This window comes from Bombina bombina, chromosome 8 (assembly GCF_027579735.1).
Source record: "Bombina bombina isolate aBomBom1 chromosome 8, aBomBom1.pri, whole genome shotgun sequence".
NCBI classification, from domain to species: Eukaryota; Metazoa; Chordata; class Amphibia; order Anura; family Bombinatoridae; genus Bombina; species Bombina bombina.
The window spans coordinates 131,077,670-131,149,758 of NC_069506.1; the positions used below are offsets into that span (position 1 = coordinate 131,077,670).

Genomic DNA, 72,089 nt, shown 5'->3' on the forward strand with positions numbered 1-72,089 from the left:
AATAAAAGAAAATTCCCAGCCTATTCCATTCCCTAGTATGAGGAACTGGAAAAAAACCTCTGAAAATACAGAAGAATAAAATGTTAGTTAGTCTTGAAAGAACTAATTACCTTAATATCCAAAATAATCAACACCTTTTCAACAAAGAACAAATGTACTTTAAAAATAAAAAAGTGGATTTGATAGTGTCAATATCTGATGAAGAAAATTCTGAAATGAGAAAAAACATCATCAGAGAAGGATAAATCATTATGTAGTTTGTCATTTGAAAACTCAATAATTAAAAAAGAAGTTTGAAAAAGACCTAAAAATTTTTTTTATTTTTTTTATTTTTTTTTAGAAGGCACGATGTCAGACAAAGCCTTTAAAATAGAATCAGAAAAATATTCTTATAAATCTTCTACGTAATTCTTGTACATAAGATGTAAAAAGAATAGCAAATATATAAAGCATAAATACTAACGGATTCTGCATGTAAAAGTTTATCATGATAACTTATTACAAACCATAGCTAAAGAAAAAACATTCATAACATTTTTAAAATAAATGAACTTAGCTTTGGTAGGACTGAACTTCAGTCAAAAGGAATCCCTTAGAACGATTTTGAAACAGGAACAGTGAAATCTTGCAATATGTAATAGAAAAAAACAATATTTAAAGCAAAATTATCAAATTCCTTAAATGACAGTTTCAGGAATGGGAAAAGAAATGCAAAATAATAAGCTTCTAAAAACCAGAAGCAATAAAAAAGTGAAATTTAAATAACCACATTTTTTGGCGCCAAAAATGACGCCCACATTATTGGCGCTAAATACAACGCCCATATTCTTTGGCGCCAAGTATGACGCCACATCCTCTGACACTGAAACCGACGCCCACATTTTTTGGCTGGAAAAAAATGTCTGAATATACATGCGTCAAAAAATGACGTTTACAGAATACAACTTCCGGGGTCAACTACGGCGCCGGAAATGACAACATTTTTGCACCAAAAAAGTCAGCGCCAAGAATGACGCAATAAAAAGCAACATTTTCTGCCCCCGCGAGCCTAACAGCACGCAGGGAAAATGGTCAATTGAGAATTTTCAAGGTAATGAAAAATAAATTAAATTAAAATGCATTATCCCAAATAATGAAACTGACAGTCTGAATTATAAAGGAATACTGATTATCCTGAATCATGGCAAATATAAGTTTAAAGACATATATTTAGAACTTTACATATAAAGTGCCCAACCATAGCTTAGAGTGTCACAAAAAATAAGATTTTACTTACCCCAGGACACTCATCTACATATAGTAGATAGCCAAACCAGTACTGAAACGAGAATCAGTAGAGGTAATGGTATATAAGAGTTTATCGTCGATCTGAAAAGGGAGGTAAGAGATGAATCTCTACGACCGATAACAGAGAACCTATGAAATAGATCCCATAGAAGGAGACCATTGAATTTAAATAGGCAATACTCTCTCCACATCCCTCTGACATTCACTGCACTCTGAGAGAAAAAATCGGGTTCCAGCCTGCTGTGAAGCGCATATCAACGTAGAATCTAGCACAAACTTACTTCACCACCTCCATGGGAGGCAAAGTTTGTAAAACTGAATTGTGGGTGTGGTGAGGGGTGTATTTATAGGCATTTTGAGGTTTGGGAAACTTTGCCCCTCCTGGTAGGAATGTATATCCCATACGTCACTAGCTCATGGACTCTTGCTAATTACATGAAAGAAACTAACATTTTATTACCTTATCTCTTTTACACCCCACTGGGAGTGTAATTTCTTCCACTGGCTGTGTTTACAGCCAACTTATATATAGCTTGCACCTCACCTAAGGCCAGAAACTTTCAGAATAGGTGGGGATACCACAGGCTACACCAACTATTTCAAATGTGAATATAAGGGTAAAATAAATACTTGTAAACAATTTAATACACTCCAGCAGGTAAAATGGATAGTTGGGAATAAATTAAAGGGGGGGAAATATTTGAGAAAACTGTCCCTTTAAGCTGATAAGCATTTAGCAGGCTATTTATTAGTTTTATACAGTATCGTAGACCTTTTTTGATTTCCTGCTTTCAATGCTGATAATCATATTTTTCTCAATATTTGAATTTAAGATATCTAAAACTGTTTATATTACATAGTAATATAGTAGATAAGGTTGAAAGAAGACAGAAGTCTAACAAGTTCAACTTTTAAAGACCCTACTTGATTTACAATAAAGAAGCTCCAATTGAGCTTAAATTCATTCCATTAAAAAGGTGAAACATTTAGTACAAGCAATCACATCCCTGAGTTCTAAATGTATCTAAGGTATTGACATTCACTGCCTCCTAAGGCAATGAGTCCCACAATTTTATTGCTCTTGCAGTGAACAAAACATATTGCTGAAGATTAAATCTCCTTTCCTCCAGCATTAAATTGTGACCTCTTGTAACAAACATTTTCCTTGGAATAAACAGAGCTTTTGCCATTTCTGTATATGGGTCTTTAATATATTTATATCATATCACCTTTTAAGCGCCTTTTTTCTAGAGAAAACATACCCAGCTTGGCTAACCTCTCCTCATAGTTTACATTCTCCATTCACCTTATTAGCTTTGTGTCGTTCTCTGAACATTTTCTAACTCTGCAATGGCTTTTTTTGAGATTGGTCCTAAGAACTGCACTCCATACTCAAGGTGAGGTCATACAAAGTATATATAAAGTGACAGAATTATGCTTCCCTCCCTTGCATCAATGCGTCTTTTAATACATGCTATCTTATTAACTTTAGAAGACCCTGCTCTGCATTGTGTACCCATTTTAGCTTGTTACCTATAAGTATGCTCAAATCCCTTTCTGTCATACTCCTTGTGGGAACTACAAACAAAGCCACGGTTCAGCCAAACACTCAACGTTTTTAAGATTAGGGGGTACCACACATGTCATACTCAGTTTGCAAATCATAAAGTGCCCATGTGGGTGGAGTTATATAGGAGAAACAACAAGAAACATTAGAGACCGTATAATCGAACATAAGAGTTCTATTAGAACAGGAAATATTAAAGCACCGGTAGCCCATCATTTTCTTCAAATGGGACATTTGATCAATGAATTAAGGTTTCAAATTATAGAGTATGTACATATGCCCCATAGAGGTGGGAATAGGGAGCTGTTATTAAAGCAACGTGAACCTTTTGGATTTTCAAATTAGGAACTATGGAACCAATAGGGCTCAATAGAAAAAGCAGTGATTGTGTTTAATTATAAAATGAGGTATTCTCTGTGTTGAGATTGTATATAGCATATCATGAAGTTGTTTAATATCTACGAGACATCTCTAAGTTAAGTATATAGTGAATAAATTGAAATTGAGGTTGAAATATGTAAATATGCCATTGGAATTATAAGTAAGGATCCTGTAAAGCCTTGCGTATAGGTGATTGGTGTATAGCTTTTAAAATATGTATAGATTTAAGATTGTGTATAGATACAATGTGTACCTAGTAAGATGAACCTTTAATGAGGATTAGGAAAGAGTTAAAAACTTTTGCACTTTGGAGCGCCACCTAGTGGTACATGTGTATAAATTGTGGAAAATCAGTGTAATTATTTAGCATGAATAAGGGAGGTTCACCCAAAACGTTGCTGCTGTTTTTGACTGTGCTTTTGCAATAAATTATTATTTGCTGCCACCATTGTTGAATTCTTTGATACTCCTCGTGGGATCAGGTTTATTTGATGGAAGTTGTTGTGCAGAGGTGTCAGGTTCTGGAGCTAGAGATGTGTGAGATCTGCATGAGTCTTTCCTTCTAGGCATAATAAAACCAGTACAAGGTACTGTTATTGAACAGATTAATTAGCAGTGCAGATAAATGCAGACTGGAGGTAAGGCAAAGGCCCCTTTTTAACAAAGGTCTTGCGGACCTGATCCGACAGTGTGGGTCAGGTCCGCAAGACCTCGCTGAATGCGGAGAGCAATACGCTCTCCATATTCAGCATTGCACCAGCAGCTCACAAGAGCTGCTGGTGCAACGCCGCCCCCTGCAGACTCGCGGCCAATCGTCCGCCAGCAGGGAGGTGTCAATCAACCCGATCGTACTCGATCGGGTTGAATTGTGGCGATTCCTGTCTGCCTGCTCAGAGCAGGCGGACAGGGTTATGGGGCAGCGGTCTTTGTGACCGCTGCTTCATAACTGATGTTTCTGGCGAGTCTGAAGACTCACCAGAAACACGGGCCGTCAAGCTCCTTTCAGAGCTTGATAGATAGGCCCCAAAGTCTCTATGCAGACAAGTATTTAAGGTTGGTAACACAGATCAGACAGTCTCAAAGCAGAAATGTAGTACACAAAAGCAATCAGAATACTTGAGTGTGCTGAAAACAGGTAATTCTGTTATAGCAGGCAGAGTACATAGATATGCTGTAGAAAGGTAAATCTGCAATAGCAGGTTGGATATGTATGTATGTTGTAGACAAGTAACTCTGTAATGGCAGGCAGGATTCATAGATAACCTGTAGACAGGTAACTCCACAATAGCAGGCAGGGAATGCAGATATGCTGTAGACAGGTAACTCTGCAATAGCAGGCAGTTAATGTAGATTTGAGGTAGACAAGTAACTCTGCAATGGCAGGCAGGAAATGCAGATATGATGTAAACATATAACTCTGCAATAGCAGGCAGTGAATGTAGATTTGAAGTAGACAAGTAACTCTGCAATAGCAGGCAGGGAATGTAGATATGCTGTAGACAGGTAAATCTGCAGTAGCCGGCAAGGAATGTGGATTTGCTGTAAACAAGTAACTCTGCAATAGCAGGCAGGGAATGTAGATAGGCTGTAGACAGGCAAATCTGCAGTAGCAGGCAGGAATGTAGATAGGCTGTAGACAGGTAACTATGCAGTAGCAGGCAGGAATGTATATATGCAGTAAACAGGTAACACTGCAATAACAGGTAAGAAGCCAGAAAAAATACCTAGGACAGTCCTTAGGGATTATGAGGGAACCAGCCAGGGTCAGATGCCAGAAAATAAGTCCAAAAACAAACACAGTGCCAAGGGAATAATCCAGAAGCGAAGTCTCAAATGAAGAAGTAGTCAGGCACCAGAAAATCCAACAGATATGCAGTAAACAGGAATCTGGAACAGAGGCTCAGACAGAGTATAACTCTTAATGCCAATGCCCAGAACTCACCGCAAATTTGCCTAACATAGCATACTGCTGATTACACGATTAGCATGCATTGATTTTAAGTAATTCAAATGCATGTTTGTATAGGTGACCTGTGTAGGAACCATTGAATTTAGAATGGTAATGTTCTGGGGCATGTATTTTTATAATAAGGCAATGATTAGATTAGACTTATAAATTATTTTATTAAAAACTGTCACTCCTATCGATAATGATCACCTATGCATTTATTGCTTTCTGGTTTGGGAAATGATATTCAATTTAACTTCAAACTTCGCACAGTTACCGCTTTGCTTTAATTTATCTGCTAAGGGCTCAGGCAGTAAATTCAATTGTATGTACACTAAATTCCTGATGTTAGACCAGGTTCCTGTAACTAAACATAAACCCTGTATCTGAAATCATTGTACTAGTAAAGCAAAATCAATTTAGTTCAGTCAGATGACTCTAACTTGCTAAATAACCAACACATCTAATTTCCCAGATTGTTGTAGGTGAAATATGTCACTGTATACTCCAATATATGCCCCTATATACTCCCCTCCACTCACAAAATGTTTGTGTTTGTGAGTTTGATGTAAAAGAGGTTGTGCATGACAGTGGCATTATGGGCAATTGTGTGCTTAACCCCTTAACAACCGAGGACATTCCAGCCATGTCCTACATGGGGTTTCAGTTATTGACCAAGGACGTGCCTGGCACGTCCTCTGGGTTTTCAAGCGGTGTAAGCGATCGTGATCGCTTCCAGGTTATTTTAAGGTATTGCAGTGATGCTTCGATAATGAGGCATCACTGCAATACCTTTTTTACCCACCGATGCAGAGAGGGCCCTCTTTGCATCGGCCAGCGATGGTGCCGATTGTTGGTGGGTGGGAGCCATTGCAGGGAGGCGGGTGGGCAGCCCATCGCTGGGGGAAATACATCAGAGTGTGAAAGAAAGTCTGCCAGTACTTTAGATGGTGCGGACGATTGTGGGGTGGGGGAGGGAAGAGAGCTGTTTGGGAGGGATCAGGGGTGGGATGTGTCAGGTGGGAGGCTGATCTCTACACTAAAGCTAAAGTTAACCCTACAAGCTCCCTACAAGCTACCTAATTAACCTCTTAACTGCTGGGCATAATAGAAGTGTGGTGCACAGTGGCATTTAGCAGCCTTCTAATTACTAAAAAGCAATGCCAAAGCCATATACAGTATGTCTGCTATTTCTGAACAAAGGGGATCCCAGAAAAGCATTTACAACCATTCATACCATGATTGCACTAACTGTTTGTAAATCATTTCAGTGAGAAACCTAAAATTGCGGGTGGGCGGCCCATCGCTGGGGGAAATACATCAGAGGGTGGCGGGATCATGCACAGGGGCACCGGGAGCACGCATGGACGCAGGCGCGTGCACGTGGGTGGGGGCGGGAGCGCGCACGGGGCGGGAGTGGGTGGGACCGCTACACTATGGAACATAAAAAGTGTAATTAATGGAGGGAAGGGGGGTCGATAAATATTATCCAAGGGATCTCGGAGAGGGTGGGGGTAGGTTATGGTGGGGGCAGCTACACTACAGAAAAATTTCGATTTTTTAAAAAAAAACTAACTAATTACATGGCAAACTGGGTACTGGCAGACAGCTGCCACTACCCAAGACGGGTGCAAATTGGTAGCAGGGGAGGGTTAGAGAGCTGTTTGGGGGGGATCAGGGAGGTTGGGCGCTAAGGGGGGACCCATCACTGCTGAATATATATTTAATAAAGAAAAGAAAAAAAAAACCTTTTATTTTAGTACTGGCAGACTTTCTGCCAGTATTTAAGATGGTGCGGACGATTGTGGGGTGGGGGAGGGAAGAGAGCTGTTTGGGAGGGATCAGGGGTGGGATGTGTCAGGTGGGAGGCTGATCTCTACACTAAAGCTAAAATTAACCCTACAAGCTCCCTACAAGCTACCTAATTAACCTCTTCACTGCTGGGCATAATAGAAGTGTGGTGCACAGTGGCATTTAGCAGCCTTCTAATTACTAAAAAGCAATGCCAAAGCCATATACAGTATGTCTGCTATTTTTGAACAAAGGGGATCCCAGAAAAGCATTTACAACCATTCATATCATGATTGCACTAACTGTTTGTAAATCATTTCAGTGAGAAACCTAAAATTGTGAAAAAGTTAACAATTTGTTTTATTTGATCGCATTTGGCGGTGAAATGGTGGCATGAAATATACCAAAATGGGCCTAGATCAACACTTTGGGTTGTCTACTACACTACACTAAAGCTAAAATTAACCCTACGAGCTCCCTACAAGCTCCCTAATTAACCCCTTCACTGCTGGGCATAATACACGTGTGGTGCACAGCGGCATTTAGCGGCCTTCTAATTACCAAAAAGCAACGCCAAAGCCATATAAGTCTGCTATAATGGCATGTCTGGCACACAGTGTTGGGGCAAGGGTCCATCTGACCACTGATACCTGGTCTGCAAAGCATGGGTCAGGGTAGGTATATCACCTACACTGCGCACTGTGAAGCGGGCGTAACCCTTACACTACCTGATCGATACAACATCATACCTGATGTTTTAAAGCATGTTATTCCAAACAATTTAGGAATGTTAGGTGATTTATGCCCTTTATGGATTAAAAACAGACTCTGCATCAACTATGTAATTTTCCATGGGAGTTTTGCCATGGATCCCCCTCCGGTATGCCACAGTCCAGGTGTTAGTGCCCTTGAAACAACTTTTCCATCACTATTGTGGCCAGAAGGAGTCCCTGTGGGTTTTAAAATTCGCCTGCCTATTGAAGTCTACGGCGGTTCGACTGGTTCGCCGGTTCGCGAACCCAAATTTTTAGGTTCGCGACATCACTAGCTGGCACCATTCTAATGTGATGAGAAAGAAAATTTTGCTGTTTTGGCCGCTGGTAGCCCGACCTCCATTTGGTAAAATTATTAGTGCCAGCCTAAAGTTTATGCCCATTTCTGAATATGATTTTCTTAGTAGTGATGTCTTGAATTGTTCGCCTGCGAATAGTTCCCGGCGAACATAGCTTGTTCGCGTTCGCAACGGCGGGCGAACATATGCAATGTTCGATCCGCCCCCCATTCGTCATCATTGAGTAAACTTTGACCCTGTATCTCACATTCTGCAGACACATTCCAGCCAATCAGCAGCAGACACTCCCTCCCAGACCCTCCCAGCTCCTGGACAGCAACCATTTTAGATTCATTCGGAAGCTGCTTTTTTAGTGAGAGGAGGGACAGTGTAGCTGCTGCTGATTTAATAGGGAAATTGATAGCTAGGCTAGTGTATTCAGTGTCCACTACAGTCCTGAAGGACTCATCTGATCTCTGCTGTAAGGACAGCACCCCAAAAAGCCCTTTTTAGGGCTAGAACATCAGTCTGTTTTGTTTTTTTTCCTGTGTAATCTAATTGCAGTTGCCTGCCTGCCAGGCCCACTTGCCCAGTGCCACCACTCATATCTGGTGTAACAGTAGGGTAAATTTTAAAAAAAAAACTTTTTTGACTGTGAAACATCAGTCTGCTTGTGTAATCTAATTGCAGTTGCCTGCCTGCCTGCCAGCGTGTGTGCCAGGCCCACTTGCCCAGTGCCACCACTCATATCTGTTTTAACAGTAGTGTAAATTTAAAAAAAACTTTTTTGACTGTGAAAGATCAGTCTGCTAATGTAATCTAATTGCAGTTGCCTGCCTGCCAGTGTGTGTGCCAGGCCCACTTGCCCAGTGCCACCACTCATATCTGGTGTAACAGTAGTGTAAATTTTAAAAAAAAAACTTTTTTGACTGTGAAACATCAGTCTGCTTGTGTAATCTAATTGCAGTTGCATGCCTGCCAGCGTGTATGCCAGGCCCACTTGCCCAGTGCCACCACTCATATCTGTTTTAACAGTAGTGTAAATTTATAAAAAACTTTTTTGACTGTGAAAGATCAGTCTGCTAATGTAATCTAATTGTAGTTGCCTGCCTGCCTGCCAGCGTGTGTGCCAGGCCCACTTGCCCAGTGCCACCACTCATATCTGGTGTAACAGTAGTGTAAATTTAAAAAAAAAAACTTTTTTGACTGTGAAACATCAGTCTGCTAGTGTAATCTAATTGCAGTTGCCTGCCTGCCAGCGTGTGTGCCAGGCTCACAGCGTATACTGTGCCCACTTGCCCAGTGCCACCACTCATATCTGGTGTAACATTAGTGTAAATTTTAAAAAAAAACTTTTTTGACTGTGAAACAACAGTCTGCTTGTGTAATCTAATTGCAGTTGCCAGCGTGTGTGCCAGGCCCACTTGCCCAGTGCCACCACTCATATCTGTTGTAACAGTAGTAAAAATTTAAAAAAAACCTTTTTTGACTGTGAAACATCAGTCTGCTAGTGTAATCTAATTGCAGTTGCCTGCCTGCCAGCGTGTGTGCCAGGCTCACAGCGTATACTCTGCCCACTTGCCCAGTGCCACCACTCATATCTGGTGTAACAGTAGTGTAAATTTAAAAAAAAAAAACTTTTTTGACTGTGAAACATCAGTCTGCTTGTGTAATCTAATTGCAGTTGCCTGCCTGCCAGAGTGTGTGCCAGGCCCACTTGCCCAGTGCCACCACTCATATCTGGTGTAACAGTAGTGTAAATTTAAAACATTTTGCTTTGTTCTCTTGGTATTCTTAGTTGAAAGCTTAACCTAGGAGGTTCATATGCTAATTTCTTAAACCTTGAAGCCCACCTCTTTCAGATTGCATTTTAACAGTTTTTCACCACTAGAGGGTGTTACTTCACGTATTTCATATAGATAACACTGTGCTCGTGCACGAGAAGTTATCTGGGAGCAGGCACTGATTGGCTAGACTGCAAGTCTGTCAAAAGAACTGAAAAAAGGGCAGTTTGCAGAGGCTTAGATACAAGATAATCACAGAGGTTAAAAGTATATTATTATAAATGTGTTAGTTATGCAAAACTGGGAAATGGGTAATAAAGGGATTATCTATCTTTTAAAACAATAAAAATTCTGGTGTAGAGTGTCCCTTTAAACGGGGAGTTTGGTCTGTCACTGTGAAGCGGGCGTAACCCTTACACTACCTGACCGATACAACATCATACCTGATGTTTTAAAGCATGTTATTCCAAACAATTTAGCAATGTTAGGTGATTTATGCCCTTTATGGCTTAAAACCAGACTCTGCATCAACTATGTAATTTTCCATGGGAGTTTTGCCATGGATCCCCCTCTGGCATGCCACAGTCCAGGTGTTAGTCCCCTTGAAACAACTTTTCCATCACTATTGTGGCCAGAAAGAGTCCCTGTGGGTTTTAAAATTTCCTGCCTATTGAAGTCTATGGCGGTTCGCCCTTTCGCGAACAGTTGCGGAAGTTTGTGTCCGCCGTTCGCGAACGCAAATTTTTAGGTTCGCGATATCACTATTTCTTAGTTATTCAAATTATTAGGATATTTTGTAAGAGACAGCAAGAGAGTCTTATTTCACAGCTTTCATCTTCATCCCAAGTGTATCTTTTTCCGGTGTTTGCCCCTTCTTCTGTTACTTTTTTACAAGAAGAGCCTATGTAGATTTGAGCCATTAAGGGATCAATTTCTTCTTTGTTCTAATGTGGAAAAGCTGGTGTTTTTCGATTCTTCAGCAGTGTTTCTTAACCATTTTTTTCTAATTCTGTGACATCATATTTATCTCTATCCATTTCTTTACAGTGGTCTGCCAAGATAATTAAGATTGATGCAATAATTGATACTGGGACAAATAGATGATTTTTGGATTCAGCATTAGGAATTAGCATTGGAATTCCACTGCATCAATAAATGTTTCCTATTCAGTAATTTGTTGCTGATTGTAGCCCAATGACATTTGGGTCTGTTTAGTTACTGTGATTATAGGTCCAGGACATGCAGAGAAAAAAATGTTACATGTTTTACTTCCATTTTGTTTGCTTTGATTTGGGGCCTACCTTAGCTGAGACTGCCTCAATGTCCTTTCCTCTGTCAATCTTCTGCTTTGCTAAGTGTCCATCAATGTATTTTGGAGGCTATTCCTGAGCAATATAGGGAATTTTGTGATGTTTTTGAAAGAAACGGGCAGATCAGCTCCCTCCTAGATCTCTTTATGACGTGCATTTATTCAACTTTCTACCTCTCAGATGAGGCTGGAATATTCTTCCTAGAGAAGAAAGATGTAGGCCTAAGACTACACAATCCTGATCAACATCACTGTCCAGAATATATATTGTGGTTATTAATTAGTTTAATGGATTTTTAATTTATACTAAATATAATTCTAATTTAGTATTAAATCTAATTATATGGTAAAACCATTAAACCAATACAAGTAAGTTGTGAAATAAACACTATAAAAGGGTCTCCATTGTTTCCAAAGAATTTATTAGAAATCAATATATGTTAATAATAAGAGAAATATATTTACAGATATATATATACACTACACATATATTTTACATCAAAACACTACAAATAATTATTACAGGGCAACTAAAACAACCCTGATTTGTGCAACACTTCTAAAATAATCACATCATTTTATCCCAGAAAAATTTAGCCAGATTCTCTAATGTGTCCAACATCATCCATCGTTTCAGCAGGAGCAGGATAAGAGAGTAAGAAAGAAAGTGTTTCCCAATTTTATTCTCAATTCAAAGGGGTTTGGCCTATTACATGCCAGTCAAGGTTAATGGGAGTGTCTTTAATTAAACACCTAGCTCAGACAAGGTGTATCTGGGGGGAAGGGGATTTAAAACAGCTATGTGAATATGCCAGGGATAATATCTGTGAGCTATGTCACTACATATATCCTCTATCACTTATTCCTGAAAGCTGGATAGAATTAAAGGTGCCCAAATTTAACAAATATTTATTTGAGAGGGGCTTATTATTTTGTCTGTATCAAAGATGGGATGAAGGGAAGACAGCTTTTAGGACACATATTTCTCTGTGGTAAGAAGTGTTTTACATCTAAGCTTATGGGTGTGATGGTGAACATAAATCCTCTTGCTTGCTCCATTATTAAATAGAGAATAGTGCTGATTTTGATTATCTCAAACAACTTTACTGTAAAAAAGAAAAACAAGGAAGCAGGGAGAGGTTCAAGGAGAATTAGGCAGGGGGTAGGAATGAAAGTTTGTAGTCACCAATATAATGACAATGGAAATACATCTCTTAGACCGTGACAATATTTTTTCTTCATTGCAAATGTCCTGGTTTTCAAAGCAAAACCAGGACTGTCCTGACTTTGCCCACAGTTTGTGCAGATTTTGCCCTAACCTCACTACAACACTCTCAATCCTATACATCTTTGAATCTGCCCCTCTGATTTTAACAAAACCCACAAAACAATCATGACCCCTGCTACAAGTCTCCTACACTTAAGAGGTCCAACAAGTACTCCCGGAAATGCTGAGAGGTATGGAGGGATGCTAGCTGATTAATCTTTTACCTCTTAGGATTGGTAACAGTAATATGTAGGTAAACTATAACAATTAGGCCTATTAGCCCACAGGGTAGGATAACACCCAAATCCAGTTCTATTTTTTTTTTGTTATTGTTAATGAGGAAATACAAATTACAATAGACACACTTTCACAAGAGTATACATACAATGTACATGAAAACATTGTACATGCTATATATTTTCATGCTTGGTGTTAAGTAGTCCTCCTTTTGATCCCTCTGATGAATGATATAGACCTCTCATGGGTCCTTGAAGAATTGTATTAATGAAGTATAGGGAATGGGGATTAACACAGATTAAGTAGCAGTTATGATTGTCTTATATGTGTGCGCCTGTATGCAAACACTGGCTTAATATCTACCAAATGACAATGGTTGTAGTAGTATTTGTATTTCTCTGTTTATGTTTATATAAAAAATATATAGAAAAAAACGTTTTTTTTGTGTTTAAAAAAAAATTTTTTGGGATAATATCTTAAGTTCTAATTCGAAAATAAAAATAAAAATAAAAAATAAAAAATATACAAAGAATGTTGGTTAAAAATAATATTCTTTTATTAGAATCAATATGAACAGTCAGTCGAAATTGCTTAATCTTAATCTTAAAGTGGATATGTGAGAGAGTTGGTACCAACCAATTGTATTGAGGTGTGACTAAAATTCGTATATGATATATGTGTGTAAAAAACAATATATAAAATTAGCAAGTCCAGTTTATACCCTGGTAGGTATTTAAAAAATACTTTCTGTAAAAGATTTTCTGTAAAAGATTTGGCTTTTCGCTCATAAAATGCACCAGAGGTAGAAAATAGGGTATAATTGTTAAAAATACAGTTGTTAGAGATCGTTTATTGAAGACAACTATTGACACCTGGTTCAACAGTAGGTGTTTATTTTCAGCCTTTTTAAAATAAGCCTTTTTGTGATATGACCAAAAGATTTAGGCTAGGTGTTGAGCCGTTTTCTGTATGTCACAGTAATTATATCACAATAGTTATTATACACTTAGCTGTCTTTTGCGGTATTGTTAGTCAAAAGACTTTGAATAAGGTACCTTATTTGCAGTTCCAAGTCATAGAGGAGAGTTCTTGCGTGTCCAAATGAAGTATAGATGAGAAACTTTCTTTGTCCGTTCAAAGTTTCTAGGAGCGCTTGTTTGCAGCGTGTCTGTCTCCTGTGAAGTTGCCTCTGCCACTTCCGTGTCCGGTCTTGACACGCCCACCAAATGCGAGATTGACAGATAGGTAAAGAGCAGGGTTTCTCCAGTGTGGTGTAAGCAGTCTGTATCCAAGGTGATCAGTAAGCAGTCTGTATCCTTATAAATAAGGATAATTAACACAGATTAAACATACACAGTTCTAGCTAACTAGAGACCAAAGCCTGTCCTGATGACTACGATCACTAGGGGACATGCGAGGTAAACCAAACTTAGAATATAAGTACTAATTAGTAAAAACAAGAGTTTGAGAAACTATTCTCTTCAAACTTTAAAACTCAATTAATATAAACAATGATGCTTATATACATGTGAAAAATGTAAATAAAGACCTTCTTGCTGTGAGTATGGCAGGCTTTAAAAGGTAAACTACCATCTAAAAGAACCAGCCAACCTAATTCTTATCTCCCCCGCTTCCTCAGCCACAGGCCGCCAGAGAGACATCTGTGTGGTGTTATATACATTATGCATCAGTGTCCTCCGTCACACCATCTATATTTGACCAAATGATTTAGGGGCCCCCCACAAACCCTTTTACGCAGTACTTATTTTCAATGATGATGGCAGAAGGTCAAGTTGAACACCCTGTGTGCAGTTGACATATATACATAAAACTCAGCAGTAAAGCAATGTGAGTCCTGCAGTATTTTGGTTAAACAATATGGGAACGTGCGCTATAAAGATATAGTTTAAGAAGATATCCTGTAGTAAGGCAAACAGCTTGCAAACAAACATATTACATAAAAAAAGATACTTAGTGCATAATTAAATAAATTGGCTAAGATTTATGTACTCTATTATGTAGAATATAATATATTATGAGAGATAAATAAATGTTTCTCCCTCTGTATTAATGTTATAAGAACATTAACATCGTTATCTTAGATACATGCTGCTAACCACCAGGTATGTGTGGTAAAAGGAGAGTTTTATAGGCAGTGTATAAGGTCCCTTGGAAAGAGGTATTACGGTGTTTCAGAGTCTATCCCATATTTGTATCAATGCCTTCTGGTAGTGCTACACAGAGGCCAGAGGATCCTGCATGCACATGCCCCATGTGGACTGCCTCATATTGGTGAGTGAACACACTGCTCTCATTGTTTGGTGTAGTGATATTGAGAGAAAGAGAGAGATGCAGTTGCTTATCTGCCAAAGCATTCCGGGAGCCCCCTACATACTCCTGATCAGCCCAGCATGCCGGTGTGTATCCTCTCATCTGTGATGAGCCTCCTTGGCTGCTAGACAGTCTTTTCATGTGTGTTGTCACCTTTTGTATAATTCTGTACAGCAATGGTATAGTTAGTCGTTGTCTCCGATTCTTCATTAAGTGGTTTGCGTGTTGTCGGAAAGCAGATTCTGGATGCCGGGAAATACCCTGTTGGTTATCTTTATCAGAGAGGCTTGTTTCCGGTGGTCCCATAGCGATTGTGGATGTTGGGCTTATGTCTGTTAATCGTCTCAGTAGGTAATCCAATGGTGCACTGGCTATTAGTTGCTTGCATAATTTTTCGAATCTGGCCATGTGGTTGCTTAGATTATCCTGTGGGATTGTCTTCCATGCGCCATCCATTTTAGTTGCTTGATAATGACAATTTTTGGCATTTTTTCTTTTCTATAGTATACATTTCTATTATGTTCTTATGTCCCTTCTTGAGATTTTATCAATGCTCGTGGCTTTGGCCAGAACCTCGGAGTACCAAGGGGGGAAACGTCACCTGTTGTCAGCCGCTTCTTCAGGTCTTTACTGTCTAATCCTGGGCTCCGGTTTCAATAATACAGCATAGATGTCAGGGTTTCCTCTCATATTACCTGTCAGTAATCACTATCCCTTTAATTCTCTGCTCACCTTATCCTCTCCACCCTATTTAAGGTTGCCTCCCACTTCACAAAGTGCTTAGTATTGAAGTTATACCTCTCATACACTACAAGCCAACTTCTGCTCTGTACTGAGTTTCCTAACAGACATTTCCTACGATTCAGCATTCGGTAAAACTATATTATGTTATTTATCCACAGCGCCTTTTAACACTTTGTCATTTTCTTTTGCTCCGGATTACACTGCTTCGGCAGTCAGCTGGGATACAATTACGCTCATGCAAGCCACGAGGCTGTGACGTCACACGCCAACTTCAGCACAGTCGGACTACACAGCGCTCTATAACGATACATTGTATCACTCAGCTCTCTCAAACGAATAGTTTCTCCGGTAAGCCTAATCTTCATAATTAATTCTGCTGTGGTATGCTGCAACAATATTTCAGTCCTATTCAGTTCCTAAGCTAATTGGACAATATTCAACATTGATATATTCCTATAATACTCTATTTTTATTTTTTCCAATCACACCTCATTTAATTAATTGTTGCACTAACTATTTAATATTCTTTATTGTTGTTGTGCATCATATTCTATTTTTGTTTTTTCCTATTTTTTCTTTATTCTGACCTCTGGGGTGTAAAACCGATTTCCCTGCTGCATTCCCTCAGTGCATTCCTCTGCACATGAGGCAGCTATAGGGTAATACTATTTACACCACCATTATAGAAATCACAGCTTGGTGTTACAATTGAAGATACATCCTATCATTGTATTTTTCAGTAACTTTCTGCTACACTAATATACATCTATTTTGTCTCGGCAATTGAGGTCTAACCATTGATACTTAAAAAATTATTTCCTTTTCTTCAGATTTGCATACGGGTGTGACAGAATACTAAGCCCTAAAGTAATATGGACCCAGCTGAGACCAACCCACACATAATTGCCCTTCAACAAAGGGTTGATTTATTAACTGATGGTCTCAATTCCCTTAAAACAGAGAATGAGACTATAAAAGCTTATATTAGGGATGTGGTTGACAAAAGAATTTCTGGCTCTGAGCCCCAAGTTAGTCCCCCAGAAAAATTCCATGGGGATAGATCCCAGTATAGAGAATTCAAAAACGCATGCTTGCTTATGTTTGCATTAAAACCTCATACCTATCCTACTGATAGGGTGAGGGTTCTTACTACGATATCATACTTAAGGGGTGAACCCCGTACTTGGGCGAATACATTCTTTGAGAACAATGAAGAAATCTTAAACTCCTTAGAGAATTTTTTCACTGCTATGGGTCAGCTGTATGAGGACCCATACAAACAGCTTACTGCAGAAACAGCCATGAGAGGATTAAGACAGAAAAAGAGGGTTGTAGAAGACTACATCACCGAATTCAAGAAATGGGCAAAAGATTCACAGTGGAACAATTTATCATTGCGGAACCAGTTTAGATTGCGTTTGTCTGACCCTATTAAAGATGAACTTTCACGAATAGATCTACCTTCTACACTAGAAGATTTGATGACCCTGTCCATCACCATAGATAGACGCCTTCGGGAAAGGCAGCAAGAGAGGTCTTCACATGATTTCTCTTACAAAAAACAAGTCACTACCTCACATACTACTTCCTCTAGTAAAATCTTGGCTGAACCTATGGATATAGGATTCGTAAAAGGTCCTCTTTCTCCCCAAGAGAAACTCAGACGACGCAACTTAAATCTCTGCCTATATTGTGCTTCTGACGATCACACAGTAAAAGATTGTCCATCCCTTCTCAGACAGAACAAGGGTAAGATTTCATACCAGCCATTTTGTTGTACTACCCAGGTACAAACTCATTCTTATTTAACACTGTCTCTTCTCTTACAGTGGGAACAACAGCGGGCCAGCGCATCCGCGATAGTTGATTCTGGAGCCACTGCTTCATACATAGATAAGGAGTATGTCACTGTAAATAAAATACCGCTAACCCAGAAAAAGTCTCCTGTTTTTCTTAGGGGAATAGATGGTAGAGAAATCACCACTGGTCCTGTGGTTTATGAAACTGTACCCCTCCTGGTGAGTACCACTGACCACCATAGAGAATTTATTACTTTTGATGTAATCTGTTCACCTGTTTCCCCTGTGGTTCTGGGTATTCAATGGCTTAAAACTCACAATCCAACTATAAACTGGTTTAACAACTCACTGACTTTCTCTTCTCCTTACTGTATTAACAACTGTTTTCCGGTCACTATACTACAGACAACCGAAGTGTCACCTGAAAACCTTGTACCTGATGTGTACAAAGAGTACATCGATGTTTTTAGTAAGACAGAAAGTGAAAACCTACCCCCTCATCGTAAATACGATTGTCCCATTGATATCATCCCAGGATCTGAAATACCTTGTGGGCATATATTCCCTCTGTCGAACCCTGAACTTCTACATTTAAAAACTTACATCCATGAAAATCTAAAAAAAGGCTTCATTCGCCCCTCTACTTCTCCCGCAGGTGCGGGGATATTTTTTGTGAAAAATAAAGACGGTTCACTAAGACCCATAATCGACTATAGAAAATTAAATCAGATTACCATAAAAAATAGGTACCCTTTACCGTTGATTCCGGAGCTCATAGAGAGACTTGAAGGGGCCAAATACTTCACTAAATTAGACCTAAGGGGGGCTTACAACCTAATCCGAATAAGATCTGGGGATGAATGGTTGACGGCGTTTCGAACTCGTTATGGATTGTTCGAATACGTCGTCATGCCATTTGGGTTATGTAATGCCCCTGCTACTTTTCAGCATCTTATCAACGACGTATTCAGAGATATCCTGGATGTTTACATCGTCATCTACCTGGATGATATACTGGTATACTCCAAGTCCTTATCTGAACATATTACTCACGTTAAACAAGTTCTCTCCAGACTTAGAAGTAACCATCTATACGCAAAGGCTGAAAAATGTATATTCAATTCGCAGTCTATCTCATTCCTAGGTTACGAAATTTCCCCAGCAGGCATTCGTATGGAGGACAACAAAATCAATACAATTCTACAGTGGCCCATCCCTAAAACAAAAAAACAAGTACAAAGTTTTATGGGATTTGCCAACTTTTATCGAAAGTTTATAAAAAATTTCTCCAAGCTCACAGTTCCACTTACTTCATTAACAAAATCTAATAGTACTTTCAAATGGTCCTCTGATGCTCAAAAAGCATTTGACTTCCTCAAGGAAAAATTTACCACTGCTCCCATCCTCCGCTTCCCTGACCCAAAGTATCAATTTGTCCTGGAAGTCGATGCATCCAACTATGCAGTAGGCGCAATCTTGTCTCAGAGGGAAGATTTGAAAAAACCCCTACACCCTGTCGCTTACTACTCACGAACCCTGAATTTGGCTGAACAAAACTATCCCATCGGGGATAAAGAGTTACTTGCTATAAAGCTATCTTTGGAACATTGGCGACACCTGTTGGAAGGGACTGCTATTCCTATTCTAATTTATACCGACCATAGGAATTTACAGTACCTAAAATCTACTAGGACCTTATCTGCTAGACAAGTCCGCTGGAATCTATTCCTATCAAGGTTTAATTACCTAATTACTTTTCGCCCATCTGGAAAAAATCAGAAGGCGGATGCCCTCTCTCGTATGCCAGTGGACAAACCTTTACCATCCCTTCAACAATCTCTTATCCCACCTCAAAATTTTCTCTGTTTCACCACAAACTCCATGCCTATCCTAAAAACTGAACAAAGAAAGGATAAAACAAAGGCGAAGCTTGATCTTATCATCAAACCCGATGGCTGTTACTATTTTAACTCTAAATTATACATCCCACCTACTCTCAGATCTACGCTCCTCCATTCTGTACATGACTCTGTACTCGCTGGGCATCCTGGCATTACTAAGACTTTAGAATTAGTTAACAGAAACTATTGGTGGCCTCATATGACCACTGACATAAAAAACCATGTTCAAACTTGTGGTACATGTATAGTTTCAAAAAAGGAAAAACAGCCCCCCTATGGTTTGCTACTTTCTCTACCTACACCAAACAGGCCATGGTCTGACATTGCACTTGATTTTATTGTTGACCTGCCTCTTTCCTCAAAAAATACCACCATTCTTGTTGTTGTGGATTTGTTCACAAAAATGTGTCATTTTATTCCATATAACAAACTACCTACTGCTATGGAGACTATCCGTTTACTTATTTCCAATGTGATCAAATACCATGGTATACCCTCTACTATCCTTTCCGATCGAGGCACACAATTCTCCAGCAAGTTATGGTCGCAATTCTGTAAAATATTCAACATTGACAGAAAACTTACTACTGCGTATCATCCACAAACAAATGGACAGACGGAAAGATGTAATCAGTGGCTTGAGCAATTCTTGAGAGCATTCTGTTCTACACAACAAGATCATTGGTCTGAACTTTTACCTTATGCCGAATTCTGTTATAATAATACGTTACATGCCTCTACCAATCAAACCCCGTTCTTTGCAAACTATGGTTTTCACCCTTCTTTTCAGTTGTTACCTACCTCACAGTCTCTCTCTCCCAGCATTTCAGAATTATCTGACTCCATCTCTTCTAATTTCAAATCTATCGAATCCTCCATAAAACGGGCCAAAGACATACAAAAACATTACTATGACAAACACAGAAGAACTCCTCCAGTCTACCAAATAGGTGATTTAGTATGGCTTTCTACAAAAAACTTGAGATTGAATACTCCATCTAGAAAACTCTCCCCTCTTTTCGTTGGACCATATCCAGTTGAGAAAGTGATCAATCCAAATGCTGTTCGACTCAAGTTACCTGATACAATAAAGATTCACCCAACATTTCACGTCTCCCTACTAAAACCGTATAGGGAGGTTAGACGTAACTCAAATCAACGGTCTACTCCTACCATTACCATTGATCCAAATGTCGAGTATGAAATAAGATCTATTCTCGACTCCCGCCTGTACAGAGGAGCTCTACAATACCTCATCAGCTGGAAGGGCTACTCCAAGGAGGAAGACTCTTGGGAACCTGCTAGCAACATTTCAGCACCTCGTCTGGTTTCCAGTTTTCATCAAAGAAACCCTGATCGCCCAGGACCATGAGCCCCTGGAGTTGCTCATTAGATGGGGGATTCTGTCAGGGTTTCCTCTCATATTACCTGTCAGTAATCACTATCCCTTTAATTCTCTGCTCACCTTATCCTCTCCACCCTATTTAAGGTTGCCTCCCACTTCACAAAGTGCTTAGTATTGAAGTTATACCTCTCATACACTACAAGCCAACTTCTGCTCTGTACTGAGTTTCCTAACAGACATTTCCTACGATTCAGCATTCGGTAAAACTATATTATGTTATTTATCCACAGCGCCTTTTAACACTTTGTCATTTTCTTTTGCTCCGGATTACACTGCTTCGGCAGTCAGCTGGGATACAATTACGCTCATGCAAGCCACGAGGCTGTGACGTCACACGCCAACTTCAGCACAGTCGGACTACACAGCGCTCTATAACGATACATTGTATCACTCAGCTCTCTCAAACGAATAGTTTCTCCGGTAAGCCTAATCTTCATAATTAATTCTGCTGTGGTATGCTGCAACAATATTTCAGTCCTATTCAGTTCCTAAGCTAATTGGACAATATTCAACATTGATATATTCCTATAATACTCTATTTTTATTTTTTCCAATCACACCTCATTTAATTAATTGTTGCACTAACTATTTAATATTCTTTATTGTTGTTGTGCATCATATTCTATTTTTGTTTTTTCCTATTTTTTCTTTATTCTGACCTCTGGGGTGTAAAACCGATTTCCCTGCTGCATTCCCTCAGTGCATTCCTCTGCACATGAGGCAGCTATAGGGTAATACTATTTACACCACCATTATAGAAATCACAGCTTGGTGTTACAATTGAAGATACATCCTATCATTGTATTTTTCAGTAACTTTCTGCTACACTAATATACATCTATTTTGTCTCGGCAATTGAGGTCTAACCATTGATACTTAAAAAATTATTTCCTTTTCTTCAGATTTGCATACGGGTGTGACAATAGATGAAGCTTTGTGTAATATCACCGTGAGCTGAGTCCCAATAGTGATCAATAAGGGTAGTTAGTGCTGTGGAGATTCTCCTATTATAAGCGGTTTATAAGAGATTCAGTCGGAGCTCTAGGAGTGTGCGACCGTCAAGGATCGCTGCTAAGACACATCCCCCAAATCCAGTTCTATATGTGTCTTTGTCTCCAAGCAACAATCTTCTGCCAGCGTATAAAATGTTGGTCCTCCAGAAACAAAAAGCTTCACTTCTGAAACACACCTTCATATCATCCACTACCTCCTGAGTGTCTGTCTTAAGTAACAGCAAATAGTAGCAGTTCTCTGCACCTTAGCGTATAGCAAATAGTTAAAGACCTGTGGTTGCCATAAATAAACATATAAAAATGCATTTATAGGTATTTCATGATGACGAGAGTGCACAATCCATCACATGTGGGGTATTAAATGGTAACTAAAGTCAAAATTAAAGTTGCATGATTCAGAGTATTCAATTTAAAATACCTTAGATGCTATACTACCACACTATAATATGATTGGATTTAAGACCTAGCCCTTGCTAAATTTGCCTATAATAATTAAATTTGTAGATCCTTCTTAATGTCTCTATTCCTTGAACACATATGGATTCTACCGTACTATGCTACCTGAGTCACCAGTGTTGTACCTGTTGCTGATCAATGTCTCCAGGTAGCTCTCAGCACCTTATCTATGTTAAATAAATGATTATTAAATGCTCAACAACAGAACAAACATTTTGCTAATAAGAAAATAAGTCCTACTCCCATATATCAACCAGGAGACAAGGTATTCTTATCTACTGCTCATCTATGACTAAATAAAAAATATCTATCCTATTGCCATTCACCTCCAGTTACCATCATCCTATCACATCCATCTATTCTTCCACGTCTCTCTCCTTAAACCTGCACTACCTGACCCTTTTCCCTCTTGGAAATCACCTGACCCAGGGTATGAAGAATACGGGGTGGAAGAAATATTGAATGCTAGAGTTCATAGAGGGAGACTGGAGTTTCCAATTCTTTGGAAAGGATAGGGTCCTGAAGAAAGGTGTTGGGTTCCAGCCTCTGAAATACATGCACACCCACAGGTCAGGGATTTTAAGAAGAAACATCCCAATTACCATGTTATTCCCAGAGGTTACCCTTAGGAGGGGGCACTGCCAGCCAGGCACTTACCTAACCCCACTCCACCAACGGGCTCCTGAGTTATTAAGCAGAAAACCTTGAGCCTGCCTGTAACCTCCTATTCAGCTCACCTTGTTTCATGATTGCAACTTACCTTGATATTGCTGTACCAACTAAACTTACCAGGTATCCCATACCAGTGTCACCACCTTTTACCTGCTGGGTTTCCTGTACCTGCTGAGTGTCCTGTACCTGCTGTACCAGCTGCACTTATTTGGTCTCACATACCAGCTTTACCTCCTGCTAACTTCTGAGTTTCCTGTACCTGTTTAGTCTCCTGTAGTTGTTGTACCAGCTGCACTTATCTTGTATCCTATACCAGGCTCACCATCTGTACCTGCTGCATTTCCTGTGCCTGCTGTACCAGCTGCACTTACCTGGTATCCTGTACCAGCCTCAACACCTGTACCTGTTATATCAGTTGCACTTACCTTTGTTACCATGCCAGCTTCACCTCCTGTACCTGCTGCATTTCCTGTGCCTATTGTGTCTTCTGTGCTTGCTGTACCTGCTGGGTTTCCTGTACCTGTTGTATCAGTGGCACTTATCTTTGTTACCATGCCAGCTTCACCTCCTGTATCTGCTGGGTTTCCTGTACCTGTTGTACCAACTGCCTATTAATCTATACTAGAGTCATCTGCTTTATTAACAGTGCTCTCTTTTAACTGTCTCTTGTTTGGTACCTTGTTGCTGGACTGATTTCCTGTTCACTGGTCTCTGACCTAGCCCTGGATTCAGTTTCTCTTATTTTATTAAACCCATTTAACTGATTTTGGTTTCCTTCGTGTCTATTCCTGCACTTGCGTTCTACTCACCTAACAAGTAATCCTCACGGTAGTCTATGTAATGGCAAGTAAACAACTATAGCTGTATTGTATGAGATGCACTACATAAAAATACACGTGATTACCATGCTATACATGACAGAATGATATATGAGCCTCTAGTTAACAATGTCTGTCGGACCTGATCCGACAGTGCGGATCAGGTCAGACAGACATCGCTGAATACGGTGAGCAATACGTTCGCCGTATTCAGCATTGCACCAGCAGCTCACAAGAGCTGCTGGTGCAACGCCGCCCCTCGCTGACTCACGTCCAATGGGCCGCCAGCAGGGGGGTGTCAATCAACCCGATCGTACTCGATCGGGTTGATTTCCGGCGATGTCTGTCCGCCTGCTCAGAGCAGGTGGACAGGTTATCGAGCAGCGGTCTTTGTGAGGCAGGCTCGCCAGAAACACGGGGCATCAAGCTCCATTCGGAGCTTGATACATATGCCCCTCAGGCTTTGGTACACATATATACATGATTTGTATTTGTGTTGCAATATATACTGTATATGCCTGATAAAACAACTAATGACCAGCTAATAAATGTATTGCAGTTACACAGTATTGTTTTATAAAGGTAATCTCTATGTTTTGAGTTCCTTTTTATGATATAATAAAAAAGTTGTTTATAAACACAGTTTCTGTGAGATCATTGAGCTGAGCTGCCTTATCCAGCACGTGTTAGTGCTGCAACCTCTGTGAGTTTTCATTAATCTTTTGATCATATTCTCCATTTATATATTTTACTGCTACACCATGAAGCACCTTCTGCTGTTTGTGTCTTTTTAGTTACAATCACTAGACTTATGTTTGGAAAAAAAAGAAAAGTTGTTGGTGGAAGACTGAAAGCTGTCTTTATCTCTGGATGTGATTATAGACTTTTTTTGGACTTACTGTGGTTTGCATCTACTTTTTTTTTACTGTTGTGGGTTTATTACTAGTGCTCCCCTTTTTATTGCTCCTTTTTTGTTTAAGTTGTTACTCTGTGAGATGTTATTGTTTAATATTTTTAGAGAAGGTACTTGGAGTATAATTTTGTAAGATATGATTTCCTACTTTAAGAAAACATATAATGGCCCCGTGTTTCTGGGGAGCCTGCAGGCTTGCCAGAAACAGCAGTTATGAAGCAGCGGTCACAAAGACCACAGCTCCATAACCTGTCCGCCTGCTCTGAGCAGGTGGACAGACATCCCCACAATACAACCCGATCGAGTACAATCGGGTTGATTGACACCCCCCTGCTGGCGGCTGATTGGCCGCGAGTCTGCAGGGGGCGGCGTTGCACCAGCAGCTCTTGTGAGCTGCTGGTGCAATGCTGAATACGGCGAGCGTATTGCTCGCCGTATTCAGCGAGGTCTGGCGGACCTGATCCGCAGTGTCGTATCAGGTCCGCCAGACCTTGATAAATATGCCCCATACTATAGATGTTATTTAATGTATAGATGTTTTTAAAGTATACGTGTTTTTGCACATACATTTTTATTTTTAAATATATATTTATATATCCATATATACAATATATATATATTCATATAGGTATATAGCTATATATATTTGATAAAAATATACAGATATATATATATATAAATATATTTAAAAAAATACAAAATTAGAACTTGTATTTGAAGTATTCTTAATGCATATACAGCTTTAGCACAGTTGTCCTGACTGACCTTTTGGTTAGCGCTCGTTAAAAAAAAAGAAAAAAATGAAAAGGCTTTTAAGTGCACCCCATAGAAGTCAATGGGGGAAAGGGATTTGGGGGTCAAATTATCAAGGGCCGAATGGCCCTGAATACCCTTGTTTCCGTGCGAGCCTTCAGGCTCGCCGGGAACAGCAGTTAAGAAGCTGCGGTCTTAAGACCGCTGCTCCTTAACTCATCCGCTGCCTCTGAGGCTGCGGACATCAATCCGCCCGATCGCATACGAGCGGGTTGATTGACAGCGAATCTGCAGGGGGCGGCATTGCACAAGTAGTTAACCAGAACTGCTTGTGCAATGTTAAATGCCTATTGCGTATGCTGTCGGCATTCAACGATGTCTGGCGGACATGATTCACTAAAGCGGTTCATGTCCGTCAGACATTGATAAATCGACCCTTAGTGCGGTCGCGTTATATGACCTCCAGATGTTAGCGCTCCTAAGTCTTTTGCTTGCGCACTTAATTTTTACTTTCAACTTGTAAAACCACGTCAAACATACTACCACTATTGATTTACCTTAAGTGCAATTAACAATCAACAGCCTTAAAATGTTTGTCCTCCACTTGTAAAGTAGAAAATGTATTTATGCAGGTGTGGTTAATACAATAAAATATGCCTTTATACATTAGTAAAGATGGGAGCAATGCTCTGGCTCCTAAGCTGAGAGGTAGTTGCACAACCTGCCAATCACCATTTATGTTGTGCTGGGAATATGCCATGACTGTGCTTCTCAAGTGGGACTTTACCTTTAAGTTCTAAGGTCATTAATGAAAAAAATCCATGTTTCTAAAAAATTGAGTATTTTACATATTATTATTTAGAATTTATCTTTAAATTCAAGTTTTGTTTAATTCTACTGTAAGACTGCAAATGAATTATGATCTAGTCCTACATTTGAAAAACCATAGCCCACATCAGCTGGGTTTTACTCATTTAGTCAAGATTAGTGGTTTGTTTGTTGACTGATTAAAGTTCTTGTTTAATTGCTACTCTTATCTCTTTATTTGGTAGACTATAAATGATTGGTTTGCATATAGGAGTGAGCACTGAGTAGATCACTGGTAGAACATGATCATAATATAAGGAATAACTATTTGTGAGTCTCACATACATAAATATCTTAAGTCTCTGATGGCAGAGGAAAAAAGGCTTGATGTACATATATAAACCTGTAAGGTGTTGGTTTCATGGGGGGAGTGTCAGGTCAGGCCGAAGCCTCTGGCCCACTGTACCACCTGAAGCAGATGTAGATTATCTGATAAGGATATCCTTTAGAATGACTCAGACCACGCAGCAATATGATCTAAAGCTATTCATGTTTATTGAACAGTGCAAGCATGTCTTATAGACTTCAGTAACAGCATACATGGTTAAGGGGATGACAGGTTAGGACTGCGTCATTTTACACAGTTATACACAGTTAAACACAGTGTGATTCTGGAAATTCACTTGCTCATAAACAATATCTGATAGTCATACTAAACCATGCATCTGCGAAGACAACAAGGTCGCTGGACCATCTTGTTGATATAATATTCTTCTGGGCTTAAGGCCATGGAACTTCTACAAGGCCAACTAGCTAAGGAAAGTACAATAACAAACATGTATTTCTCACTACAGAATGAACCATTATAATAAAGTCTAATCATTACAAAATGGATGCCAATCATTACAAGATGGATGCGAAAAGACAAAATGGCGCCCAAGAACAAGATGGCGCTAGTCAGGTTCACATTAACCCCTAACATTCCACTCTTTTATTCTACCCGAATAACATAAAAAATAGACAGGCACAGAAAATGAGGAAAGCCTTTAACAACCATATGAGCCTAATACTATGGTAACAGAACTCTATGTGAGAATACTAGAGAAAAAATATATTCACATGTCGTGGTATAATTTCATAGGCCAATAGGGCACAATTTGTCACTGCACATAGGTGCGGTCTCTCCAATACCCTCCATCTACCCCCCAGCATCCCCAACACTACCGGTCTATCTGCACAAAGACTCAACCAGCCCCCCATCTACCCCCGAACAACTCTACATCTTTTATTTCTCCACCTGCATTGCTAGCACCCCCCAATATGTCCAACAGTTCTTTCTCCACAGTAAAGCATGACATAGTAACAGCACAACTGTCTCTAGGTGGCCTCTGATCATTTGAAGAACAGTCTTTGTCCATTTAGAGCGCTTCACCTTCCTCAGACACTTTGCTTTAATACAGTTCCAGTTAATTTGCAGTAGGGGTGCTTATCCAATGTTCTTCCGCAGGGAGATGCTGGAAATCTGATGGTTTGTTCATGGGGTAGACAAGGCAACCAGTGGATCCCCATGGCAAGCAGACACTCGAGTCAAAGGGAGTCTAGGAAGAAAACAGAAACAGTACAAGATGAGTACACACCGCAATACAATCACAATTATGTCCAAATAAAACTTCACTTTCATCCTATGTAATTTAAAACCAAACAAAACATTGTTGATATGTAATACAAGTTAATACATTGATATTTTTCAGAGAATAATTTACAACTTCTCTATACACTTTTAAATGATACTTCATGAATACTAAGCAAGTGAAAACTGCCAGACTTCATCAAGAGGCTGAATGGTTATGCTAAAACTTATGCTAAGGCCTGCCCTGTAGCAAAAATGAAAAAGGAAAACAGTCAATAAAAATAAATGAATTTCTTTACACTGTCACTTTGAACTTCTGAAAATAAAAGAACCTAGCGTTGCTTAATTCAACACATCTACTATCTATAATGGTTATAATTCTCAAACCATGATCCTAATAGTCAACAATCTCATCTGATATAAACACTACTAGTTTACTAATTATTTTATGCAACCTAAATTCTCTCACACTCCTGTATGAGGAAAGAATACAAACAGAACATCATTTAAAACTACAAAATCTTTTAAAGGTAAACACATCTTTATGGTAAGATAAATCCTTTCTTTGACAAACATCAGGAATTACCACATTAAAATTGCTGATACCATACCAATTAATAAAAGGGAAAAATACACTTGCTTTTATGAACTATAATTATGCTATTCCCTACATAAATATTTCTCTGTATAATTAATTTAAAAATCTAGCTGCCTCATTGCATTCCATAGGGTGAAGGGTCTAAATATTCTCATATATTGCAGCATTTTCCTTAAACATCTTTTTATACTCAGTGGGCCATTCAATAGGTTACAATACTGCAAAGTTCACAGTTACATTTATCTAAAGGGTTACTTTGTTAAGCACATAAACTATAATGTGCACTAATACCAATAAAGCATACTTTTCTGCAGACAAAACTATATGATCTTGTATACCTAATATGATCAACAAAAATAAAACAAATACAAGAGAATACAAAACAAGCAATATAAGTAACCGAGTTAAAACAATACTCCCCTAATTTAATTGGTTGACCCTGTAACAGCATAACAGGTCCTCAATATCAACCGGCAAGGCACAGTCCAGAGAAGGATAGTCTTTATGTTCTGAAGACACACATCAGAGGAAACAGTCATGGATTACCCAGAGTCCAGTTCTGGGGCTGGTACCAGCATGCAAAGCAAAGAATGGATCCAAAGATAGTTCAGCAACTTTCGCTGCAGTATGGTGGCTAAAACAAGCTTGACAAAAGGTCTTTTATCTTCATTTTTTCTTTCTTTAAAGCTTTACTTGCATTCCATCTTCAATCTTTTGAAGAGTGCACCTAAATATGGAAACTCAAAAATAATTAAGTTAGTGTCTTTAATCTCTGTATACAGCTGCATAATCTCATCCTGCAAATACAAATATAGTGTTAAGAACCAAAATAGAAAAATAAAACATTTTAGGTCTCTGAAATATGAGAGCAAAATAAAACACAGAAAGACAATGAAGAGATACAAACCACCAGGGAGGGAAAAAGGAGTGGGGTATGGGTATACAGGCTACGACCGGGGTGGCCATCAAGGTAGATGATGTCCGTGGCCAGATTCCCAATGAAGGAAAGTTCTAGCCAATCCTAGGGACGTAGTGCATCCTGCATAGGGATAAGACAGGGAAATTTAGGGCACAGCTGGTGGTTAGGCGATTCAAAACATTTTAGGTTCACCTTCTTACCTAAAAACAATCACCCCATCACATAAAGATACTCATCAATACTTTCCCCTTGTTTACGTGAAACATTCCATGTGGCACGCAAACACAACATAACAAGAAACTAAAAGACAAATCATGCACTCCACTCATGCAGATACAATTCTCAATAGCAAGCAAAATCAAATACCCCTCACTATTCAATATGCTGTCCATACAGCACGCTTCCACCCGCAGTAACAAAAGAGAAAAACATAACAATGTCTTAGAAAACATTTAAAAACACTTGTCACTATCACAAAACAAAACATTAACAGCCGACGCAAACTTTAAACAGCCACAATTAACCTGAAATTCAACACCTATACTGACATTCACTAAAACACAGCACTCGCAAAACACTACACAGAATTAAAAAACATCCCATAAGAACCATCTATACCCTGGCTCTGCAACATCTACTATGCACAATACTATGAGATCATATTAATAATAAAAGAACCTAGAGTGCAGTATACTCACTCCATAAGATCCATGATGTCCGCCAATCTGAAGAAAGCCTCTCGATTGTATTTCAACAAGCTAAGAACAAGGCAAAACTCTAATGAAGTGAATTTGAGATATCCTTTATATAAAATAAGTAGTAACTTACTCCATCATATTTCAAATTCCAGCGATGTCACAGCAAAAAATTAAATTTCGATAAAAGTGAACAATATTTTGATATCTCAACGCATTTCAATGTTTACAAAGTCTTTTTCAAAAGCAGGTAAAAACAAGTAAAAGCAACTAAAGGTTTACAAGCCTTAAGTTGCTTTTACTTGTTTTTACCTGCTTTACAAACCTAGGTTTACATATCCTGAGTGAAGATCTAGGACCTGCGCCATCTATCACCTAAATCAGACATTATTCGCAGTCCCGAGGGAGAGACTGTAAGAAGGCAGCGGTTCATTACTAAGGAGAGTATTAGTTCTTAGTCAATTTGTAACAGAGGATTCTTTTTTTTACCAACTTACAATATCTGTACATTTTTATCTCACATACATAAATATATGTCTAAAAAATACTATCACTACTATCAAATGAGCTGCTTATTTTCATGATAGCTATAATGATCTTAATGTAGGAGATAATTATAAACATAAATGTCACCAAAATAATAAAATTATTGATCACTAAATTAACAAGGATGTTAACAAATGTATCAGTACAAGCCAAATGTAGGAGTGGTGGAAAGTCACAAAAGATATGCTAAATTCCATTACTGCTGCAGAAAGGAAGTTTGGATATTGGGCTGGACCAATGAAACCACAGGAGAAGCAGGTGGTTACTAGCTGAATAATCAATTTAGTGATCATGATCGTAGCATAGTGCAAAGGATGATACATTGCTAAGTAGTGATCATATGCCATAGTATTGATAAGATAACACTCACTTGCTCCAAGGGAATTGAAAAAATAAGTCTGCAAGAGGCCTTCAGCAAATTTATTAACATCTTTAGGATAGTAACTGCAGTGTAAGAGAGTTCCAGTAAAGATAAGAGTCCAAAAAAAGAATACATTGGTGTTTGAGGATTTGTGTCTACCTGCATTGTCATAAATACTCTCACATTTCCAGTAATAATAAAAAGATAGGCAAGAAGAAGGCAGGGGAATAGAATTGGACCATGTTTGTACAAGGCTGGAAAGCCCACTTGTATTCCAGTGTTCCATGTGGATCTGCATTGGATACAATTATAGAACATTATCAACAATCCTTCTTCAGTAGAGGCCCAGCTACCTTACTCTAGGCAAAGTCAACAAGAGACCCCTTTCTGGTTGATCCATCACATTTAGGGAGACAAATTCAGAAGGCTTAATTGCATACAAAGTACAAGAGAGAAAGAAATATATTCATATAATTTGAAATATATTTTAACACAATGAGGCCTACTTATCAAGCCGTCAACTTACTTGCATTCGACGGCACCAATACGCTCGCCTAAGATCGCGGCCGCGGACCTGAATACGCTCTCCATATTTAACAAAAAAGCTGTCAAAAAGCAGCACACCAAGTACGGGGCGATGAGCAGCAGACTGTTGTTAACTAACATTCATCGATCTCGCTGCTATTCGGCTTTTTCCCAGCTTTATTTGTATTCTGTCACTAAACACCGTAACTATACTAAACTGTTTAACCCCTATCCCGCCACTTCTGGACCCCGCTGCAACTAAATAAAGTTATTAACTCCCATCCCGCCGCTCCCGGACCCCGCCGCAACTAAATAAACTTATTAACCCATATCCTGCTGCTCCCCGACACCGCCGCAACTAACTAAATGTATTAACCCCTAAACCTCTGGCCTCCCACATCACTAGCACTTACTAAACCTATTAACCCCTAAACCGCCAGCCCCCCACATCGCCATAAACTAAATTAACCTATTAACCCCTAAACCTAACAAACCACTAACTTTATATTAAATATTAGCTCATCCCTATCTTATAATAAATTTAAACTAACCTTTAGATATAAATTAAACTATATTAAACTATGAATTAACCTACCCTAACTGTTATACTAAAATTACATTAAACTATATTAAACTATTAATTAATCTACCCTAACTATTAGACTAAAATTACATTAAACTATATTAAACTAATAATTAACCTACAAATTAAATTAAATATATCACATATTTAAAAACCTAACCCTTCTCAAATAATTTAAATCTACAATAAAAAATTACAAAGTTACAAAAAACTAACAACTAAGTTACAAAAAATAAAAAACACTAAGACAAAAAAAATTAAACACTAAATTACACAAAATAAAAAATAAATGATCAAATATTTAAACTAATTACACCTAATCTAAGAGCCCTATGAAAATAAAAAAGCCCCTCAAAATAAAAAAAAACTCTAGCCTACAATAAACTACCAATGGCCCTTAAAAGGTCCTTTTACGGGGCATTACCCCAAAGAAATCAGCTCTTTTACCTGTAAATAAAAATACAAATACCCCCCCCAACAGTAAAACCCACCACCCACACAACCAATCCCCAAATAAAATTCTAATCTAAAAAACCTAAGCTCCCCATTGCCCTGAAAAGGGCATTTGGATAGGCATTGCCCTTTTAAAGGGCATTTAGCTCTTTTTCAAAAGCCCAAACCCTAATCTAAAATTAAAACCCACCCAATAAACCCTTAAAAAAGCCTAACAGTAACCCCTGAAGATCCACTTACAGTTTCTGAAGAGCCGACATCCATCCTCAACGAAGCGGCAGAAGTCCTCATCGAAGCCAGCAGAAGTCTTCATCCAAGCGAGCCAAAGTCCTCCTCGAAGCCGGCAGAAGTGGTCCTCTAGACAGGCAGAAGACTTCATCCAGACGGCATCTTCTATCTTCATCCATCCGGCGCGGAGCGGCTCCATCTTCGAGACATCCGGTGCGGAGCATCCTCTTCTGTCGACGTCTTCTTCCGAATAAAGGTTCCTTTAAATGACGTCATCCAAGATGGCGTCCCTTAGATTCCGATTGGCTGATAGAATTCTATCAGCCAATCAGAAATAAGGTTGAAATCAGCCAATAGGATTGAGCTTGCATTCTACTGGCTGATTGGAATAGCCAATAGAATGTGAGCTCAATCCTATTGGCTGATTGCAACAGCCAATATGATTTTTTCAACCTTAATTCCGATTGGCTGATAGAATTCTATCGGCCAATCGGAATCTAAGGGACGCCGTCTTGGATGACGTCATTTAAAGGAACCTTCATTAAAAAGAAGATGTCGTAAGAAGAGGATGCTCCGTGACGGATGTCTTGAAGATGGAGCCGCTCCGCGCCGGATGGATGAAGATAGAAGATGCCGTCTGGATGAAGACTTCTGCCTGTCTGGAGGACCACTTCTGCCGGCTTCGAGGAGGACTTCGGCTCGCTTGGATGAAGACTTCTGCTGGCTTCGATGAGGACTTCTGCCACTACGTTGAGGATGGATGTCGGCTCTTCAGAAACTGTAAGTGGATCTTCAGGGGTTAGTGTTAGGCTTTTTTAAGGGTTTATTGGGTGGGTTTTAATTTTAGATTAGCGTTTGGGCTTTTGAAAAAGAGCTAAATGCCCTTTTAAGGGCAATGCCCATCCAAATGCCCTTTTCAGGGCAATGGGGAGCTTAGGTTTTTTAGATTAGGTTTTTACTTGGGGGATTTGGTTGTGTGGGTGGTGGGTTTTACTGTTGGGGGAGTATTTGTACTTTTATTTACAGGTAAAAGAGCTGATTTCTTTGGGGCAATGCCCCGCAAAAGGCCCTTTTAAGGGCCATTGGTAGTTTATTGTAGGCTATGGGTTTTTTTTTTATTTTGGGGGAGCTTTTTTATTTTCATAGGGCTCTTAGATTAGGTGTAATTAGTTTAAATATTTGTTAATTTATTTTTTATTTTGTGTAATTTAGTGGGGGGGGGTTGTAACTTAGTGTTTGTTATTTTTTGTAACTTAGTTGTTAGTTTTGTGTAACTTAGTGTTTTTTTATTTTGTGTAACTTAGTTGTTAGTTTTTTGTAACTTTGTAATTTTTATTATAGATTTAAATTATTTGAGTAGGGTTAGGTGTTTAAATATGTGATATATTTAATTTAATTTGTAGTTTACTGTAATTTTAGTATAACAGTTAGAGTAGGTTAATTATTAGTTTAATATAGTTTATTGTAATTTTAGTCTAATAGTTAGGTAGATTAATTATTAGTTTTTTGTTTTTTTTTAAATCAAAGTTTTTTATTTAAGGTATTTAGTAATACAACATTCTTGCTATGTCATCAACAAAACCATTGCTGCATAAAGATAGTTATCCATACATACTGAGATATAAGAGATACATGAGCAACTTTTGAGATCGCACAGCGAAACAGAAGGGCAAAATCACAGTGAATTATCCAATAATTGGTTAGTTACACTTATATAAGAAAGCATATTAGAAGAAAAGTATAACAACCATTCTTACTGCAGGTATGTTAATCTAATTTGATACCTTAGACTTTTATTTTAACTTGTTGCATTGTCTGCAGTACCTCTTTGTTAAAATATTCTGTCCAGTAGTGTGATACTTTAAACGGACATACTTTGAACAATACCCAACAATAAGAGAGGTACTCCTCTAGAGATAAAAGGGAAAACACAATAGAAAATATAATATCCATTGTAATGGATTAGATATAAAGTATATGAAAAGTAGCGGATTAATACCGCAGTAAAATATTCAGAATATTCACCAAAAGGGTGAATAGGAATATAGAGTCACCCCCTCCCTATAGTAAATGTATAAACATGATACATTTTACACCTTAAAAGACTATAAGTAACATCAGATAGACGTCTCTTTGGTTTAAAGTAAAGGGAGAGGGGGGGGGGAGGGAGATGAGCAAGTTAAATCAGAACCCTTTAAGCAAAAAAATAAAATAAGAAAAACACAACCCAAGAGTCACTGCAAGCTGCATAACGGTGGCCAATCCAAACCTAATTTAAAAGCTATGTATTATATCAATAGTGTATAGTGCATATGATATTATAGTATAGACACATCATAAACATGGGATGTTCACAAGATTAATGTTACCCCCTAGGTACGGGCCCTATACCCAAGGGTGTCTATATTGAGTTAGTAAAGAGACAAACCCTAGAGATAAATATAACCATAAGGATAATTACATACAGGGATGCCACAATATCATTACTGTTAGTGTCTCCAAATATATGTTAAACTACCTGAACATATGTACAGTTAAGTGAGTATCAGTAACACTAAGTGTAGTTAAGCAGCCATTACTGTATATAATATAGGTTGAATATAGCCCACCAGGAGTTCACCTTGGTAGAGGGGGAGGGATTGGAAGCTCATCTATAAACGGTGCAGAATTAATATCAGGGTTTCTTACTAGTGACATTGGATATAGATATTTTAGTCATATAACTTATGGACATAGTAAACAGGTACAGTGAAATATACCCAACTAGCCACTATTAGTTATGCAAATGAATAGATATGCTTCTTTCAGACTCAATGTACAAACTAAAGCACAAATTAGGGATGTTGAACAGATAACACATAGAGCCACTTCAACACATAGGGATTCTATGATCTACAGTACTAAACCTGAACTATAGGTGTCAAACATTTAATCCCGCATTTTCTAACTCAAAGTAATTAAGTAAAGCATAAAAGAGAACAAACAGCATCAAGAAACACTTCTTAACCTTAACATTTATGCTAACAGTGGAATCTATAAAAAGCTATAAACACCAAGCTGTGCTCAGTCTCTAATATGACACATAGAGAGAAAAAGTTATTGTAGGGTCCTGCAGTATGAAAGGGACAAAAGTCACTCACATGCTATGGGCTAACTCAACAATACATGTAGCATGATATGTAGCATGGGGTTGCATATAACAGCAGCAATCCAGGCCGATGAAAGTATAGTCTAGGTGTCAGAAAGTCTTGCAGGCGACGCTAACATAAGAACACTGTTCCTACATGGAGGATAGAGTATTAAATCTCTAGCCTACACCCGCTTTCAAAAAGCTTGTACATGATGCCTGGTCTGCAGAGCGCCCCTCTTGCTGCTTAGAATCTGTGTTACTAAGCTGCCCAAACTGCCATTCAGACATACCAGGATGAAACTCTGCCACCATAACTCTTATCTGCATCATCCGTCTCTGAAGAGGCAGCGCTCCCGACCATACTGTCTCTGATGTAATGTAGCCCAGTCCCTCACAGTAATCCATCGGGTTCAGCTCAGGTGACTCAAGGGCTTGTTTAGTTGCTGCGTGTACCACTCGTAGATCTTGGAGCCCATCCACTCCTCTTAGCAATGTGTTTGACGCGCAGTGCTCAAATTTTCTCCCGGGCTCACATGTTTTCGGCATGGCCTGCTTCAGGTTCATGGCTGCCCTCAGCTCCTCAGCGAGTGCGTGGTGGTGAGCATCTAATGAGCTTGATAAGCCCTGTAGAGAGGAAATGATCTGTCTTTCCATATTAGATCTGGGCTAATGTATGATAAGAGATTCTCTAGGAAAGTTGCGGTGCGCTCTCTAAGATGGCGGCTGTTCCATACTACAGTCATACCAGGCCCAGCAATCTTTGTGTCAGTGTAGTGACCAATGCTCTAATTCAGCGACCCAAAATGATTACCCGGAGTTCTGGGGGTCAGTTAGTGAGAAACAAAATTGTACAAAAGTCCTCTACTTGCTCATAATGATAGGTTATTTAATTCAGCAGCGGGAGCTCTGTGTAAACACGTCCTGCTACTTCAGCTGTTGGCTCCGCCCCCCCCTAATTATTAGTTTAATATAGTTTAATGTAATTTTACTCTAATACGGCTAGATTACGAGTTTTGCGGTATGAGTAAAAAAGCAGCGTTAAGGCTCATAACGCTGCTTTCTTTCATGTAATTAGCAAGAGTCCATGAGCTAGTGACGTATGGGATATACATTCCTACCAGGAGGGGCAAAGTTTCCCAAACCTCAAAATGCCTATAAATAAACCCCTCACCACACCCACAAATCAGTTTTACAAATTTTGCCTCCTATGGAGGTGGTGAAGTAAGTTTGTGCTAGATTCTACGTTGATATGCGCTCCGCAGCAGGTTGGAGCCCGGTTTTCCTCTCAGCGTGCAGTGAATGTCAGAGGGATGTGAGGAGAGTATTGCCTATTTGAATTCAATGATCTCCTTCTACGGGGTCTATTTCATAGGTTCTCCGTTATCGGTCGTAGAGATTCATCTCTTACCTCCCTTTTCAGATCGACGATATACTCTTATTTATATACCATTACCTCTGCTGATTTTCGTTTCAGTACTGGTTTGGCTTTCTACAACATGTAGATGAGTGTCCTGGGGTAAGTAAATCTTATTTTCTGTGACGCTCTAAGCTATGGTTGGGCACTTTTTTTATAAAGTTCTAAATATATGTATTCAAACATTTATTTGCCTTAACTCAGGATGTTCAACATTCCTTATTTCAGACAGTCAGTTTCATATTTGGGATAATGCATATGAATAAATCAATTTTTTTCTTACCTTAAAAATTTGACTCTTTCCCTGTGGGCTGTTAGGCTCGCGGGGGCTGAAAATGCTTAATTTTATTGCTTCATTCTTGGCGCGGACTTTTTTGGCGCAAAAAAAAAAAATTCTGTTTCCGGCGTCATACGTGTCGCTGGAAGTTGCGTCATTTTTGACGTTCTTTTGCGCCAAAAAGTGTCGGCGTTCCGGATGTGGCGTCATTTTTGGCGCCAAAAGCATTTAGGCGCAAAATAATGTGGGCGTCATTTTTGGCGCTAAAAAAATATGGGCGTCACTATTGTCTCCACATTATTTAAGTCTCATTTTTTATTGCTTCTGGTTGCTAGAAGCTTGTTCACTGGCATTTTTTTCCCATTCCTGAAACTGTCATTTAAGGAATTTGATCAATTTTGCTTTATATGTTGTTTTTTCTATTACATATTGCAAGATGTCCCACGTTGAAACTGAGTCAGAAGATACTTCTGGAAAATCACTGCCTGGGGCTGGAGCTACCAAAGCTAAGTGTATCTACTGTAAACTTATGGTATCTGTTCCTCCAGCTGTTATTTGTACTGTTTTGTCATGACAAACTGTTAAATGCAGATAATATTTCCTTTAGTACTGTTACATTACCTGTTGCTGTTCTGTCAACATCTAATACTCAGAGTGTTCCTGATAACATAAGAGATTTTGTTTCTTATCCATTAAGAAGGCTATGTCTGTTATTCCTCCTTCTAGTAAACGTAAAAAGTCTTTTAAAACTTCTCATTTTTCAGATGAATTTTTAAATGAACATCATCATTCTGATTCTGATAATGGTTCTTATGGTTCAGAGGATTCTGTCTCAGAGGTTGATGCTGATAAATCTTCATATTTATTTAAAATGAAATTTATTCGTTCTTTACTTAAAGAAGTCCTAATTGCATTAGAAATTGAGGATTCTGGTCCTCTTGTTACTAAATCTAAACGTTTAAATAAGGTTTTTAAATCTCCTGTAGTTATTCCAGAAGTTTTTTTCCTGTCCCTAGTGCTATTTCTGAAGTAATTTCCAGGGAATGGAATCATTTGGGTAATTCATTTACTCCTTCTAAACGTTTTAAGCAATTATATCCTGTGCCATCTGACAGATTAGAGTTTTGGGACAAAATCCCTAAAGTTGATGGGGCTGTCTCTACTCTTGTTAAGCGTACTACTATTCCTACGGCAGATGGTACTTCCTTAAGGAACCTTTAGATAGGAAAATTGAATCTAAGAAAAGATTACTTGTGTTCAGGTAATCTTCTTAGACCTGCTATATCTTTAGCGGATGTTGCTGCAGCTTCATCTTTTTGTTAGAAGCTTTAGCGCAACAAGTAACAGATCATAATTCTCATAGCATTTTTATTCTTCAACATGCTAATAATTTTATTTGGAATGCCATCTTTTGATATCATTAGAGTTGATGTCAGGTATATGTCTCTAGCTATTTTAGCTAGAAGAGCTTTATGGCTTAAGACTTGGAATGCTGATATGTCTTCTAAGTCTACTCTGCTTTCCCTTTCTTTCCAGGGTAATAATCATTTTCGTTCCTTTCATCACATCAAGGAACAAAAACCTGATCCTTCATCCTCAGGAGCGGTATCAGTTTGGAAACCATCTCCAGTATGGAATAAATCCAAGCCTTTTAGAAAGTCAAAGCCAGCTCCTAAGTCCACATGAAGGTGCGGCCCTCATTCCAGCTCAGCTGTTAGGGGTCAGATTAAGTTTTTTCTAAGAAATTTGGAACAATTCCGTTCACAATCTTTGGATTCAGAACATTGTTTCAGAAGGGTACAGAATTGGCTTCAAGATAAGGCCTCCTGCTAAGAGATTTTTTCTTTCCCGTGTCCCAGTAAACCCAGCGAAGGCTCAAGCATTTCTGAAATGTGTTTCAGATCTAGAGTTGACTGGAGTAATTTTGCCAGTTCCAGTTCTGGAACAGGGACTGGGGTTTTATTCAAATCTCTTCATTGTACCAAAGAAGGAAAATTCCTTCAGACCAGTTCTGGATCTAAAAATATTGAATCGTTATGTAAGGATACCAACATTCAAAATGGTAACTGTAAGGACTATCCTGCCTTTTGTTCAACAAGGGCATTATATGTCTACTATAGATTTACAGGATGCATATCTGCATATTCTGATTCATCCAGATCACTATCAGTTTCTGAGATTCTCTTTCCTAGACAAGCATTACCAGTTTGTGGCTCTGCCGTTTGGCCTAGCTACAGCTCCAAGAATTTTTACGAAGGTTCTCGGTGCCCTTCTGTCTGTAATCAGAGAACAGGGTATTGTGGTATTCCTTATTTGGACGATATCTTGGTACTTGCTCAGTCTTCACATTTAGCAGAATCTCATTCGAATCGACTTGTGTTGTTTCTTCAACATCATGGTTGGAGGATCAATTTAACAAAAAGTTCATTGATTCCTCAGACTTAGGTAACCTTTTTAGGTTTTCAGATAGATTCAGTATCCATAACTCTATCTTTGATAGACATGACACGTCTAAAGTTGCTATCAGCTTGTCGAAACCTTCAGTCACAATCTTTCCCTTCGGTAGCCTTATGCATGGAAATTCTAGGTCTTATGACTGCGGCATCGGACGCGATCCCCTTTGCTCGTTTTCACATGTGGCCTCTTCAGCTCTGTATGCTGAACCAATGGTGCAGGGATTACACAAAGATATCTCAATTAATATCTTTAAAACCGATTGTACGACACTCTCTGACGTGGTGGACAGATCACCATCGTTTAGTTCAGGGGGCTTCTTTTGTTCTTCCGACCTGGACTGTAATTTCAACAGATGCAAGTCCTACAGGTTATGGAGCTGTGTGGGGGTCTCTGACGGCACAAGGGGTTTGGGAATCTCAGGAGGTGAGATTACCGATCAATATTTTGGAACTCTGTGCAATTTTCAGAGCTCTTCAGTCTTGGCCTCTTCTAAAGAGAGAATCATTCATTTGTTTTCAGACAAACAATGTCACAACTGTGGCATACATCAATCATCAAGGAGGGACTCACAGTCCTCTGGCTATGAAAGAAGTATCTCGAATTTTGATATGGGCGGAATCCAGCTCCTGTCTAGTTTCTGCGGTTCATATCCCAGGTATAGACAATTGGGAAGCGGATTATCTCAGTCGCCACACGTTTCATCCGGGCGAATGGTCTCTTCTCCCAGAGGTATTTCTTCAGATTGTTCAAATATGGGGTCTTCCAGAAATAGATCTGATGGCTTCTCATCTAAACAAGAAACTTCCCAGGTATCTGTCCAGATCCAGGGATCCTCAAGCGGAAGCAGTGGATGCGTTGTCACTTCCTTGGAAGTATCATCCTGCCTATATCTTTCTGCCTCTAGCTTCTTCTTCCAAGAGTAATCTCCAAGATTCTGAAGGAATGCTCATTTGTTCTGCTGGTGGCTCCAGCATGGCCTCACAGGTTTTTGGTATGCGGATCCTGTCCGGATGGCCTCTTGCCAACCGTGGACTCTTCCGTTAAGACCAGACCTTCTGTCACAAGGTCCTTTTTTCCATCAGGATCTCAAATCCTTAAATTTAAAGGTATGGAGATTGAACGCTTGATTCTTAGTGAAAGAGGTTTCTCTGACTCTGTGATTTTTACTATGTTACAGGCTCGTAAATCCGTATCTTGGTAGATATATTATAGAGTCTGGAAGACTTATATTTCTTGGTGTTTTTCTCATCATTTTTCCTGGCATTCTTTTAGAATTCCGAGAATTTTACAGTTTTCTTCAGGATGGTTTGGATAAAGGTTTGTCTGCAAGTTCCTTGAAAAGACAAATCTCTGCTCTTTCTGTTCTTTTTCACAGAAAGATTGTTAATCTTCCTGATATTCATTGTTTTGTACAAGCTTTGGTTCGTATAAAACCTGTCATTAAGTCAATTTCTCCTCCTTGGAGTTTGAATTTGGTTCTGGGGGCTCTTCAAGCTCCTCCGTTTGAACCTATGCATTCTTTGGTCATTAAATTACTTTCTTGAAAAGTTTTGTTCCTTTTGGCCATCTCTTCTGCCAGAAGAGTTTCTGAATTATCTGCTCTTTCTTGTGAGTCTCCTTTTCTGATTTTTCATCAGGATAAGGCGGTGTTGCGAACTTCTTTTAAATTTTTACCTAAGGTTGTGAATTCTAACAACATTAGTAGAGAAATTGTGGTTCCTTCATTATGTCCTAATCCTAAGAATTCTAAGGAGAAATCATTGCTTTCTTTGGATGTAGTTAGAGCTTTGAAATATTATGTTGAAGCTACTAAGAATTTTCAAAAGACTTCTAGTCTATTTGTTATCTTTTCCGGTTCTAGGAAAGGTCAGAAGGCTTCTGCCATTTCTTTGGCATCTTGGTTGAAATCTTTAATTCATCATGCTTATGTCGAGTCGGGTAAAACTCTGCCTCAAAGGATTACAGCTCATTCTACTAGGTCAGTTTCTACTTCCTGGGCGTTTAGGAATGAAGCTTTGGTTGTTCAGATTTGCAAAGCAGCAACTTGGTCTTCTTTGCATACTTTTACTAAATTCTACCATTTTGATGTGTTTTCTTCTTCTGAAGCAGTTTTTGGTAGAAAAGTACTTCAGGCAGCTGTTTCAGTTTGATTCTTCTGCTTATATTTTCAGTTGTTTTTTTTTTTCATTATAAGTTTTTAACTTTGTTTGGGTGTGGATTATTTTCAGCGGAATTGGCTGTCTTTATTTTATCCCTCCCTCTCTAGTGACTCTTGCGTGGAAGATCCACATCTTGGGTAGTCATTATCCCATACGTCACTAGCTCATGGACTCTTGCTAATTACATGAAAGAAAACATAATTTATGTAAGAACTTACCTGATAAATTCATTTCTTTCATATTAGCAAGAGTCCATGAGGCCCACCCTTTTTTGTGGTGGTTATGATTTTTTTGTATAAAGCACAATTATTCCAATTCCTTATATTTATGCTTCGCACTTTTTTCTTATCACCCCACTTCTTGGCTATTCGTTAAACTGATTTGTGGGTGTAGTGAGGGGTGTATTTATAGGCATTTTGAGGTTTGGGAAACTTTGCCCCTCCTGGTAGGAATGTATATCCCATACGTCACTAGCTCATGGACTCTTGCTAATATGAAAGAAATGAATTTATCAGGTAAGTTCTTACATAAATTATGTTTTTTCACTCCCGCTGGTATTACGAGCCTTGCAGGTTTAGGGGCACCGCACACTTTTTTGGCCTTACCGCAAATTAACTTACGCAATTTGCGTAAAGTCTTTTTTCAATGGGACTTCCATAGCGCCGGTATTACAAGCTTTTTTCTGGGATTATTCCTATTTAAAACTAAATACTTACCTATAAAATAAACCCTAAGCAAGCTACAATATAACTAATAGTTACATTGTATCTAGCTTAGGGTTTATTTTTATTTTACAGGCAAGTTTGTATTTATTTTAACTAGGTAGAATAGTTACTAAATAGTTATTAACTATTTACTAACTACCTAGCTAAAATAAATTCAAATTTACCTGTAAAATAAAACCTAACCTGAGTTACACTAACACCTAACATTACACTACAATTAAATCAATTATCTAAATAAAATAAAATTACCTAAATTACAAAAAAAAAACCACTAAATTACACAAAATAAAAAAAGACATTATCAGATATTTAAACTAATTACACCTAATCTAATAGCCCTATCAAAATAAAAAAGCCCCCCCCCCCAAATAAAAAAACCCTAGCCTAAACTAAACTACCAATAGCCCTTAAAAGTGCCTTTTGCTGGGCATTGCCCCAAAGAAATCAGCTCTTTTACCTGTAAAAAAAAATACAAACACCCCCAACAGTAAAACCCACCACCCACACAACCAACCCCCCAAATAAAATCCTAACTAAAAAAACTAAGCTCCCCATTGCCCTGAAAAGGGCATTTGTATAGGCATTGCCCTTTAAAAGGGCAATTAGCTCTTTTTCCACACAAAACCCTAATCTAAAAATAAAACCCACCCAATAAACCCTTAAAAAAATCTAACACTAACCCCCGAAGATCCACTTACAGTTTTGAAGACCGGACATCCATCCTCAACGAAGCCAGGAAAAGTCTTCATCCAAGCGGCAAGAAGTCCTCAACGAAGCCGGGAGAAGTATTCATCCAATCCGGCAGAAGTGGTCCTCCAGACGGGCAGAAGTCTTCATCCAGACGGCATCTTCTATCTTCATCCTTCCGACGCGGAGCAGCTCCATCTTCAAGACATCCGGCGCGGTTCATCCTCTTCTTTCCACGGCTAATAACGAATGAAAGTTCCTTTAAATGACGTCATCCAAGATGGCGTCCCTTAAATTCTGATTGGCTGATAGAATTCTATTAGCCAATCGGCATTAAAGGAGAAAAAATCCTATTGGCTGATGCAATCAGCCAGTAGGATTGAGCTTCAATCCTATTGGCTGATCCAATCAACCAATAGGATTGAGCTCGCATTCTATTGGCTGATAGAAGAGGATGCTCCGCGCCGGATGTCTTGAAGATGGACCCGCTCCGCACCGGATGGATGAAGATAGAAGATGCCGTCTGGATGAAGACTTCTGCCCGTCTGGAGGATCACTTCTGCCGGCTTGGATGAAGACTTCTCCCTGCTTTGTTGAGGACTTCTTGTCGCTTCGCTGAGGACTTCTCCCGGCTTCGTTGGGGATGGATGTCGGCTCTTCAAAACTGTAAGTGGATCTTCAGGGGTTAGTGTTAGGTTTTTTAAGGTTTTATTAGGTGGGTTTTAGTTTTAGATTAGGGTTTGGGCTTTTGAAAAAGAGCTAAATGCTCTTTTAAGGGCTATTGGCAGTTTATTGTAGGCTAGGGTTTTTTTTTATTTTGTTTTTTTTTTATTTTGGGGGGGCTTTTTTATTTTGCTAGGGCTATTAGATTAGGTGTAATTAGTTTAAATATCTGATAATTTCTTTTTTTATTTTGTGTAATTTAGTGTTTGTTTGTTTTTGTAATTTAGGTAATTGTATTTAATTTATGTAATTTATTTAATTGTAGTGTAAGGTTAGGTTTTAGTGTAACACAGGTTAGGTTTTATTTCACAGGTAAGTTTGTATTTATTTTAGCTAGGTAGTTAGTAAATAGTTAATAACTATTTAGTAACTATTCTACCTAGTTAAAATAAATACAAACTTAGCTGTAAAATAAAAATAAATCCTAAGCTAGATACAATGTAACTATTAGTTATATTGTAGCTATCTTAACGTTTATTTTATAGGTAAGTATTTAGTTTTAAATAGGAATTATTTAGTTAATGATAGTAATTTTTATTTATATTTATTTTAATTATATTTAAGTTAGGGGGTGTTAGGGTTAGGGTTAGACTTAGGTTTAGGTGTTAATAAATTTAGTATAGTGGCGGCGACGTTGGGGGTGGCAGATTAGGGGTTAATAAATGTAGGTAGGGGGCGGCAGATTAGGGGTCAATAATATTTAACTAGTGTTTGCGATGCGGGAGTGCGGTGGTTTAGGGGTTAATATGTTTATTATAGTGGCGGCGATGTCCGGAGCGGCAGATTAGGGGTTAATAAGTATAATGTAGGTATCAGCGATGTCGGGGGCGGCAGATTAGGGGTTAATAAGTAAAATGTAGATGTCGGCGATGTTGGGGCGGCAGGGGTTAATAAGTGTAAGATTAGGGGTGTTTAGACTCGGGGTTCATGTAAGCGTGTTAGGTGTAAACATAAATTTAGTTTCCCCATAGGAATCAATGGGGCTGCGTTACGGAGCTTTACGCGACATTTTTTCAGCCGGCTCCCCCCATTGATGTCTATGGGGAAATCGTGTACGAGCACGTAAAATCAGCTCACCGCTGCCTTAAGCAGCGCTGGTATTGGAGTGCGGTATGGAGCACAATTTATCTCTACACTCACTTCTTGCCTGTTAATGCCGGGTTTATGAAAACCTGTAATACCAGCGCTGTAGGTAAGTGAGCGGTGACAATAACGTGCAAGTTAGCACCGCACCCCTCATACCGTAAACCTTGTAATCTAGCCGAAAGTTAGGGTAGATTAATTAATAGTTTAATATAGTTTAATGTAATTGTAGGATAATAGTTAGGATAGGTTCATTAGTAGTTTAATATAGTTTAATTTAAATCTAAAGGTAAGTTTAAATTTATTATAAGATAGGGATGATGTAATTTTAATGTAAAGTTAGCGGGTTGTTAGGTTTAGGGGTTAATAGGTTAATTTAGTTTATTGCGATATGGGGGGCTGGCGGTTTAGGGGTTAATAGGTTTAGTAAGTGGTAGTGATGTGGGAGGCCAGGGGTTTAGGAGTTAATACATTTATTTAGTTGCGGTGGGCTCCGGGAGCGGCGGGATAAGGGATAATAACATTATGTTGGTGGTGGCGATGTCGGGGGTGGCAGATTAGGGTTTAATAAGTATAATGTATGTGTCGGCGGTGTTGGGGCGGCAGATTAGTGGTTAATAAGTATAATGTAGGTGGCAGCAGTGTCGGGCGGCAGATTAGGGGTTAATAAGTATAATGTAGGTGGCGGCGGTGTTGTGGCGGCAGATTAGGGGTGTTTAGACTCGGGGTACATGTTAGGGTGTTAGGTGTAAACGTAACTTTTATTCTCCCATAGAAATCAATGGGATATCTGTCAGCAGCGAACATGAGCTTTTGCTGCTTTCAGACTCCCACTGATTCCTATGGCATTTGCGGCCTCCAGGGTGGCGGATTGAAAACCAGTTACGCTGGGCTGGAATAGTGGCGAGCGTACCTGTTAGATATTTGATAAATAACAAAAGTAGTCAGATAGTGCCGAATTTGCATTCGGAACATCTGTAATGACGTAAGCATCGATCTGTGTTGGACTGAGACTGGCGGATTGTATGTTACGTCACAAATTTCAACTTTTGCCGGTCTGTATGCTTTGATAAATAAGGGGAATCAGGCTCTCCACAATTACGCTGCGGAATTCCAGCATATTTGCGGTTGACGGCTTGATAAATAGGCCTCATAGTACTCATAGCCAGAGAACTTTTTTTTTTTAAATTTGTTTATTAAACACATTCATGGTACATAAAAAAAATATATACATCCATAATAGTCGTGATCAAAAAATCAAATACATGGTGTAAAATCTTGCCGATTTACATTGAATATTAATATCTTAAACCGTAAAAAAGGACAAAAGAAAATAACAGATCAATATCTAATCAAGATATCAGTGTGAGCTTATTTTAATATTTAGCAGGACCGGGGTTTCCTGTTTTGAAAGTGCAAAAGAAGTAAAGTAAGGGTGGTGGGGTGGGGAGAAAACATCACGTCTCTCTCTGCAAACTCCCTCTTTAACCCCTTTCCTCTCCCACTCCTCCTCCCTCCAATATCCCCTCCTCCTGTCAGAGAACATTTAGTATAATATATTTTAGCAAGAATTTGCTCTCTCTGTCTTCATTGAACATACTGACAAAAAACTTATTTAACATTTTTTCCAACATTAAAAAATGGTTAAATAAAGCTTCCTCTTATACAATTAAAAAGATATATACCAGGACCTTGGGCATTTGTGAGCAAGAGAGGCCAATTGCCCCCAATGGAGTTTTGCTATTTATATCCAAACATAATAAACAACTTGAGTCAGTTTGTGATGCCATTTTTTTATACAATTTTTTAAAATCATATGCGATTCGTGTGTATAACAAGCTACTCTCTCCTAGTGCACGTGATGTCACTGATATTATTTTGTTTGATGCATTTTATTTTATTTTTTCTCACCCCCTTTAAAATATTTATGTAGGCGCCCATGGCCAGGACATAATTCTTTTATTTTTTTTTTGTCAGCATTAACAGTGATTTAAATATCTTACTTTATTAGTGACAGTGTGTGTGTTTTTGTAATGATCACAATCTCAAAATGTTTCTGTGGTTAATTACCCTGAAGTTTAAAATTGTTACATCCAGAAACAACACAAAATCATTATCTGCATCATTAATCACCTGATTTCCTAAGCCAAGAATCAAATGTGCATGATTAATGACAAACAAAATGGCGATTTTGGGGTTTGGCGATTACATCACAGGTTGAAGAGCCTGTATGGTTGATTGATGATACAAGTGATGTTAATAGGCAATATGTGTATAACCTCTTGCTCTTTAAAACCATAGAGATATGTGCATGTCTTTATATGGAATTTGAACAGGGACATTATCAATATTGTGCACATATGTGTATTTGTGGGTTATTGATTTGGCTATTTTTTACATGTGTAAACATGCATATTATAAATTTTATAACTTTAACTGATTGAGCAGGTAGAGTTTGTATCTGTTTGGTGTTGTCTTCCTAATCTCGTTCAATATGGCGGAGTAATCTCACTGTCTTTTGCCCATGTGTTAAACCAATGTTACCAATATTCAAAAACATATCGGGGATACTGGGTAATAATTTAAAAGTTATTGTCTGAGGGTTTATCAAGTCCTTTTAACTGTGGAACTCAGTAAAGGAAAATGACTCCATAAATGTGAATTTAGATTGTGATCAGTAAAATAGGGCTAACACATATTAAGATTATGGTCATTTTTTCTCAAAAATGATAATGAAAAAGATTGTATCAACATTAAGGGCTACATTATAAGCGGAGCACAAATGTTTGTGCCACAGCGATAAGGGGTTTATGGTGAGGGTTTGCGCTCATTGGGTTTACCACTCATATTATTAGTTGAAAGTAAACGTGATTGCTTGGGCACAATCACGATTTATGCTAGAATGATTACCGTGACTTCAGAGCTCTGGTTAGCTGTTTCCCAAAACTAAAAAGTTGCACAAAAAAAGATCATAAAAACATTACAAAGTATAGTTACACTCATAAAAACACTATCTAATAAAAATGATTTAAAAAACATATTGCACGCAAAGGTTATAAAGGCTCAAAGATAAGAGGTCTCAGGTGTAAAAACAAAAAAGGCAGGCAAAGCACTTTAGAGACACATACATATACATGTCTAAAAATGGATATGGATATATATATGTCTATATATGTGTACATATGTATTTACAGACATATATACACATATAAACACATAAATACATATGTACATATGTATAAATATATATATATATATATATATATATATATATATATATATATATATATATATATATATGTGTGTGTGTGTGTGCATTGGACCCCTTTGCAGTTAAGTAGATGAAAACATGTAAAACTATATTTATGCAACATTCATTTTTAATTAAGTGTTATAGTGTGTAGTTACTGTAAATATTTCACATTCCAATGTTCTGCACATAGCAGAATATGTTCTATGTATTTCTAAATAGATATTCCTATATATATATATATATATATATATATAATCATATATATATATATATATATATATATATATATATATATATATATATATATATATATATATATATATATATATAGGTATAGACATATATTATACAACAATATTACCAGATGTATGTGGAAATATGTATTTAGGAAAAAATAGAACATATACTGTTATCTGCAAAACATCAGAATGTCAAATATTCATATTTTCATGTCGGGTTTTGCCCAAATGAGAATATTTAATCAGGATTGTGCGAGAATGGGGTGTTAGGTTTTTTTCCACTTTTTTTATCTATTGACTTCTATGGGGGAATACGTGAATGCGCAGGCAATATTCTAACTTCAGCTTTTTGCACTTGTGGGGTTAGCGCAAGAGCAAAACTGTTTACTTTCATCTCATAATACGAGCGCAACCCAGCAAGCACAAAAAGCTTACTTCTAGCGCAATTAACGTTCAACTGAAAGCGTTTATTTGCGCTGTCGTTAACATTCAAGTAATTATCAAATGATTGTGATCAACCCATTAATATTTAAATATCATAAAAGAAAAACAAAATTAGCTAAATCCAACCCAGTTTTACTCACATCAGTGATATACTCTACTCTTGGATAAGCTTCTCTTAACTGCAACTCTAATCTCTTTGTTTCTTAGACTGTAAATAATTGGATTGAATATAGGCGTAAGCACAGAGTACATAACAGCCAGTACACGATCATAATACAAAGAGTAACTTTTTGTGAGTCTTACATACATAAAGATAATACAGCTAAAAAATACTAGCACTACTGACAAATGGGAAACACAAGTAGAGAAAGCCTTTATACGTCCTTCTGAGGTTCTTATTTTCATGACAGCTACAATAATCTTAATATAGGAAATTATTATAAAAAATAAAGTCACCAAAATAATGAAGCTATTTATTACAAAATCTACAAGGACATTAACAGTTGTATCAGTACAAGCCAAACTTAGCAGTGGTGGAAAATCACAAAATATATGCTGAATTTCATTACTGTCACAGAAAGGAAGTTTGGAAATTAATAAAACTTCAGAGAGTGGACACAAGAAACCACAAGTAAAGCAAGTGGCCACTAATAAAATAGTAAGTTTATTAGTCATGATAGTGGAATAGCGCAATGGATGACAAATCGCTAAGTAGCGGTCATATGCCATAGCAGTGAGAAGATAACACTCACTAGCTCCTAAAGAATGGAAAAAATAAGTCTGCAAGAGGCAGTTAGTAAAGGATATACTTTTCCTTGTCTTTAGTAAGTTTATTAACATCTTTGGAATAGTAACTGCAGTGTACCAGATCTCAAGGAAAGACAATATTCCAACAAAGAAATACATAGGGATGTGCAGACGTGTGTCTAGACGTATTGTCATAAACACCAGTACATTTCCAGTAATCATAAGGAGATAAATAAGAAGAAGACAAGCGAAAAGTATTGAACCATATCTATACAAAGTCGGAAATCCTACAAGGATGAACTCAGTTGCTTTAGTTTTGTTCCCATGTTCCATGCTTGTATCTGAAGTAGAAAAATATAAAAACAGAAAGAAATAATGTCAACAAGTGTTTTTGCTTAGAGATCTTACATAAGTTTTAGAAATGTTATCTTTATGAGCAGAATGGATAACAAATACTTTTTCAATTATTTGTTCTAGGTTTTATGTGATGTATTTTGCATTAGTGGACATTGTCAACATTTGATTCAATTATTGCCTCTGGTAATATGAGCCATTTGTCTACACAATAAGATGGTAACACAATTTATGACTGGATATCTATATACTCATATTACAACATAGATCCTCATAGTATGTCATGAAACCATCATTTATATTTAAAATCGCCGTGTAGGATGTTAGGTTTAAAAACATGTTGACTAACTTGTTATCTGATATCGGTTTTGCACACGGTATGTCTATGATCATTTTGTCTTTTTGTGTAAAAATCTCTTTTATACCAAATAATGAAGATAGCGTTAAGATAATAAAGCTATGCCTTCTTTTAGATTTTGCTGAAAAATATGTTCTTAAAAAAGTTTCAATAATGTTCTAATTACTTTTATATATATATGCTCTTAATAAAGGTGGTTGATCCATTGAAACACATTGAGCTTTTTAATTGATTTTATTAAAAGTTGTTTGAAGATATATTTGTTGAGAGTCTTCAATAAAACAAGCATGGAACCTACATCGGCTTCCTAATGAGTATATTCCTTTCGTGCAGATTGGGTGAAAAACGTTATTGTCCCTTTAGACCGATGCTTCATAACTTCTGTTTCCGGCGAGCCAAACAAGGGGCATCAAGTTCCATACGGTGCTTGGTAGATCGGCCCCTAAGCCTCGGTACTTATTGAGTTATTTGACGGTTTTCTAATCATGTTTCCACGTCTTACTTCTGATGGTGGTTATCTCATTAAGCAAGATTCCTTTTATTAAAGGGAAAAGCCCATTTTATTTTTTTTCATATTTCAGATAAAGCATATAATTTTAAACAACTTTAAATGGGATTTCAAAGAGAATTATTTGCCATCTTGTTTTGTTTGTTACTAATCAAGATGGGGTTTAAAAAAAGAAATTAAAAAAACATGATTCATTTTTGTGGCTACATTATTGCAATTGAGAAAACCGTATCACGTAGTGGTGTCATAATTTACAGTGTGAGAACTGTTAAAATCCCATTTTAAAAGACAAGTTGCTACCATTTCCTTCTAATATAAACCAGTAGTTTTCTTCTTGATTTCAGGTGTGTATCTCACAAAACCAGAAGCCCTTTCTCAATCAATAATTGGAAATAATAAAAAAAAATCTACAAGACTGAGCAGCGAGTTTCATTTCCTTGATAAAGCCAAGATCTGTGAAGTTGAAAACTCTGCGCCCCCCACCCAGATAAGCTGCCTGCAAGCACAGCTAAATAAATGACAGATTGACCTTGCAATGCTTAAAAATGATATTTATTGAGAAAGGATAATCTAAGAAACCAGAAATGTTATGTTTGAATGAGATCTTCCACTGTTGTATTGAAGTTTACTTTCTTTATTTTTTTAAAGGTATGTGACACATAAAACTTAATGCAGTTAAGGATACACAAATCCAGATTGTTTCTCCTTTATGTATGAACTTTAACATGTGTTAACAACTGCCAGTAGTGTGTTTGGAGCTGGTAAATTGAGATACTTTCCTGACCTTTTTGAACGCTTGATAAGTCCTTTAGTAGTTTTCTACTGTATAATGTAATTACATTCGATCGGGTTGATTTCTGTCCGCGGCCTCAGAGGAGGTGGACAAGTTATGGAGCAGCTGTCTTTAGACAAGGGGCATCAAGCTCCATACGGAGCTTGATAAATATGCCTATAAACTTAACCACATTGTCTCAAACCTGTCTGCACAATTAACCTTAACCACACTGACATCACCTCCTGCCACAATTAACCAACTACTACGTTCTCCCATAACCATTTACTATAATTGATGTCTCCATCCCTCTCCTAACTATTAATCCTAACTTTGACCTCTCCACAATCATTAACAACAAAAACTTTACAACAACAAAAACTTCACACCTGCAATTATCTGGCACACCATCACAAACCCCCTTAACACTAATCCTTTTACATCAAAACACCTCCTCTTCATGATGGTCCATCACTAATGCCTCTTCTATGTGACCCCTGCCCACCCTGTCCAAACATCCACAATACTTCATCCCCATAAATTACTTTAAGAACAAAAATCATAGATACAAATAAATAAGAAAACATTTGCTTCTTGTTCCTGAAGCCCTTGGGGTATTCAGACTCTACTGTTAATCAATAAATGAGTCCTCTTTTATCTACACAATTTAAACACATGTAAACCCTCTTGACTGATTAATTTTGTTAACCAATCAGACTCAGGAATGGGGCTGCTTATTTTTTACAGTAAATCTGTATAATCACAATCCTAATTGGATTAACCAAACAAGATTGTTAAAATTTCTATAAATAGAGGAAGAACCACTTAGAACACACTGAGGGCCAGATTCCAAGTGGCACACTATTTATTTGTGTTCCTCTCAAGCGGTAACTTCATTCAAAGTAATAAATTAGTGTAGCCTCATTAGTGCTCGTATTAAGTTAAAAGTAAAAAGTTAGTACTCGAGTGAAAGACAAACTAATTTGAAGACTTTTATATAGATCAACTGTGCTAAAGCCAATAGTGCGTTAGAAATACATTACATTCCTATGTTCTTTACATTGAAGAAAATATTCTTTTTTATTTTTTAATAGATATTTTGAAAAATATATTTCTATACCTATATATCTATATATACATTCACAGAAATAGATAGATAGATCAATAGAAAGATAATATATATTTTTTACAGATGTATATGTACATTTCTATTGTCAAGAAGATAGGAATGTGAAGTAACACATTAAAACATATTAAAAATGAATAAAAATGATATTGCATATTTCAAACTGGGAAGGGCTCAGTATATACTGTGGGGCACATGTGCATTTATGTTTTTATATGTGTAAATATATGTATTTGTGTGTATATGCATATTTACATCTATAAACACATACTCATATACACACACATATACTGTATATATGTTTATATATATATATATATATATATATATATATATATATATATATATATATATACACACACATAAACTCATACAGTTATTGAGACAAAAATAAATAATGAGTACACCCCTCACATTTTTGTAAATATTTTATTATATCTTTTCATGTGACAACACTGAAGAAAACATAATTTATGTAAGAACTTACCTGATAAATTCATTTCTTTCATATTAACAAGAGTCCATGAGCTAGTGACGTATGGGATATACATTCCTACCAGGAGGGGCAAAGTTTCCCAAACCTTAAAATGCCTATAAATACACCCCTCACCACACCCACAAATCAGTTTAACGAATAGCCAAGAAGTGGGGTGATAAGAAAAAAAGTGCGAAGCATATAAAATAAGGAATTGGAATAATTGTGCTTTATACAAAAAAATCATAACCACCACAAAAAAGGGTGGGCCTCATGGACTCTTGTTAATATGAAAGAAATGAATTTATCAGGTAAGTTCTTACATAAATTATGTTTTCTTTCATGTAATTAACAAGAGTCCATGAGCTAGTGACGTATGGGATAATGACTACCCAAGATGTGGATCTTTCCACACAAGAGTCACTAGAGAGGGAGGGATAAAATAAAGACAGCCAATTCCTGCTGAAAATAATCCACACCCAAAATAAAGTTTAACAAAAAACATAAGCAGAAGATTCAAACTGAAACCGCTGCCTGAAGAACTTTTCTACCAAAAACTGCTTCAGAAGAAGAAAATACATCAAAATGGTAGAATTTAGTAAAAGTATGCAAAGAGGACCAAGTTGCTGCTTTGCAGATCTGGTCAACCGAAGCTTCATTCCTAAACGCCCAGGAAGTAGATACTGACCTAGTAGAATGAGCTGTAATTCTCTGAGGCGGAATTTTACCCGACTCAACATAGGCAAGATGAATTAAAGATTTCAACCAAGATGCCAAAGAAATGGCAGAAGCTTTCTGGCCTTTCCTAGAACCGGAAAAGATAACAAATAGACTAGAAGTCTTACGGAAAGAATTCGTAGCTTCAACATAATATTTCAAAGCTCTAACAACATCCAAAGAATGCAACGATTTCTCCTTAGAATTCTTAGGATTAGGACATAATGAAGGAACCACAATTTCTCTACTAATGTTGTTGGAATTCACAACTTTAGGTAAAAATTCAAAAGAAGTTCGCAACACCGCCTTATCCTGATGAAAAATCAGAAAAGGAGACTCACAAGAAAGAGCAGATAATTCAGAAACTCTTCTAGCAGAAGAGATGGCCAAAAGGAACAAAACTTTCCAAGAAAGTAATTTAATGTCCAATGAATGCATAGGTTCAAACGGAGGAGCTTGAAGAGCTCCCAGAACCAAATTCAAACTCCAAGGAGGAGAAATTGACTTAATGACAGGTTTTATACGAACCAAAGCTTGTACAAAACAATGAATATCAGGAAGAATAGCAATCTTTCTGTGAAAAAGAACAGAAAGAGCGGAGATTTGTCCTTTCAAAGAATTTGCGGACAAACCCTTATCTAAACCATCCTGAAGAAACTGTAAAATTCTCGGTATTCTAAAAGAATGCCAAGAAAAATGATGAGAAAGACACCAAGAAATATAAGTCTTCCAGACTCTATAATATATCTCTCGAGATACAGATTTACGAGCCTGTAACATAGTATTAATCACGGAGTCAGAGAAACCTCTTTGACCAAGAATCAAGCGTTCAATCTCCATACCTTTAAATTTAAGGATTTCAGATCCGGATGGAAAAAAGGACCTTGTGACAGAAGGTCTGGTCTTAACGGAAGAGTCCATGGTTGGCAAGATGCCATCCGGACAAGATCCGCATACCAAAACCTGTGAGGCCATGCCGGAGCTATTAGCAGAACAAACGAGCATTCCCTCAGAATCTTGGAGATTACTCTTGGAAGAAGAACTAGAGGCGGAAAGATATAGGCAGGATGATACTTCCAAGGAAGTGATAATGCATCCACTGCCTCCGCCTGAGGATCCCGGGATCTGGACAGATACCTGGGAAGTTTCTTGTTTAGATGAGAGGCCATCAGATCTATCTCTGGGAGCCCCCACATTTGAACAATCTGAAGAAATACCTCTGGGTGAAGAGACCATTCGCCCGGATGCAACGTTTGGCGACTGAGATAATCCGCTTCCCAATTGTCTACACCTGGGATATGAACCGCAGAGATTAGACAGGAGCTGGATTCCGCCCAAACCAAAATTCGAGATACTTCTTTCATAGCCAGAGGACTGTGAGTCCCTCCTTGATGATTGATGTATGCCACAGTTGTGACATTGTCTGTCTGAAAACAAATGAACGATTCTCTCTTCAGAAGAGGCCAAAACTGAAGAGCTCTGAAAACTGCACGGAGTTCCAAGATATTGATCGGTAATCTCACCTCCTGAGATTCCCAAACTCCTTGTGCCGTCAGAGATCCCCACACAGCTCCCCAACCTGTGAGACTTGCATCTGTTGAAATTACAGTCCAGGTCGGAAGAACAAAAGAAGCCCCCTGAATTAAACGAAGGTGATCTGTCCACCACGTTAGAGAGTGTCGAACAATCGGTTTTAAAGATATTAATTGATATATCTTCGTGTAATCCCTGCACCATTGGTTCAGCATACAGAGCTGAAGAGGTCGCATGTGAAAACGAGCAAAGGGGATCGCGTCCGATGCAGCAGTCATAAGACCTAGAATTTCCATGCATAAGGCTACCGAAGGGAATGATTGAGACTGAAGGTTTCGACAAGCTGTAATCAATTTTAGACGTCTCTTGTCTGTTAAAGACAGAGTCATGGACACTGAATCTATCTGGAAACCCAGAAAGGTTACCCTTGTTTGAGGAATCAAAGAACTTTTTGGTAAATTGATCCTCCAACCATGATCTTGAAGAAACAACACAAGTCGATTCGTATGAGACTCTGCTAAATGTAAAGACTGAGCAAGTACCAAGATATCGTCCAAATAAGGAAATACCACAATACCCTGTTCTCTGATTACAGACAGAAGGGCACCGAGAATCTTTGTGAAAATTCTTGGAGCTGTAGCAAGGCCAAACGGTAGAGCCACAAATTGGTAATGCTTGTCTAGAAAAGAGAATCTCAGGAACTGATAATGATCTGGATGAATCGGAATATGCAGATATGCATCCTGTAAATCTATTGTGGACATATAATTCCCTTGCTGAACAAAAGGCAATATAGTCCTTACAGTTACCATCTTGAACGTTGGTATCCTTACAAAACGATTCAATAATTTTAGATCCAGAACTGGTCTGAAGGAATTCTCCTTCTTTGGTACAATGAAGAGATTTGAATAAAACCCCATCCCCTGTTCCGGAACTGGAACTGGCATAATTACTCCAGCCAACTCTAGATCTGAAACACAATTCAGAAATGCTTGAGCTTTCACTGGATTTACTGGGACACGGGAAAGAAAAAATCTCTTTGCAGGAGGTCTCATCTTGAAACCAATTCTGTACCCTTCTGAAACAATGTTCTGAATCCAAAGATTGTGAACAGAATTGATCCAAATTTCTTTGAAAAAACGTAACCTGCCCCCTACCAGCTGAACTGGAATGAGGGCCGTACCTTCATGTGAACTTAGAAGCAGGCTTTGCCTTTCTAGCAGGCTTGGATTTATTCCAGACTGGAGATGGTTTCCAAACTGAAACTGCTCCTGAGGATGAAGGATCAGGCTTTTGTTCTTTGTTGAAACGAAAGGAACGAAAACGATTGTTAGCCCTGTTTTTACCTTTAGACTTTTTATCCTGTGGTAAAAAAGTTCCTTTCCCACCAGTAACAGTTGAAATAATAGAATCCAACTGAGAACCAAATAATTTGTTTCCCTGGAAAGAAATGGAAAGTAGAGTTGATTTAGAAGCCATATCAGCATTCCAGGTCTTAAGCCATAAAGCTCTTCTGGCTAAGATAGCCAGAGACATAAACCTAACATCAACTCTAATAAAAAAATGGCATCACAGATGAAATTATTAGCATGCTGGAGAAGAATAATAATATCATGAGAATCACGATTTGTTACTTGTTGCGCTAGAGTTTCCAACCAAAAAGTTGAAGCTGCAGCAACATCAGCCAATGATATAGCAGGTCTAAGAAGATTACCTGAACATAGATAAGCTTTTCTTAGAAAAGATTCAATTTTTCTATCTAAAGGATCCTTAAACGAGGTACCATCTGACGTAGGAATGGTAGTACGTTTAGCAAGGGTAGAAATAGCCCCATCAACTTTAGGGATTTTGTCCCAAAATTCTAACCTGTCAGGCGGAACAGGATATAATTGCTTAAAACGTTTAGAAGGAGTAAATGAATTACCCAATTTATCCCATTCCTTGGAAATTACTGCAGAAATAGCATTAGGAACAGGAAAGACTTCTGGAATAACCGCAGGAGCTTTAAAAACCTTATCCAAACGTATAGAATTAGTATCAAGAGGACTAGAATCCTCTATTTCTAAAGCAATTAGTACTTCTTTAAGTAAAGAGCGAATAAATTCCATCTTAAATAAATATGAAGATTTATCAGCATCAATCTCTGAGATAGAATCCTCTGAACCAGAAGAGTCCAAAGAATCAGAATGATGGTGTTCATTTAAAAATTCATCTGTAGAGAGAGAAGATTTAAAAGACTTTTTACGTTTACTAGAAGGAGAAATAACAGACAAAGCCTTCTTTATGGATTCAGAAACAAAATCTCTTATGTTATCAGGAACATTCTGCACCTTAGATGTTGAGGGAACTGCAACAGGCAATGGTACATCACTAAAGGAAATATTATCTGCTTTAACAAGTTTGTCATGACAATTATTACAAACAACAGCTGGAGGAATAGCTACCAAAAGTTTACAGCAGATACACTTAGCTTTGGTAGATCCAGCAGGCAGTGGTTTTCCTGTAGTATCTTCTGGCTCAGATGCAACGTGAGACATCTTGCAATATGTAAGAGAAAAAACAACATATAAAGCAAAATAGATCAAATTCCTTATAAGACAGTTTCAGGAATGGGAAAAAATGCCAGACATCAAGCTTCTAGCAACCAGAAGCAAATGAAAAATGAGACTGAAATAATGTGGAGACAAAAGCGACGCCCATATTTTTTAGCGCCAAATCACATTATTTGGCGCCTAAATGCTTTTGGCGCCAAAAATGACGCCACATCCGGAACGCCGACATTTTTGGCGCAAAATAACGTCAAAAAATGACGCAACTTCCGGCGACACGTATGACGCCGGAAACGGAAAAGAATTTTTGCGCCAAAAAAGTCCGCGCCAAGAATGACGCAATAAAATGAAGCATTTTTAGCCCCCGCGAGCCTAACAGCCCACAGGGAAAAAAGTCAAATTTTTGAGGTAAGAAAAATATGATAATTCAATGCATAATCCCAAATATGAAACTGACTGTCTGGAAATAAGGAAAGTTGAACATTCTGAGTCAAGGCAAATAAATGTTTGAATACATATATTTAGAACTTTATAAATAAAGTGCCCAACCATAGCTTAGAGTGTCACAGAAAATAAGACTTACTTACCCCAGGACACTCATCTACATGTTTGTAGAAAGCCAAACCAGTACTGAAACGAGAATCAGTAGAGGAAATGGTAAATATAAGAGTATATCGTCGATCTGAAAAGGGAGGTAAGAGATGAATCTCTACGACCGATAACAGAGAACCTTATGAAATAGACCCCGTAGAAGGAGATCACTGCATTCAATAGGCAATACTCTCTTCACATCCCTCTGACATTCACTGCACGCTGAGAGGAAAACCGGGCTCCAACTTGCTGCGGAGCGCATATCAACGTAGAATCTAGCATAAACTTACTTCACCACCTCCCTTGGAGGCAAAGTTTGTAAAACTGATTTGTGGGTGTGGTGAGGGGTGTATTTATAGGCATTTTAAGGTTTGGGAAACTTTGCCCCTCCTGGTAGGAATGTATATCCCATACGTCACTAGCTCATGGACTCTTGTTAATTACATGAAAGAAATTACACTTTACTAAAATGTAAAGTAGTGAGTGTACAGCCTGTATAACAGTGTAAATTTGCAGTCCTCTCAAAATAATTCAACACACCGCCATTAATCTCAAAACCATTGGCAACAAAAGTGAGTACACCCCTAAGTGGAAATATCCAAATTGGGCCCAAAGTGTCAATATTTTGTATGGCTACCATTATTTTCCAGTACTTCCTTAACCTACTTGAGCATGGAGTTCACCAGAGCTTCACAGGTTGCCACTGGAGCCCTCTTCCACTCCTCCATGACGACATCAAGGAGCTGGTGAATGTTAGAGACCTTGCGCTCCCCACCTTCCATTGAGGATGCCCCACAGATGCTCAATAGGGTTTAGGTCTGGAGACATGTTTGGCCAGTCCATCACCTTTACCCTCAGCTTCTTTAGCAAGGCAGTGGTCGTCTTGGAGGTGTGTTTGGGGTCGTTATCATGTTGGAATACTGCCCTGCGGCCCAGTCTCCAAAGATAGGGGATCATGCTCTGCTTTAGTATCTCACAGTACATGTTGGCATTCATGGTTCCCTCAATGAGCTGTAGCTCCCCAGTGCCAGCAGCACTCATGCAGGCCCAGACCATGACACTCCCACAACCATGCTTGACTATAGGCAAGACACACTTGTCTTTGTACTCCTCACGCTTTATCTTGGTCTCATCCATGTCCTTAGTCTGCATGTCTTCAGCAAACTGTTTGTGGGCTTTCTTGTGCATCATCTTTAGAAGAGGCTTCCTTCTGGGATGACAGCCATGCAGACCAATTTGATACAGTGTGCGGCGTATGGTCTGAGCACTGACAGGCTGACCCCCACCCCTTCAACCTCTGCAACAATGCTGGCAGCACTCATAGGTCTATTTCCCAAAGACAACATCTGGATATGATGCTAAGCACGTGCACTCAACTTCTTTGGTCGACCATGGCGAGGCCTGTTCTGAGTGGAACCTGTATGTGAAACCACTGTATGGTCTTGCCCACCATGCTGCAGCTCAGTTTCAGGGTCTCTTGGCATCATCTTATAGCCTAGGCCATCTTTATGTAGAGCAGCAATTCTTTTTTTCAGATCCTCAGAGAGTTCTTTGCCATGAGTAAGGATGGGCGAATGTGTTTATATCCGAATTCGAATGTTAGAACAAATGTTATTGTAGAAATTGGATTTACATAATAGAATGTTGATAAGAACAAATATTCTTAAAAATTCGATTTTCGAATGTTATTTACAGTTCTCGAATGTCACATTCGAATTCGAATGTCACATTCAAATTCGAATGTTACATTCGAATATCACATTCGAATTCGAATATTACATTTATAAAACACAATTGTAGACTAGAAACACTATTTCGAATGTCACATTCGAATCGAATATCACATTCGAATTCTAATATTACATTTATAAAACACAGTATTAGACTAGAAATACTATTTCAAATTCGAATGTCACATTCAAATCGAATATCACATTCGAATTGAATATCACATTTAAAACACAGTATTGGACTAGAAATACTATTTCAAATTCGAATGTGACATTTCAATTCGAATGTAGCATTCAAATTCGAATATTACATTTATTATGTTGTAGACTAGAAATACTATTTCAAATTTGAATGTCACATTCGAATTCGAATGTCACATTCGAATTCGAATATTACATTTCGAAATTGAATGAATACATAGCTAAACATTCTATTATTCGAACGAATATTTTCGAATTTTATTGAAAAATTCGAAAAACGAAAATTCGAAAATAGAATGTTAGAATGTTATATAAACATTCAAAATTCGATTAGAACGAACAATTCGTTTTAAATTTCGAATTTTCAGAAACATTCGCCAATCCCTAGCCATGAGGTGCCATGTTGAACTTCCAGTGACCAGTATGAGAGAGTGAGAGAGCGATAACACCAAATTTAACACACCTGCTCCCCATTGATACCTGGTCATATGCCACATCCCTTTTTAATCCCTATGCAGCATAGCTGTAAAAAGCTGACTAGAAGATTTCACCTGAACATCTCTATATAAAAAAAGGAAGATATTTTACCTTGTATTTACTAAGTATTGACACCCACTGTAATGTCTATTTTTTTGTGTTTATTTTGTCCTTAGTCTTCCTAACATTCTTTTTTTCTTTCAAATAGTCTGTTTTAAGAAAAGCATTTAAGTATAGGATTATCCTTTTTTAGTATCATAGGGGTTAAATCTATATTTTATTTAAACAGTTTACAGGACATTTTCTCAAGTATATAGTTTAACATAGGATAATTTATTTGATACACTCGGCTTTGAGTTTATTTTACTTAATGTGTTTATGAATGTATATATAATGCATGATTGATAATAGAAATTCATTGTTTGGGCAATAAAATGACTGCATGTCTGTGCAAAGAAGCATACTAGCATCAACGTAATAAAATGTGTGAATTTCTTAAAGGGATATTAAACTATATATCTATAACACTTTGCAATATACATGCACAGTTGACTAAGCTCACCTTGGGGTTAGCGCTTGAGCGTAAGACTCAAAGGCACTAACATCTAGAGGTTGGATAATGCAACTGCACTAACTCCCTTTCCCCATACATAGACTTCTAAGGGGTGTGCTAAAACGTATTTTCTTTTTTCACTTTAGCACCCAAAAACCCAAAGGAGCGCTAGGTCAACTGCGCTAAATATGTGTGTGTGGTTTTTTATGTATGAATGTGTGCACATACATATTTACACATATAAACACATAAATACACATGTATACACATGTATACATTACACATGTTTACATACACACAATATATATTTTTATATATATATATTTACATTCACTTTGGAGCCCTTCCCAGTCAAACACCTTGAAATTTACCATATCCCTTGTTAACCCTTTTAAAAAAAAATTACATTTTAAACCTATATGTTTTATTAAATATGTTTATTTATTTTAATATGTTTTACATGTGTTTTTTAAAAAATGTATTCTAGCCCTAACACTTTACATGAGGACTCAGGTGCGCAAAAGGAATGCGCTAAACCTTCTCTGGTAAATTTGCTTTACCATAGTCTTGTAATATCAATCTGTGTGTTAATTTTAGCAAGGTCCAGAAATACACTGTGCCTTCATTAGCGCTCCACTTGTAATCTGGACCTCTATCTTTCGTGCTGGTCACAATTAGAGACAGATAAATAACAGACAATAAAAGAAACTGTACAAACAAGGCTGTGTTAAAAAGGTTTCTATGCAGCCTTGTTTGCATAGAGATGAATAGAAAACTAGTTCAAACATGGCGACACCCATTCATTCATGAAAACAAAAGTACTTTATAGAACGTAAACCTTTACACTTATATTTTTTATATTTAAACAACTAATAAAATTGTAAAAAAAAGGCTAATCTTTGTCTTGAATACATCATTTTGTCTAGTATGTGTTTTCTGTTTAAATTCCCTTTAACTGAGGACAGTCACAGGTATGGTAGCTTGTCCAATGGGAAGATGAAAAGCCAGCAGCTTAAACAAAGAAAAACTTTCAGAAAACAGCGATGAAAAGGTGAATAAGGAAATGGGAAAAAGAGAGATTGGAAGTGGATCAAAGCAAGAAGGACAAAGGCATAAAAGAGAAAAAGAGAATGGTACAGTCAAAGATGGGAAAAATAAATTTATGCTTACCTGAAAAATTACTTTCTTTTACGATATGACGAGTCCACGAATTTCATCCTTATTTGTGGGATATTAACCTCCTGCTAACAGGAAGTGGCAAAGAGCACCACAGCAGAGCTGTATATATAGCCCCTCCACTTCCCCTCCACCCTCAGTCATTCGGCCAAAGGTATAGGAAGAGAAAAAGGAAAGGCTAAAAGGTGCAGAGGTGACTGAAGTTTACAAAAAATATAAAGAAAAACTGTCTTAAAAAGAACAGGGTGGGCCGTGGACTTGTCATATCGTAAAAGAAAGTAATTTATCAGGTAAGCATAAATTTTGTTTTCTTTTACAAAGATATGACGAGTCCACGGATTTCATCCTTACTAGTGGGAAACCAATACCAAAGCAATAGGACACGGATGAAAGGGAGGGACAAGACAGGAACCTAAACGGAAGGCACCACTGCTTGAAGAACCTTTCTCCCAAAAATAACCTCAGAAGAAGCAAAAGTACCAAATTTGGAAAATTTGGAAAAAGTGTGAAGGGACGACCAAGCCGCAGCCTTACAAATCTGTTCAACAGATGCATCGCTTTTAAAAGCCCATGTGGAAGCCACAGCCCTAGTAGAATGAGCCGTAATTCTTTCAGGAGGCTGCTGTCCAGCAGTCTCATATGCCAGATGGATGATACTTCTCAGCCAAGAAGAAAGAGAGGTAGCCGTAGCTTTCTGACCCCTACGCTTTCCAGAATGAACAATGAATAAAGAAGAAGATTGACGGAAATCCTTAGTTGCCTGTAAGTAAAACTTTAAGGCACGGACCACATCCAAATTATGCAACATACGCTCCTTCTTAGAAGAAGGGTTAGGACATAAGGAAGGAACAACAATTTCCTGATTAATATTCTTATTTGAAACAACCTAAAAACAGAACTTTCCAGGATAACAATTTGATATCCATGGAATGCATGGGTTCAAACGGAACCCCTTGAAGAACTCGAAGAACTAAATTCAAACTCCAGGGAGGAGTAATGGGTCTAAATACAGGCTTAATTCTAGATAAAGCCTGACAAAAAAGACTGAACATCTGGTACATTTGCCAAACGTTTGTGAAACAGAATTGACAAAGCTGAAATGTGTCCCCTTAAGGAACTTGCTGACAGAATCCTAGGAATCCCAACTTTACTCCATGAGTAACTCTTGGATTCACACCAATAAAGATATTTACACCATATCTTATGATAGATTTTTCTAGTGACAGGCTTTCTAGCCTATAACAAAGTATTAATGACCGAATCAGAGAATCCTCGATTCGATAAAATCAAGCGTTCAATCTCCACGCAGTCAGCTGCAGAGAAATTAGATTTAGATGTTGGAAAGGACCTTGAATGAGAAGGTCCTGACTCAATGGAAGTTTCCACAGTGGCAGAGAGGACATGTCCACTAGATCCGCATACCAAGTCCTGCGTGGCCACGCAGGCGCTATCAGTATCACTGAAGCTCTCTCCTGTTAGATTCGAGCAATCACGCGTGGAAGGAGAAGAAACGGCGGAAACACATAAGCTAGGCTGAACAACCAAGGCACTGCCAAGGCATCTATCAGTTCGGCCTGAGGATCCCTTGACCGGGATCCGTATCTTGGATGCTTGGCATTCTGTCGAGATGCCATCAAATCCAATTCCGGTCTGCCCCATCTGAGAATAAATGAGGCAAATACCTCCGGGTGAAGTTCCCACTCCCCTGGATGAAAAGTCTGCCGAAAATCTGCTTCCCAGTTCTCTACTCCTGGGATGTAGATTGCTGACAGATGACAAGAGTGGGCCTCCGCCCAACTGATTATCTTGGATACCTCTATCATCGCTAAGAAACTCCTTGTTCCCCCTGATGATTGATAAATGCCACAGTCGTGATGTTGTCCGACTGGAATCTGATGAATTTGGCCGAAGCCAACTGAGGCCACGCCTGAAGCGTATTGAATATTGCTCTCAGTTCCAGAATATTGATTGGAAGTAGAGACTCCACTTGAGTCCAAACACCCTGAGCCTTCAGGGAGTTTCAAACTGCACCCCAGCCCAGAAGGCTGGCATCTGTTGTCACTATCACCCACGAGGGTCTGCGGAAACAAGTCCCTTGGGACAGATGATCCGGCGACAACCATCAAAGTAGAGAGTTTCTGGGCTCTTGATCCAGATTTATCTGAGGGGATAAATCTGCATGATCCCCATTCCACTGTCCGAGCATGCACAGTTGCAGTGATCTGAGATGAAAGTGAGCAAACGGAACGATGTCCATTGCTGCTACCATAAATCCAATTACCTCCATACACTGAGCCACTGATGGCGAGGAATGGACTGAAGTGCTCGGCAAGTATTTAGAATCTTTGATTTTCTGACCTCCGTCAGAAAATTTTTCATGGCTACCGAGTCTATCAGGGTTCCCAAGAAAGGAACCCTTGTCTGTGGGACAAGTGAACTCTTCTCTATGTTCACCTTCCAGCCGTGGGTTCTCAGAAAAGACAACACTGTGTCCGTGTGAGAGTTTGTCAGATGATATGTTGACGCCTGAATCAGAATATCGTCCAGATAAGGCACCACCGCTATTCCTCACGGTCTGAGAACCGCCAAAAGAGACCCTAGAACCTTTGTGAAGATTCTGGGTGTTGTGGCCAACCCGAAAGAAAGAGCCATGAACTGATAATGTTTGTCCAAGAAGGCAAACCTTAGAAACCGATGATGATCCTTGTGGATTGGAATATGAAGGTAAGCATCCTTTAAATCCACGGTAGTCATATATTGACCCTACTGGATCATTGGTAAGATTGTTCGTATAGTCTCCATCTTGAACGATGGGACTCTGAGAAACTTGTTTAAACACTTGAGATCTAAAATGGGTCTGAAAGTTCCCTCTTTTTTGGGAACCACAAATAGGTTTGAGTAAAACCCCTTTCCCTGTTCCAATTTTGGAACTGGACAAATTACTCCCATAGTAGAAATGTCTTTTACACAGCGAAAGAACGCCTCTCTTTTTATCTGGTTTGCATATAACTTTGAAAGATGAAATCTCCCTCTTGGGAGAAAGTCCTTAAATTCCAATTGATAACCATGGGTCAATATTTCTAGTACCCAGGGATCCTGAACATCTCTTGCCCAAGCCTGAGCAAAGAAAGAGAGTCTGCCCCCTACTAGATCCAGTCTCGGATCGGGGGCCACCTGTTCATGCTATCTTAGGAGCAGCAGCGGGCTTTTTGGATTGTTTACCCTTATTCCAGTCCTGATTAGGTCTCCAGACTGACTTAGATTGGGTAAAATTCCCTTCCTGCTTTGAGGAAGAAGAAGAAGCGGGGAGTCCTTCTTTAAAGTTCCGAAAGGAACGTAAATTATTCTGTTTACTCCTCATTTTAACCGATTAATCCTGAGGTAGGGCATGGCCTTTACCTCCTGTAATATCAGAAATAATTTCCTTCAATTCAGGCCCAAAAAGGGTCTTACCTTTAAAGGAAATAGCTAAAAGCTTATGTTTTGATGACACATCAGCAGACCAAGATTTGAACCACAATGCCCTACGTGCTAAAATAGCAAATCCTGCATATTTTGCCGCTAATTTAGCAATGTGAAAAGCGGCATCAGTAATAAAAGAATTAGCTAGCTTGAGAGCCTTAATTCTATCTAAGATGTCATCTAATGGAATCTCAACCTTAAGAGACTCTTCTAGAGCCTCAAACCAAAAAGCTGCTGCAGTAGTTACTGGAACAATGCAAGCCGTAGGTTGTAAAAGAAACCCCTGATTAACAAATAATCTCTTCAGAAGACCCTCTAATTTCTTATCCATAGGGTCTTTGAAAGCACAACTATCCTCAATGGGTATAGTAGTACGCTTAGCTAGGGTAGATAAAGCTCCCTCTACCTTAGGGACTGTTTGCCATGAGTCCCGAATAGTATCTGATATGGGAAACATTTTCTTAAAATTAGGAGGGGGAAAAAACGGTATACCTGGTCTATCCCATTCCTTTCTAACAATTTCCGAAATTCTCCTAGGAACCGGAAAAACATCAGTGTAAGTAGGTACTTCCAAATATTTATCCATTTTACACAATTTCTCTGGAGGAATCACAGTAGGGTCACAATCATCCAGGATCGCTAAAACCTCCCTAAGTAACAGGCGGAGGTGTTCAAGCTTAAATTTAAATGACATAGCATCCGAATCTGTCTGAGACAAAACATTCCCTAAATCAGAAATTTCACCCTCAGAGTAATTCCCTGATCCCCAACTCAGAGCACTGTGAGGGAACATCGGAAATAGCTAATAAAGCATCAGAGGATTCAGTATTTACATTAATACTTGACCTACTGCGTTTACCCTGCAACACTAGTAATTTAGATAATACCTCTGTAAGGGTAGTTGACATAACTGCAGCCATCTCCTGCAGAGTAAAGGAATTAGACGCACTAGAAGTACTAGGCATCGCTTGTGTGGGCGTTAAAGGTTGTGACACTTGGGGAGAATTGGATGGCATATCCTGATTTTCTTCAGACTAAGAATCCTCCTTAGGCACACTTACTTTATTTAAAATATGCTTTTTACATTGTAAAGCCCTTTCAGTACAAAAGTTACACAATGTTAGAGGGGTTGCACAATAGCTTCTAAACACATAGAACAATGAGAAACCTCAATGTCAGACATGTTGAACAGACTAGTAATACCACAAAAGTCATTTAAACACTTATTTATAGCATAAAATAAACATTAGAAAAAACGTGTACTGTGCCTTTAAGAAAAGAAAAAGTGAACAATTTTCCCAAAATGCACAAAAAACGTTAAATTATTCCCAAATTTAACTTAAATATCGTTGGTTAATCCAAAAATTACTGCACCCAGAAGCAAGGGCAGAAATAAGGCTTTAGAAGTACTTATATCAACATCTATTCAAAAGATAGATAAAAATACCCTCTACACCTTGCCACAGCTCTGCTGTGGCGCCTACCTGCCCCCAGAGAACTTAGAATCAAGTTTCCAACCCTTCAGACCAGCTACACAGTCCAGGAGCCACCGAGTTACTGTTTGCTGCTGCTAAGCCTGAAGAAAAATGCGCCAAAATAGGCTCCGCCCCTTAAGGTCAAAAGTTGGAGTAGGCCCAAACAACACCGCATGGGAATGCAGTTTTGCACTAAAGTAGAAATACACACACAATACAACCCTCAAGCATAAAACCAATAAGTTTTAAGTGCCAAAAATAAAAAACATAAAACATCGTTTTTTACATTGTCTCCCATGTCACATAATGCCCAAATATCAACTAATGATAAATATAATATAGGGACTCCAGTAACACCCCTCTTATTAAAATAGGTTTTACTGCTTACCCCATCCCCATACAGGGAAATAATGCCAGACAGTTCTGATACACCAAGTCTCCTCAGAAAAAAAGGCTGCACCTGTTAGCAGGAGGTTAATATCCCACAAGTAAGGATGAAATCCGTGGACTCATCATATCTTTGTAAAAGAAAAAGGTGGGACAAGAGGTGAAATAAAGAACCTAGAATTGTAAGAGATGAAAAGGAAAGTATTAATTAAAAATAGATGCAATGGTGAAAGAAGAAATGACAAGAGGAAAGAATGAGAAGAGTAGTGGGGTGAGAGTGAGTGTGAGAGAGAGATATAGAAAGAAAGAGAGAGAGAAAGAGAGAGAGAAGCTAGAACAGGGAGAGTGAGAAACCTAAATAGAAACCACCAGAGAGAAGTGTGGTTCTCAAAATTTGTAATTATATTAAAACTTCAACATGGAACATACATGCTTTATTGAATATGATTTTTTTGTCACTACCCAAGTTACTCCATATGAAAATTGTGTCACTACCCAAGTAACAAATCTGTTACTTAATATTAAATATTGGTTACTACCCAAGTAACACATCTGTTATTTATTATGATTTTTTTTTACTACCCAAGTAACACATCTGTTACTCAATATGAAATATGGGTCATTACCCAAGTAACACATGTGTTACTCATTATAATTTTTGTTTACTACCTATTAAGTAACACATTTGTTACTCTATCTGAAATATGAGTCATTACCCAAGTAACACATCTTTTACTCATTATGATTTTTGTTTACTACCTATTAAGTAACACATTTTGTTACTCTATATGAAATATGAGTCATTACCCAAGTAACACATCTTTTACTCAGTATAATTTTTTTACTTCCTAAGTAACACATCTGTTACTCTATATGAAATATGGGTCATTACCCAAGTAAAGCATTTGTTACTCTATATGAAATTTGGGATACTACCCAAGTAACACATTCATTACTTGATATGAAATATGGCTCAGTACCCAGGTAACACATCCTTTACTCGTGATTTTTTTTACTACCTAAGTAACACATCTGTTACTCTATATGAAATTTGGGGTATTGCCCAAGTAACACATTTGTTACTTGATAAGAATTTTGGGTCGCTATCCAAAAGGGTAAAGAATCATTGATACAGAATGAGAAAGGTAAAGCGTCAGAGACAATCAGAAATGAGTGATTGAGGAAAGTCAGATTATGTTTGAATGCATATTTATGGCTAGATTACGAGTGGAGAACTCTTTAGCGCTCCCGCTTGAATAGGTGAACTATGATAGGTGGAGAATTATTTTTTTTTTGCGTGTATCAGGTTGCGCTTTTATTAAAAGTTGAAAGTAGTGCAAGTAGAATTGCTAGCTTCAATGTGCATTATTCAAACATTAAATATAAAATATTAAAAAATATTAAAATGATTATACATTCTGTAATTTTACTTTTAATTTCTTATTTTCTTTTTACTTTCCCTCCGCCTATCGTAGTTCATCCTTTATCACACCTTGATCTTTCTGACATGTTAAAGGCGCTGTTTATCACCCTAAATTAGTCTATTTAACTATGTCCATCTAATTTTCCCTTATATTAATTGTATATATTAATTGTACCTACTGTGACTCACAGTAGTTTTTTTCTCACTTTGTTTTTCTTTGTTGGAAAATGTTGTTTTTTTATATATATATATATATATCCTTTCAATAATGGAAATATTTGTTATAATAGATATTGTATCAATTATATTTGTTTAAATAAACACAAACCATAAATATTATAACATTTTAGAAATACTGCTCAAAAAGTTTGGGGATACAAATATGGAAGTGTATTTATGTAATGTTTTAAATGTTCATAAATAACTTACCTTGTATTTTTATGGAAGTTTTTCAGCTGATTTCAAAGACTATATGGGATTCTGTTCTTGGAAAACACAGGGAACAGGCCAATTTATACTGCTATTGAGCAATTAGAATCCTGCTGAAGATTATCCCTCACAGTATTCTCAGGGGGAGGCTATTGCACTAATATGGTGATTATGTTTTCTTAAAAAATAAGTCTTTGTTTCTTTAAAAGTGATAAAGGATTTGAGACCTGCAAATTTACAGCACTTAAGATGCCATACATCAAGGGATACAAATATTCTTTATAAAACTAAATTGTAGCTCAGACATGTCTTACTTTTTAACCATAAATGAAATTAATCTCTTTTCAACATATAGTATAAAAATGCATATAAAAGTATAATATTCAATAAGTTATTATATGCCAGTATTCACTGATAGAATAATGTGACAATTTGTAGAACACATGATAATATTATAAAAATAAAAATCCAGAACCTGTTGAAAGAAAAATGATTAAACTTATTAACATGACAAAATAGAAATTAAATTGCATATATTGGCAAGTTAACCAGTTATTTAAATAAGGGCCATCTAGTCTGAAACCACACATTTCCAGGTGGGTATACGATTCCTTCCCTTCTTGCTATCTACCATCTTTTTTCTTAAAAACAATAAATAATGTTAAGGGAAAATTGATTAGTGCTACTTAAGAACAATAGCCAAGATATAGAGATTTTTAAAAGCATGTTAGTTTATCTAAAAATGTTTACCAAAGTGGTTTCTCTTATGGATTTAGCACTTGGGTAAGTGTTAAACCACCAACTTGTTTAACACAAATTGTAAAATTACATTCAGAAGAATTACCAGACACTGAAACTCCTCAATTGTGAATCTTAATCGGCTAAATTCCAGTAATTCATAACTAATAATAATAATAATAATACCAAAAATAAAAAATAAATATTTTTGATAACCTGTGACCATCTATGTGTATCACATTAATGTAAGAAAAATATAATATATATATATATATATATATATATATATATACAGATACTCGTCGACTTACGACCTATGCGACTTACGGCCATCCGTACTTACGACCATCGTGCACTGAAGAGGTGCTGCGTGCGCAAAGGCGGTACTTACGACCATCGGTCGCAAAGGCGGTACTTACGTCCATCGGTCGCACTGAGGGTGATGCTTATTTGCGTATGTGCGTAAAGGGGCAAGGCAGTGCTTGTGTGCGCAAAGGCGATACTTACATCCATCGGTCGCACTGAGGGTGATGCTTATTTGCGTATGTGCGTAAAGGGGCAAGGCAGTGCTTGTGTGCGCAAAGGCGGTACTTACGACCATCAGTCACAAAGGCGGTACTTACGACCATCGGTCGCACTGAGGGTGATGCTTATTTGCGTATGTGCGTAAAGGCAAGGCAGTGCTTGTGTGCGCAAAGGCGGTGCTTGTGTGTGATGAGAAGTGACTGTAAGCAGCAGCCTTTGTATGGGTCTGACCATGTCGCAGTCCAAAAGGCCGGTACCGTGTAGTGGCACAGAGGCTACAAAGAAGAGGAAAGCTCTTGATTTGGAGTTAAAAATGAAAGTGATAAAGCAGTATGACGAAGGTAAAAAAGTGAATGCGATTGCCTGTGATATGAAACTGTCGCATTCCACAGTTTCCACAATCATTAAGGACAAGGAACG

At 38.0% G+C, this 72,089-nt stretch overlaps 1 protein-coding gene, 1 long non-coding RNA gene and 1 pseudogene across 2 annotated transcripts; 1 reads left to right on the forward strand and 2 right to left on the reverse strand.

The window, feature by feature from the left end:
• The first annotated feature begins 17,269 nt into the window (after positions 1 to 17,269).
• Positions 17,270 to 17,636, forward strand: LOC128638031 (uncharacterized). Its single transcript, XR_008399031.1, has 2 exons — positions 17,270 to 17,446; positions 17,527 to 17,636. It is a non-coding gene; the product is annotated as an uncharacterized LOC128638031 (long non-coding RNA).
• Positions 17,637 to 30,613: 12,977 nt separating this feature from the next.
• LOC128638869 (olfactory receptor 6N2-like) lies at positions 30,614 to 31,301 on the reverse strand (annotated as a pseudogene).
• Positions 31,302 to 49,504: 18,203 nt separating this feature from the next.
• LOC128638871 (olfactory receptor 6N2-like) lies at positions 49,505 to 50,443 on the reverse strand. The gene has a single exon (XM_053690999.1). It carries the CDS (start codon positions 50,441 to 50,443, stop codon positions 49,505 to 49,507), a length of 939 nt encoding a protein of 312 aa, XP_053546974.1.
• Between the last annotated feature and the right edge of the window lie 21,646 nt (positions 50,444 to 72,089).

Coding starts and splice junctions, on each gene's coding strand:
- LOC128638871 (XM_053690999.1), bottom strand. CDS start 50,443: ATGGAACATGGGAACAAAACTAAAGCAACTGAGTTCATCCTTGTAGGA.